General features: G+C 42.3%; 1 protein-coding gene and 1 long non-coding RNA gene across 2 annotated transcripts; one reads left to right on the top strand and one right to left on the bottom strand.

Annotated features, from left to right (window-relative positions):
* Nucleotides 1-109: 109 nt before the first annotated feature.
* On the bottom strand, nt 110-17,735 carry LOC129411583 (uncharacterized). Its single transcript, XR_008633385.1, has 3 exons — nt 17,647-17,735; nt 4,235-4,273; nt 110-200 (listed from the first exon to the last, which is right to left on the bottom strand). It is a non-coding gene; the product is annotated as an uncharacterized LOC129411583 (long non-coding RNA).
* A 5,950-nt stretch (nt 17,736-23,685) lies between these two features.
* esyt3 (extended synaptotagmin-like protein 3) lies at nt 23,686-66,879 on the top strand. The gene is made up of 23 exons (XM_055162635.1): nt 23,686-24,159; nt 24,746-24,787; nt 25,541-25,675; nt 26,566-26,642; nt 28,208-28,277; nt 30,295-30,384; nt 37,201-37,256; nt 40,828-40,948; nt 41,879-42,055; nt 42,868-42,950; nt 43,359-43,407; nt 43,515-43,604; nt 44,332-44,394; nt 47,063-47,122; nt 56,456-56,527; nt 56,608-56,694; nt 57,420-57,569; nt 59,265-59,623; nt 61,497-61,595; nt 63,278-63,409; nt 64,026-64,131; nt 64,210-64,259; nt 65,945-66,879. The coding sequence occupies exons 1-23, from the start codon at nt 23,833-23,835 to the stop codon at nt 65,976-65,978; spliced, it is 2,529 nt and encodes an 842-aa protein (XP_055018610.1). The 5' UTR covers nt 23,686-23,832; the 3' UTR covers nt 65,979-66,879.
* The last annotated feature ends 4,777 nt before the right edge of the window (nt 66,880-71,656 follow it).

The raw sequence follows: 71,656 nt of genomic DNA, 5'->3' as shown, positions 1-71,656 counted from the left end.
AGTCACAAAAGAGCCAGCATTAGGCCACAGTTTTTCAGTTAGTCTGTCTCGCTCGCTGTGAAGTGTATCTGATATTATCATTCAATTACAGAAGGCTACATTACCCAGGACTCATCAGAAGCTCTTCTACTTTGCAGCGGTTGTAAAGTTCTGGTGTTTTGGAGTCCACCGCAGAGCAGAGCACCTGCTCCCTCAGCAACCTTAGGAAACAAGGAAATGGTTATGCGTCCTCAAAAACACAGGAAAATATTACAACTTTAGGCGAGTAAAGAAATTCTTGCAGGAATAAAGACCTGTGCTGTCAGTCAGTTGGTCGACTAAAAGGGGTGTGGCAAAAGCTCTGGAAACTCTTCTGTATCTGTGTATCTGACCCAAACTGCACTCACCAGACTACATCTGCAGGGGGCGCTCATGCAAAAACTATTTATGCACAAAAGAAGAACTAGAAAACTATGTATTTATATAAAGACAGATGCAACTTGTGAGTTTAATCTGCCTTTTTACAGAGGAATACCAAAAAATACCAAATCTCCAGCTCACTCACTTCTCAAATATTAGTGCAGGAGATTAGTGAAAAAAACGTTCACTTGGTATAAAAGCATGAAATTTGGCACAGATACTCTCTAAGGGCCGCTATTTAGGAAAAAGGCATTGGCCACTCAAAAATTCAATATGGCGGCCATTTTTCAAGACTTTTCTATTTGTGGCCACACTGGCTTGTCCAAACCTGATGTCATCAGATCTCAGAAGCTCAGCAGCTCCGGGCCTGGTTAGGACTTGAATGGGAGACACTGGGAAAATCAGGTGCCACAGGGGGGCACCAGCTGTAAAAAACTGTTTATGTTGTGTCCTTAGGCAAGACACTTCACCCACATTGCCTAGTATGAAAGGTACGTGTGAGTGATGGTGGTGGTCAAGGGGCCGATGGCGCCGATTGGCATGGCAGCCACACTTCTGTCATTCTGCCCCAGAGCAGCTGTGGCTAGAATAGCAGGTTATTATCACCACCGCATCTGGAGTGAATAATGCTCTGTAAAGTGTCTGTGTGACAAATGTCTGTGAAAAGAATGAAATAAATAAAAAACTTATACTGAAAAAATGGTCTGAGAGGGGTTGCTCCAATTGCAAAAACAAATTTGACAACAATAACATGACTTTTTAACGTTTCTCTGTCCAGCATGTTTAAATCTTACAAAGGTCACTTGATTGTGGCCGATGTGAGACCTGCATGTTTTAATCAGACTGAGGAAACATGACTTTATTCTAATCTGTGGTGAGGCTCCTCCCTCTGGAATTCTCCTCCCCAAAACTTTTGGAGGGAAAATTCAAATGTAACAGGACACAGGACAGTTCCAGGAGCAGAGAGGAAACACAGTGTGGAGCAGGAGGATTATGAGAACTGATCTGGAGGTGAGACTTTTCAAAGATGTTATGTGCTTCTCTGCACTAGAATGTCCTCATTGTTAAAACATGTTTGTGGTGTTTTACTTGAAATTAGAGTTAATGTAAGGACTGTTTCCATGAGACAAATTGTATTTGACTGTCCATCTACAAGAGTGTGACAGTTGTACTCAGATTTGAATGTGTTTGTTCCAGAGTCGTCTACAAACAAAGAGTGATATCCAGAGCTCTGCTGCAGCTGTGGGGAAGTTCATGAATGTTACAGCTGATGTTTCAGAAAAAAGGAAGATGTTTGAGAACCAACAAACCACAGAGCACAGATGAACAAAGTAAGTAACTCAACTAAAATGATTTTAAACACATTTTTCAAAATGAACTTCCTATTGAAACAGTTATGGTATTTCTACAGAGTGATGTGGCACTAGAGGACTTTATACCAGATGCCCTACCTGTTACTGCGTTTAGAGGAAGAAAAGAAAAAATTGGAAAAATGCTGATGGCATCTCAACCATCGAATGTTTGTCATCTTGATTTTTTGAGGGACAAGCACCATTCTCCAAAAAAACATTCTCAACAGAGTATTTTCACAAAATGCTATGCCTACATCACAGTTTGAACGCTCGACATAATGAACATTTGACAGAAATAGTGACCATCTTGAAAAATGAAAATGACTGCCATTTTGAATTTTCGAATGGCCAACGCCTTTTTCCCAAAACATGACCCTTAGAGAATGTCTGTGCCAAATGTCATGCTTTTATACCAAAGTGAACGTCCATCCATCCATTTTCGTCCGCTTATCAGGGGCCGGGTCGCGGGGGCAGCAGCCTAAGCAGGGACTCCCAGACTTCCTTCACCCCAGACACGTCCTCCAGCTCCTCCGGGGGGACCCCGAGGCGTTCCCAGGCCAGTCCAGAGACATAGTCCCTCCAGCGTGTCCTGGGTCTTCCCCGGGGCCTCCTCCCAGTGGGACATGCCCGGAACACCTCCCGAGGGAGGCGCCCAGGAGGCATCCGAAACAGATGCCCGAGCCACCTCAACTGGCTCCTCTCGATGTGGAGGAGCAGCGGCTCTACTCCAAACTCCTCCCGTGTGACTGAGCTCCTCACCCTATCTCTAAGGGAGCGACCAGCCACCCTGTGGAGGAAACCGATTTCGAGCGCTTGTATCCGCGATCTCGTCCTTTCGGTCACTACCCAGAGCTCATGACCATAGGTGAGCGTAGGAACGAAGACTGACCGGTAAATCGAGAGCTTCGGCTCAGCTCCCTCTTCACAACAACGGTCCGATACAGCGACCGCATCACTGCCGAAGCTGCACCGATCCGCCTGTCAATCTCCCGTTCCGTCCTCCCCTCACTCGTGAACAAGACCCCGAGATACTTGAACTCCTCAACTTGAGGCAAAGACTCCCCACCCACCCGGAGAGGGCAAGCCACCTTTTTCCGGTCGAGAACCATGGCCTCAGACTTAGAAGAGCTGAGCTTCATCCCAGCCGCTTCACACTCGGCTGCAAACCGCCCCAGTGCACATTGCAGGTCCTGGTTCGATGAAGCCAACAGGACAACATCATCCGCAAACAGCAGAGATGAGATCCTGTGGTCCCCAAACCGGACCCACTCCGGCCCCTGACTGCGCCTAGAAATTCTGTCCATAAAAACAATGAACAGAACCGGTGACAAACGGCAGTCCTGGCGGAGTCCAACATGCACCGGGAACAGGTCTGACTTACTGCCGGCAATGCGAACACAGCTCCTGCTCCGGTCATACAGGGACCGGACAGCCTTTAGCAAAGGGCCCCGGACCCCATACTCCCAGAGCACCCCCCACAGGACACCACGAGGGACACGGTCGAATGCCTTCTCCAAGTCCACAAAGCACATGTGGACTGGTTGGACAAACTCCCATGAACCCTGGAGCACCCTATGGAGAGTGTAGAGCTGGTCCAGTGTTCCACGGCCAGGACGAAAACCACACTGCTCTTCCTGGATCCGAGGTTCGACTATCGGCCGGATTCTCCTCTCCAGTACCCTGGCATAGACCTTACCGGGAAGGCTGAGGAGTGTGATCCCCCTATAGTTGGAACACACCCTCCGGTCCCCCTTCTTATACAGAGGGACCACCACCCCCGGTTTGCCAGTCCAGAGGTACTGTCCCCGACCGCCACGCGATGTTGAAGAGGCGTGTCAGCCAAGACAGCCCCTGCAACATCCAGAGACTTAAGGTACTCAGGACGGATCTCATCCAACCCCGGAGCCTTGCCACCAAGGAGCTTTCCAACCACCTCAGTGACTTCAGCCAGGGTGATGGATGAGTCCGCCTCCGAGTCCCCACCTCGGCCTCCTCCTCGGAAGACGTGACGGTGGGATTGAGGAGATCCTCAAAGTATTTCTTCCACCGCCGGACAACGTCCCCAGTCGAGGTCAGCAGCTCTCCCCCCGCACTGTAAACAGTGTTGGCGAAGAACTGCTTCCCCCTCCTGAGGCGCCGGACGGTTTGCCAGAATCTCTTTGAGGCCGTCTGATAGTCCTTCTCCATGGCCTCCCCGAACTCTAGTCAACAACTAAGAGTACTGTTACACTGTACTACATATTACTCAAGTAAGAGTACTGTTACACTGTACAATAGTACTAGTACTTAAAAAATGTTCCTCAAGTAAGAGTAAGTGTGCTGCTAGAAAAGTTCTCTATAAAGTACAATTTCTTTAAAAGTCAAGTCAATCTAGCACACACCTCTGCTCTTCTGTAAAGCAGATTTTCTGTATTCTTCAAATGACTTAAATATGATGTGAGTTGTGACAGGTGCTAGTGTGGACTTTGTGATCTTGGACTCACCAGTTGGACCAGTCTCTTCCAGTGTAAATGTAAATGAACCTATAAAAAGCACATGGGAATCACAGTCAGCCAATGAAACAAACCCAGACGTCTCTGCTAGAGATGTAACAATAACAAAATATCATCATATCGTATCGTCAAAAGTCTCACAACAAAATATTGTGGGATGTCACAATATTTTGATTTACAAAATCCTTTGCTTAAATGCATGGTTTTATAGAATAGAATAGAATAGAAAATACTTTATTGTCATTATACACAGTACAATGAGATGCAGAAAATTATAGTGTCAATAGCTAATAAACTCGGGAAAAATCGAGAACTACATATCCCATGATTCATTTCAATGCAGACAATATGAAGAAATATGTTTTTACTTGAATTGTTGGGATTATGACAGTAATAATTCACATCAAAATCTTGTCAGGGCATTTTTAAAGCAAAAAAGTGTCCTATCTACATTATATCGGCTTCTCCAAAATATCACAATAAATATCATACTGTGAAATGCATATTGTGATAATATCGTACCAAGAGATTTGGATAGTGTTACATCTCTAGTCTCTACATGTTTAAACAGTTCAACACATCGAAAATCAGACACAAATCCATACTATAACTAGTACTGAAAAAAAAGTCCCACTGACAGGACAGAAATGAATCTTTCCTGAATGTCTTTAGAATGATGTTGAGTGGTATCAGAACAAGAAGAAGACACATAGACTAGTACACACACATGGACCAACATGAACCTACTGCACCCCTGAGGATCACACACATATAACACACGTGAGAATATAGTCAAATAATGTCATGAACATGTTTGATGTAAATAGATGTAAATAAGTGACTGTTTTCTTGGCTGTAGAGTGAGCTGTCCCTGGGACCTCACACTGGGACCTCTGGTCTTGGGGGGGATCTGAGCACCAGGGCTGGCAGACAATTTCTGTACTTCTGAACTTTTCTTCCAAAAGTTAAGCAGTTATGCTCCTCAGTGTGTGTTTTCTGTTTCATTTGAATACAGGAAGTTCCCCACTGTGTAAACTCCACATATCTTTACTAGAATCATTTGGATAATGATGGAAGTTGCCAATCTCTACTGAACTAAAGGTAAAAGAAGCTGTTCACTTGAAAACTACCACTACATGACATCACAAGGTGGAACAGAGCATTTGGAGCTTTGGAGATGTAGACAGACTAATAATAAAGTGTTGCTCAAACATGTGTGAATGAAACAAAACACAACTCCAGGTGTGTTTTTGAGGAGGTAAATGTGACATACATATAGGCTCTTTAACACTGACTCTAGTGTTTGAGTCCAGAGTGTTTTGCTTGTTAAAATGTGGACACTCATAAAAAGGCGGCGGATCTTTCCAGGTTAATCATACATCGTATCAGTGAGGTGTACGTCACAGGCTGTCTGTAATATATTCTCTATATGAACTTGTAACATTAAAGTGCAGATGACTGAATGATGAAATTCAACAGAAAAGGCGTCACTCTTACTCCACTCTAGTGTTTGTGTTGGTGATGAAATGGTTCATTCCCTCAGTATTTCCTCTAGAAGGTCTGCCACATTTTCTGCCATTTTTGGGGCAAAAAGCCTGTGGTATCTATGTCCAGAGCTAGCCCCATGCACGGTCTCCATGGATACGGTTGTAGGTTGTAGGCTGTAGGTTGTAGGCTGGAGGTTGTAGGTTGTAGATTGTTGGTTGTAGGTTGTAGGTTGTAGGTTGTAGGTAGTAGGTTGCAGGTTGTAGGTTGAAGGTTAGGTTGGAGGTTGGAGGTTGTAGGTTAGGTTGAGGTTAGGTTGGAGGTTGTTAGGTTGTTGGAGGTTGTTGAGGTTTGTTGTAGGTTGTAGGTTGTAGGTCAGTAGGTTAGGTTAGGTTGGAGGTTGGAGGTTGGAGGTTAGGTTTGAGGTTGAGGTTAGGTTGGAGGTTGCAGGTTGTAGGTTGTAGGTTAGGTTGCAGGTTGTAGGTTGTAGGTTAGGTTGTAGGTTGTAGGTTAGGAGGTTGGAGGTTGGAGGTTGGAGGTTGGAGTTGGAGGTTGTTTAGGTTGTAGGTTGAGGTTGGCAGGTTGGAGGTTGTGAGGTTGGAGGTGTAGGTTGCAGGTTGTAGGTTGGAGGTTGTAGGTTGGAGGTTGTAGGTTGGAGGTTAGGTTAGGTTAGGTTGGAGGTTGCAGGTTGAGGTTGGAGGTTGTAGGTTGGAGGTTGGAGGTTGTTGAGGTTAGGTAGGTTGGAGGTTGTAGGTTGCAGGTTGGAGGTTGGAGGTTGTTGTAGGTTGAGGTGGGAGTGTAGGTTGCAGGTTGTAGGTTGGAGGTTGCAGGTTGTAGGTTGGAGGTTGGAGGTTGGAGGTGGAGGTTGGGTGTGGAGGTTGTAGGTTAGGTGCAGGTTGGAGGTTGGAGTAGGTGTAGGTTGAGGTTGTAGGTTGAGGTTGAGGTTGGAGGTTGGAGGTTGGAGGTTGGAGGTTGAAGGTTGGAGGTTGGAGGTTGAGGTTGTTGAGGTTGGAGGTTAGGTTTAGGTTGGAGGTTGGAGGTTGCAGGTTGTAGGTTGTAGGTTGGAGGTTGGAGGTTGCAGGTTGGAGGTTGGAGGTGGAGGTTGGTAGGTTAGGTTGGAGGTTGAGGTTGAGGTTGGAGGTTGGAGTTTGAGGTTGGAGGTTGGTTGGGTTGAGGTTGCAGGTTGGAGGTTGGAGGTTGGAGGTTGGAGGTTGAGGTTAGGTTAGGTTGCAGGTTGAGGTTGAGGTTAGGTTGTAGGTTGGAGGTTGGAGGTTGTAGGTTGGAGGTTGGAGGTTGGAGGTTGTAGGTTGTAGGTTGCAGGTTGTAGGTTGGAGGTTGCAGGTTGTAGGTTGGAGGTTGGAGGTTGGAGGTTGTAGGTTGTAGGTTGGAGGTTGGAGGTTGTAGGTTGGAGGTTGGAGGTTGCAGGTTGGAGGTTGGAGGTTGGAGGTTGGAGGTTGGAGGTTGCAGGTTGGAGGTTGGAGGTTGGAGGTTGGTAGGTTGGAGGTTGAGGTTGTAGGTTGGAGGTTGAGGTTGTAGGTTAGGTTAGGTTGGAGGTTGGAGGTTGAGGTTGCAGGTTGGAGGTTAGGTTGGAGGTTGGAGGTTGGAGGTTGTAGGTTGTAGGTTGGAGGTTGCAGGTTGAGGTTGGAGGTTGCAGGTTGGAGGAGGTTGGAGGTTGAGGTTGGAGGTTGGAGGTTTAGGTTGAGGTTGGAGGTTAGGTTGAGGTTGAGGTTGGAGGTTGCAGGTTGGAGGTTGGAGGTTGGAGGTTGGAGGTTGAGGTTGGAGGCTGGTGCACAGTGAAACAGTTCCCTTGAGAATGCCCTGCTCCTTCTGCTTGGATGCTTGTGCATTATAGACCAGTCCAGTGTTTTTAGGTGAATATTCACTTTTGTAAACGCAGTTAAGTATGAATTAGATTAGATTAGATTCAAATGTATTGCTATTACAAATATATAAATACAAGGTAACGAAATGTTGTTTAGCACTGAATTCTACCATGACTTAAAGCTCATGAAACTTGGTTTAGGATAGGTAATATATAACATAATATACATAATATATAGGCTCTAGTGTTTAAGTTGAGAGTTATTTGCTTGTTAAGTGTCATAAAAAGGCAGTGGTCTGTTTTACAAGAAAGTCCGGGTTAATCATACATCATCCCAATGAGATGTCACACTGTTTTAAACGTTTTTCCCATCACTGATGCTTTGACGATAGTTTCTTTGGAAATATAAATGTTTATATTAAAGCTACAGTATGTACCTTTCTGGAGGTAGGATATTTCCTGCCTGATTTTATGGAACCAGAATGTTCAAACCATACTTCAGAGCCCTCTCCATGGAGAGGTCAGTTTTAGAGAGAAAGAGATACTTTATTAATCCTGAGGATAATTCAAGTTTTGCTGCATTAAACTGTTGCACTTCTGCTGCAGTAAACATTTCCAGTGAGTGTCTCAGTGTCCTTTGTGTCTCAAAGGTCAAATGTCTCAGTGCAGTTTAACAGGAGCAGTGGTCAGGGAGGGTCAGCAGATCCTGTGAAAAAGCCAAAAGTGTCCCTCCTCTATGTCCTGCAGCGTCACAGCAGAGTCCAGGGGGAGCCTGGTGTACAGATCAGGAAAGGCCTCGTTCTGACACCGCTCTGATTTATCGGTGGTAATCGTTTTAATATGAATATGATAAGAGTAATATGGAGAAGCCATAATAAAATACATAAAATTTATATTTATATAAAATGTATATTGTGGAAAGATTTCTTTCAATCTGTCTTTTTGTAAAACCCAAGACCAGAGCATCATCAGCAGGTGTAAAGGCTCAGCAGACACGAGCGTCAGGAAAAGCCTCTGTGGTCTGACCTGTCCTCAAGTCTGTGAAACTAAAGTCACTCTGCTTTGATATGTAAGTGGTATTTGTGTATAAATCCTCAGAGGTCAGACGCTCTGGGGGACATGGAGAGAGGAGACTCAGGAGAGGCTGTTGGTCTGTGGCAGGACTGGGCCCCGTGCACATCTGCTGCAACAAGCTGCATTTCTTGCATGAAATGCCACCAAACGTTCCTCAGGACGCTGAAATGTCCCAGTTTACACCAAACACGACCAAACTGTCCTGGTTACAGACATCACAGCTAATGAAATGTTACACATTACAGTTTAATGCAGCTTCCAGCAACAATTAATGTTCGTGTTTACAGGCAACACCTTGGTATGTTTACAGTATTTACCGGTAAGTATAACGTCACCGTGACGTGGATGGATTTGCTAAGTATAACCCATTATAACTCACGTATAACCCATTGTCTGAAATGCAGCTGAGATGAAGGTTAAGACTGACTGATGCTCGCTGTGGCTGTAGCCGTGAATGTTTTAATCTAAACATACAGAGAACCTGATATTTGCTAATGATCCCTGGGATAAAATTACGTTGGATGTTGCCAACTGGCTCCACTATGTTTTCTAACATATAGGTGAAATTTCCCGTTCAGAGGAGGTGTTTCTACACAATATTATACAGCAGCGTTCGGTTCCCGAATTCAAGACATTTTTACAATAGATTTTAATGAACCCACTTGTTGGTCGCTGTTGTAGCTTCTTGTGCTATTACTCTGTTTTTACTCTGATACAAACTTGAGCTGCACAGTCTTGATCTTGATCGATGTTTCTTCTGCTCGATGAATAATGTCTATGAAGTGATGACGGATTTTTGACAGTAAAGTTCCGTCTGTGAATTCGTATTCGTACTGATGAAAGCGTAATCGTAAATTTTCATTTTGTGATTGTAATTCATGACGTCTTAATTTTTCAATTTCGTATTCTGATGGATAAAATACACACAATATATTTGATGTACGACTGGACTCATTTGAGAGTTTACAAATATTTATTTTATGCGCAACTACAGCCAAATATGCACGGATTTCTATTTTACGCGCACGAATATTTTTGACAGCTTTCTTACTCCATACACTACAGCCCTGGTGCTATCTGATGTGTGGCTCGTTCTTGCTTCTTTCAGTGATGTTGTTCAGGGGTGTTTTTGACAAGAGGCTGTTGTTTAATGTTTACAAGCAGTGGCAGGCCTTATTGTTTAAAAAAAAATAATAATAATTTCAACCTTTTATTATTGTCTTGTGTGCGTATCGTCTACCACACAGCCTCAACAACTATTGCAGCTAATAATAATGTTAACAATAATGATAATAATAACAACAACAACACATAAGCCTAATACTCTTAAAGAAAAATGTGTTTGATAGCATTTCTAATTTGTATGACTCCACCCCATTAAAATATTTCCCTCCAGTTGATGTGCTCTGGTGCCAACTCTGATTGCAAACTTGATACGGTTGTGGAAAACCATCCTTGAAGCCAATTGCACAAGTGTCAATCAAATGTGGCACATACCAAGAGTGTGACAAGTCCTAAGAAGCCACCTCAATGGCAAGAACAAGGCGCAGGCAATCAACAGCTACACCCTGCCAGTGATCAGATACCCTGCAGGAATCATGCACTGGCCAAAGGAGGATATACAGACCACAGGTGTTAAGACACGAAAGCTCCTGACCGACGCATGGAGGATTCCATCCCAAATCCAGCACCCTGAGACTGTACACAAGCCGGAAGGAAGGAGGCCGAGGACTAGTGAGTGTGAGAACCACTGTCCAGGATGAAACATCCAAGCTCCTTGAGAACATCAAGGACAAGGCCCTGACAGATGAGGAGCTCAGAGAATGTCTCAGACAGTGGGGTCCAGAGGAAGAGGTGCAGGGGCTCAAGGAGGAGCTGGAGAGAACCTGGAAAGTGAAGGCATCAGTGGTGCCTGTGGTGATCGGACACTCGGGGCTGTCACCCCCAAACTGGAAGAGTGGCTACAACAGATACCAGGAAAAACAACGGACATCTCAGTCCAGAAAAGTGCAGTACTGGGAACAGCAAAGATACTGCGCAGAACTCTCAAGCTCCCAGACCTCTGGAAGAGGACCCGAGCTGAATGAGGGTGAGAGACCTACCACCGTGGAAGGTGAGAAATTTATAAATTATATATATATATTTATATATATAATTTATAATATATATTGTAGGAGAAAATGCGATTTAACGTGTTGTAAGATGTGCGTGTTTGAGCATGTGGTTTAGCTTTTGACGAATTATTGAAATTATACATTTGCGGGGCACCAGATTCTGACCGAATCAAACTTAACCATATGCGACAACAACAACTTATCAATTAAATCAATCTGAAGGGAACGTACCCGAAAAAGTGACCTGATGATAACTTTAAGAAAAATCACTGAAACCAGCAAATTCCTTTTGTGTGGTTTATTAACAAACAATAACTAGACACCAGCTTCCAAGTTCTGGTTACGTAACATTAAAGCACCGATTTTAACAACCTGAGGTAGTTATAAAACGGGGTTCAGTTTAGCTCAGTTATGGCGTTTCGCTAAGTCGCTACGGCGCTTGCCTTGGGAATAATTGGACGCAATCGTAAGAGGGATGCCAACCCTTATTCATTCACTGTTCAGAACCAGCCTGACTTGGCGATGTTGTTCTCGGTCCGTGTGGAATGCGGCGATGGCGGGGTTCGGCGGTGGTCGTGCGCACGGGCAGGCAGCGGCGTGACGACGGTACTCGGGCAGGGCGGTCCACGCCTCCTTCACCGGCTCTGGTCCTCAGCTCTCGGCAGGTGCGACTCCAGGTCTGTTACAGCTCCCCCTGGGTCTCTCCGACCGGCCGTCTTCCCTGGTCCTCTTCGCCTTGCCTCGCCGCCGCGAGGCAAGGCGGAAAGCGCGATGCGTAGTGGAAAAAGCCTGATGCGAAGCGAAGCGAAAGCGAAGTTTTCGCGCGTGAGGCTTCGTTTTGGTCAGTGCGCTTGGTGGGCGTTGTTATATGCAAATTTAAGGCACGCCCGCGTCTGAGCTGAACTGGTCCCCGTACAAATATCATTTGCAAATATTAAATTGATAACTTCCCACATTCAGGTACTAACTGTTTATGATAACATTAGCCAACGATTCATAGAAAGAAATCAAAGGTATATCTGTCTAAAAACACGCCGTGAAGTTACCGTAAATACTTCCGTGGGAACATGACATGAAATACACACAAGAGACTATGAACACATGAATTAAGCAATGTGGCATATTTGTCTTGTATCAACATGAGCCTTATATAGGACACAGTTAAACATCCTTAACTAGTTATTGAGATGCGTTTAATCCAGTCCTTCTCTAGTGTCCAAAAGTGGCAACCACAGTCCATCGCGGTTTTAACCGGTCCAAACCTTGGCGCCTGATGGTCTGGTATGTAAATGATGTGGGTCTGTTTATTCAAGCACAATAAAGAAAGTAATTATTTAACAGTCCTTATCACTTTAGCAGAGCCATGTCAATTCCCCACTCTGATTCATGTCCCACCTGGCGTGGGGGAAGGGAGGTGTGGAAGCACCGAAGGTCGGTTCTCTTGAGGTTGTAAATACCAAGAGGCAGTCAGGCAGAACCGACTTCTCTAGGTTCCTGGTTTGTGGATTCTATCAGAGTGGGGGGAAGCAGGCCCTGAACAGGCATCTTTCCCTACAATATATATATATATATATATATATATATATATATATATATATATATATATATATATATATATATATATATATATATATATATATATATATATATTAGTGCTGTCATGCGATTAAAAAAATTGAGAGATTAATTAATTATGATCTGTAATTAATTAATCTAATTAATCTCATTTTAATCTCATCTAAAAATTGCTGAGAAAAGCCTTCAATTTGAGGTATTTTCATTTAAATTCATTATTACATTATTGTGGCAGATCAAAAGACTGATATAGAACAAAAAAAAAGTGACTTTATAAAGTCATTTATTGTTTAACAAATCTCTCCAAATTGGCTGTTGAGCCCAAGTCTCCATGAATAAGAAACTGTTTGCTGTAAAGTAGCAAAGACGAGGAAATCTGAACATAATAACTTTTGTCTACTTAAAGACAATAAAAAGTCCAGTCTTTCCTTAACCATATTAAAAATATTATTGATAGAGAAATGCTTTATATATGAGATCACTGGTTTTAGTCCTAGTTTAGTCCTGGAATGGGTTAGTCCTGGTTTTAGTCCTGGTGTTAGTTCTGGTTTAGTCCTGGTTTAGTCCTGGTTTAGACCTGGTTTTAGTTCTGGTTTAGTTCTGGTTTAGTCCTGGTTTAGACCTGGTTTTAGTTCTGGTTTTAGTTCTGGTTTAGTCCTGGTTTAGTCCTGGTTTTAGTTCTGGTTTTAGTTCTGGTTTTAGTTCTGGTTTAGTTCTGGTTTTAGTTCTGGTTTAGTCCTGGACTGGGTTAGTCCTGGTTTTAGTCTTGGTGTTAGATCTGGTTTAGAGGCGCACAGGAGGAAGCGCGGTTTACGCTGCGTACGCGAGAAAACACGATCCACACGCGGCTCACGGGAGGACAGCGATGTCCACGCAGTAACTACAGAAGGAAACGTGGTCCGCGCGTTCTCAGGTTAATGACGATGATGAAGGTGTGTGTTTGTTTTGTGTGTGTGTTTGTGTGTGTTTGTGTTTGTGTGTGTTTGTGTGTGTGTTGTGTGTGTGTGTGTTTGTGTGTGTGTCCCCTCATGTGGCAGGTCACTATAGGACAGTAGTGCAGACATCATGAGTCTATGCAGGTTGTTTTCACCAGTGACATTTAAGTTGTAGGCGATATTATATTTGTTATTTTCTTTTATATTTCACGTCGGGAGAATAATTTCCAAGACACAAATGTGTTTTTACCTGTGCACTGCTGCCTCTGTTCTACTGGCTCTTCCACCTCGTCCATTGTGCGACTGACGCCGCCAACGTTACCATAACGTTTACATCGCTCTTACTGCACGCGTTTTGTGTGGGTTTCCGGCAATGAGTGGAATTACCGAAATAAAAAAATGTATAAATGTGTTTTTGTGTGTGTGTGTTGTTGTCCCAGCAACACATAAAAACAGATTTTATAACTCGCAACTCGCATACAGAAACAGTAAAGTTACAGATTAAAAATGAGATTAACGCGATTAAAAAACATAACGCGCTAAATATGACTGTAAATAATTAATCGCAATTAACGCGATAATTTGACACCCCTATATATATATATATATATATATATATATATATATATATATATATATATATATATATATATATATATATATATATATATATATATATATATATATATATATATATATATATATATATATATATATATATATATATATATATATACATAAAATAGTGTTTGTATAGTGAGTTAAATTAGTGATGTTACAAAGTGATAGTTTTAATGTGAACAGTTCCAGAAATGGAATCATGCTACTACACTGTACTGTACTAAGATGTGAATGTGCTGTGAGCAATACACACAAGTAAAAGAGATATTCAGAGCAGTGAATATTATAGTAGATGTTAGGCATTTAGTTACATTTTATTAAGTGAAAAATACTAAAATCAAATCAAATCTCTGTATCTTCAGAAAAAGGGAGGACATTTAAAAACCACCAAAACACAGGCCACAGATGAACCAACAAAGTAAACCAATAAAAATGATTATAACTTTTCTTTTTTTTCTTCATTGTTCCAGTGAACATTTATCACTTCCTCGGGCTGGTGAGGCAGTAGAGGACTTTGTACAGATGCCCTACCTCCTACTCAGTGCCTTCCTGCATCTACATTTCTGAATTGTTCACTGTGATTCTGTCCTGGTTCATCACTGTATTACACAGTAATAAGTACTTTAAGTATATTTAAACATGTACATTACAAAGTAGAACCATTTCTTATTTCTGACTCCAGAGGCAGAGACCAGAGCATCTTCACTCTGTACCTGTGTTCTCTGTGCTTTGGTGTTCTTTTACTTTGAAGGACTTTCATAATAATAATAATAATTTAATTATATATAAAAATAACAAGATAAAAAGGCACATTCAGCATCATGATCACGTTTCATCAACATGAAAAAGTTACGTTCAGGTTCTAGAGAAAAAACAAGCAGTAGGACATCGATTCCATTTCAAAGTCTAAACATCATTTTATTGCCCGCAAAAGCTCTGCACAGTCCTCTTCAAAATGCTGGGAAAAAGCTGCCCGGTAATCCACAGAAAAGGAGTCACACGGCGGTACAGTCACACTGGAGCCCGCGCAGGACGCGCCGCTTGGTGCTCAAAATGACTGTTTTGATGCCATAAACTCTAAGTAGATGAGGTGGAGAGCTCACGGGAAATAAAATGACACATTCAATATCAGACTTGACCCAGAACTTCAGTACGTCATTTCTCTGTCAGTTTTGGCTCTTGCGTTAAGCTCTTTTAAGAACATCTTAAACTAACACCACTTTTATTTTTTTGGTTATAAGTTAGTTTCTTTTCTTTCTTTTTTTTTTTTTTTTTTTTTGAATTATAGTAGCTAACATTTATTTTGTTTTTTCTTTTATTTGTTTATGTAACCCTTGTACTCCCCTTTAAAATAATCACCTCTGCTCCTTCGTGACAAAAATGTTCTCCAGAAAAGCATGCCATATTATTTTTTTGCTGTACTGATTTTTTATATCAATGTCTTCATTCTAATCATACATACCAAATAATAATAATAATAATAATAATAATAATAATAATAATAATATAATCATAATCATATTTTCACATTTTAACCCTTTAAATGACAGTTTTGTATGTGAAAGTATCAAATAATGTGCATGGGAAAAAAAGCAATCTCTCTCACACACACACACACACACACACACATAAACTCACACACACGCACACACAAACTCACACACCCTGGCACACACACACACACACACACACAGACCTTCAGTGCCCTCTGGAAGTCATCTTTAACACACCCAGACGTGCCTCTGCCTCAGGCTTTCAGACTGGACAGACTTGTTCAAACATTTAATTATGCTCATTTACAGTAGTTTCTATTCATTTAATCTTGTAATGGCAGAGACACAGTAACAAGAAAAATATTGAAAACACAGTATTTTTTCACATAACAATTTTGAAGGGTTTTCAACACCAAAAATTAAAAAAATAAATCAAAAAAAAATAAAAATCTACTGGCAAAGTTATGCCAGGGAAAAAAGCCATTTTGAATGGAAGTCAACGGGACAAACATGTCGGTAAGCACAGGTATGTGAGGATGTTGATTATTAACCACTGATAACCATTCAATTCATGTGATCTTGAAAAAACATATCAATTAAAAATACATTACAAAATACAGACTGGACAATGTTGGTGCTATTTGTCGCAATATAATCAAAGTTATGGAAATAAGAAAAGTGTGATGTATAAAATTGTACCTCGGGGTGTAGGAGGGTTAAAACATGGACTGTGCACAGAAAACATTCACCTCAGACAGAAAAGCTGCTCTGTGCCACATTTAGCTACAAACTCCTTTCCATCTGCAGTCCTCAGGCAAGTACGACATCCAATCAACTATTTACATTAGACCAACTCTAAGAACATTTTATCAGTAACAGTGTCTCTGAAAATAACCACAATCCAGTTCAACATGAAACATATTAAACAATCAACATTCATTCATTCTAATTTCTATAAATACAAGATTTCAGATTCATCATTATCTTCTAAAATAATGTCATCAGTATCCTCTAAAATGTACATTTACCAAATTCACCAGTATAATTATAAAGTAAAATACAAATCATCAACAACAAGTCAAGATAAATGTCATGAGCAAACACAACACATTTACATCTACACAACACATTTACATCTACACAACACATTTACATCTACACAACACATTTACATCTACACAACACATTTACATCTACACAACACATTTACATCTACACAACACATTTACATCTACACAACACATTTACATCTACACAACACATTACATCTACACAACACATTTACATCTACACAACACATTACATCTACACACACATTTACACAACACATTTACATCTACACAACACATTTACATCTACACACACATACATTACACAACACATTTACATCTACACAACACATTTACATCTACACAACACAGTTACATCTACACAACACATTTACATCTACACAATACATGTCCAGTGCAATCAGTCAGGATGTTGAAACAGTTGATGTTTAAGCCTGATGCTGACACGCCTGCTGCTCAGAAGCCGTTGTTCTAGCCCATGAGATAAAGTGTGGGATTTAAAACAAGTTTTCAGTTCAGCTGAAGCATGTTCCAGTTTTTTGCTGCTGTGTCTGAGAAATCGTATCACAGGACGTTTAAAGGAAAGTGGTCAGACCAGAATTTACAGATAAGAGGTTCGAGTCATGTGCTCTGATCTTAACTAACGTTAGGTCAAGCCACAAGAGACCACAAACTAAAAACGAGTTATTGACATGTTCATGTAAAACTTAGAATTGACAAAAAGTTTCAGTTGTGGAAAGTTATAAATTAACTTAAATCTTAGTCATAAAATAAAAAACATAAAACGTGTTTTTAAAGACATTTCTCTTAGAGCAGGTGGAGGATGGGGCAAAGAATCAAAATACAACATTACTACAATAACACAACATTTTTTTTAGGGTGTAGTTATTAACTAGAATACTACCAGTTTATGACATCACAACATGTCACAGAGCATTTACAGCTTTGGAGATGCAGTCAGACTAACAAAGAGTTATTCAGTCATGTGTGAATGAAACAAAACACAACTCCAGGTCTATAACAGGTAACAACAAGTACAACATGGTACAAAGTACATGGCTTAAAGCTCACAAAAATCAATTTTGTGTAATATAATGTATAGCTTTAAGTTATAATATATAGCTTTAAGTTTATATAATATATAGCTTTAAGTTGATATAATAAATACCTTTAAGTTTATATAATATATAGCTTTAAGTTTATTACAGACTCACCCCATCAGACAAAAAGCCGCAGCGAAACCGACAAAAATCTGACTTTTGCTGCACCACATGACTCCTCTCGGGATGTTGTTTCTGCTCTGCGTCTCACACCGTCTGCAGAAGGGGTGGGGCCTGGAGCTGGGATGAACTGTCAGGGGTGGAGCTTCGCAACAGACAGGTGGAGGACAGGTCCAAATTCTACAGTGGAGTTTGCTGTTTAAAGGGCCCATATGACACTATCTTGTGATCTATGTTCTAATGGAGTTTCCTCAGTTGTGTTTTGTTTCATTCACACATGTTTAACACACAAACCCTGCACATTTAGGCTGAGAAACACTTTGTCTGATGTTCATTGAAGAGGACGGGGCAGGTGATATTAAGGCTCTGGTTGTTTGGTCCAGTTTACATGTGGAATAACATCTGTGTGGTCATCTGAAAGAAAACGCACAAATACGTAGATTAAAATATTCTTACTGTTGTAGCACAGTGTTTGTCACAAGGAACAGTGTCTAAGTCACTGATGGCAAAGTAAAAGCTCTTTATATGTGCTTCATCATGAGCTCTTCATCAGGGCTCCAAGCTCAAGAACACAGACTAATAATAAAGTTACTCAAATACATTATGTGTGAATGACACAAAACACAACAGACAACAACAAAAACAACAGTGACAACGACAACAACGACGACAACAACGATAACAACAACAACAACGCCCTCGACGACAACAACAACGACGACAATGACGATCACAACAATGACAATGGCGACAATGACGACGACGACGATAACAACGATGACAACGACAACAACAATAACGACAACGCCGTCTACGACAACGACTACAATGACGACGACAACGACGACGATAACAACAACGACGACGACGATGATAACAACAACGACGACGACGATAACAACGACGACAATGACGACAACTAGGACGACGACAGCAACGACAACAACGACAACAACAAAACAGGTTGACAGGAGTCAGACTGTGTGATGTAGGAGCTTTAAGGACACATTGAAAGGTCATTCTAAAATGCTGTGTTAATCTGGGATTTTGAGGGAGGTCATAGGTCACTGATCTCTGCACATGTGTTCGGTCCACACTGTGACTGCTTTATTCACATTCTGCCATCTAGTGGTCTATTGAAGCATTGCTAATGCAGACTGCAATTGTCAACATGTGCGTCCTACACCACACACAATGGACTCGTGTGAACTTCCAGTCAGTGTAGAACGTTGTTGCCTCATCAAAAACATACCTGGAGTTGTGTTTACCTTGTTTACCTTTAGTTCAGTAGATTCTGAGCCAAACTCATCCAAACGATTCTAGTGAAGGTGTATGGAGTTTAAAAACATAGTGGAGCACTTCCTTTATTTGTGTCCATATCAGTTTGTCAAAGCCTGATCCCGTCAGATCTCAGAAGCTCAGAGTCTGGTCAGTACTTGATGGAGACTCTGGGAAACCCAGGAGCCACAGGAGGCGCCAGTCACAAAAACTGTTGTTGTGTCCTTAGGCAAGACACTTCACCTACATTGCCTAGTATGAAAGTGGTGTGTGTGAGTGATGGTGGTCAGAGGGGCTAAGGGCGCTTCCGTCAGTCTGTCCCAGGGCAGCTGTGGCTACACCACCGAGTGTGGAGTGAATGAAGAATGAACTGTAAAAACATCTTTGTGACATACGTCTGTGAAAAACACTATATAAAATAAAAACGTTCTTACTGTATCACACACACCACATGACATCACAAGGTGGACCAGAGTGTTTTCTGTTTGAGAGAAGATCTCAGCCTAAATGTGCAGGATTTATGTGTTAAACATGTGTGAATGAAACAACTGTTTGTGATGAGGAAATCACATTAGAACATAGATCAGATTTAGGTCCATTAAACCAAAGAAATTCTTGTTCTTTTCTGTAAAATAAAACAAACAAACAAACAAAAAACAACAACAGCAGCAGTGGAACAAGCACAGAACTTTAACTAGAGCAGAGTGCTATACAGAGCTGTCAGAAGTGTCCAAAATCAGATACCAATCGATACTTAAACTAGTATCAACACTAGATACTCATTTGAACAGGATTCAATACTAAAGAAGTTCCACTGACAGGACAGAGATGAACCTGTTTTGGTTGTTCACATTCAGGAACATCACTTTTTCTATTTGGGTGTGTTACAACCAACAAAAGGATGTAGCTGTGTCTAATAACCTGATATTTACAGATGACATGAGTGTGTGATGTAACTTAAGTCAACATGTTTGCTGAAGGTTCATTGTGTCTTCAGTCTTAAGAAAGTGCTATCTGACTTCAGTAACATATACAGTGATGGGAATAACAGTGTTAAAATAAAAATATTACTTTTTTCAGTAATGAGTAACTAATTACTTTTTCTATCATTACCACGTCGTTACCAACATGCCGTGAATGAAGCTGCTCACTGAAGCTGTCATCAGACTTGGCTCACACCACGACTCACACAAACGCAGCATATATATACATATACTATACAAGCTCTGTGTGTACGCCAATGTTATTCATACGAGGAAAACGGTGAATAAAATCAGCTGAAAAACATGCGACAAATCCACTCTTACCTTCAATAAGGACTGAGACAGAGACAGAAATGCTGCGGCTGTCCTCACTCCTCCGTGCTGTTACTATCTTCATAAAGTCACCATATAAACTCACGGCGGAGCTCGTATCACAACAGGACTCATATCGCTCTCTCTACTGCTGGACTTATTTCTCCACTAAAGCATTTGCTCTGCTGTGTGACATGTAAACAAACAGCGCCGTGTGATGATGTCATCGGCCGTGGCCCAGTTTGTTCGTTCGTGCAGCTGTGAGTGCCTTTAAAAAAAAAAGTAATGCAATAGTTACTTTCCCTAGTAACTAGTTACTTTTATAGTGGAGTAACTCTTTTACTAACTCACTTACTTTTTGGGAGAAATACTTACTTTTTCAAAATAATGTGCCCATCACTTCACATCAAACATACTATGATCACATTTTACCTTTGATTGTTTTGAAAATATTGTATTTGCCCCAAATAACACTAGAACATGTTTTATATTTAATTTATTTGTCACAATGAGGGACACGAGGACACTGAACAAACTGCTCTCCAACATGAACACTCCTGCTCCCCCACTGCACCAGAGGGACAGATAATACTCCCTACAACTGTACAACAACTCACCCTTATGGAACAGATAATACTCCCTACAACTGTACAACAAGGCAAGGCGAGTTTATTTGTATAGCACAATTCGTACATAAAGTAATTCAAAGTGCTTTACAGAATAAGAAATACATTAAAATCATAATAAAAACAAATCAAAACATAAATAATCATGAAGATTAAAATTAAAAAAGAGAGACATAAATTGGAGAGAAGAGTGCGGAATGAAAACCTTTCAGTTATATGCACAGTTAAACAGAAATGTTTTGAGCCTGGATTTAAACAGCGTCACAGAAGAGGCCTGTCTCATATGTTCAGGAAGACTGTTCCAGGTTTTAGCTGCATGAACCTGAAACAACTCACCCTTATGGAACAGATAATACTCCCTACAACTGAACAACAACATGCACGACCCGAGTGTTGACGGCTGGGACTCCGCTTTACGCAGTTCACTTTGTGGAGTTTAGATGACTTGGCACAATGCCAAGAGAACGGTAGAGAAAGCAAACTTGGAGTTAAACTTATATGTAGAATGCTTTTATCTTATCCTGCTGTTGAAGGTGCATCACTGTGTGTAAAGGTCCTGAACAGGTTTGAAGGCTGTACCAAGTGCTGAAGTTTCTTTAGTGCATCACATGTGCATATTAAACATTGAATTTATATATTTGTTTGACTATTGCACATTGAGTTGTTTAACCACTGAAATCTTATGTATGTTTAAAGCTACCACTGTGTGAAACATGTTTGCTTTTGAGGTAATTCTTTGCAGATATAGGTTGTGTCCTTTTAAGGAATTTCATTGTAAAGCAGCAGCAGTGGAGATGGTTCGGCCTGGTGTGAAACTAAACAAACTGGTGATTTACATTGGGCTGCTGTCAACTCCCTCAACCTAAAGGAATGCAGAGATATTCCAAGGAAGATTCAAGGCGTTACCTGTCCAACATATTATTTGCATATTCATATGAATGTCTATAAAACCTGGGTTAAGTTAGTTCAGAGGCAGTCAGATTGCCTGATCTTAAGACCTCTGTAGCCATAGGCAGTTAGGGACAACAATCTGACCCAGAGCTCTGTATTAGAATTGTATTGTATAGGGAATTAATTCTTTTTGTTTTTAATCGATCGATTCCAGTGGTTATTTTTAAGAGAACACGCTGAACGGTTTTTTTGAGGATACCTAACAGGTTAGACGGGAGTTACCTGTCACTGCAGATGGAGGCGCGCGGCACCATGCACTTGACTCAAGGTGCATTGATGCGGCCAAGCAGAGAAACTGTTAAAGTATGTTAATCATGTCCTCAGTTGTATGTCACAGGGAGGTGCTACAGGTTACAGGTTACAGAAGGCAGGTGTGTGTCAATTTATATATTTTTGTTCACTTGAGCTTGCCGTAGTTCTCGGAGCCAGTTCTCCAATAAATATGCCAAAAAGCGGCCGATTAAATGTCATTTTTCATCTGCTCTTTTTCACCCAAATGCAACGCTGGCTGTAACAAAAGTACACCGTAACTCAACTTTAAAAATAATGAAAAACTGGACTGTGTGGCAATTTGGACATTTGTGTGAATGGACAGGAGCAGGAGACCTTCATTACCTGTCTCCAAAGACCAGGGTGCAGGAGAACACGCTGTGAAGCCCAGTGTGTTGCGAGAGTCTCAGTCAGACAGAGGCACTGAAAGGATCAATAATTTAGAAATTTGGATATTTTCATGAATAAGGGCTCAAGAATTGGAATTTTACGGGGTCATGGAGGACAGAGCCTCTTACACAGGGACCCAAAATGTATGTGGACAAAAGGTTGAGCAGCGAGAAAGGAGCTCTGATAAAAGCTTCTAGAGAGCCGCTTCTCACAAGATACTTTTTACAGGATTGCATGAGTTTCTCTGGATTGCGGGATAATTTGTTGGGATTCTTTTTATCACCCCACAGCCCTGGCGGGGCTCCGTAGTAATGTAACTCTTGTATATTGTTCTCAAGTCTCATGAGGCTGTGGGTATGGCGGGTTACTGTTACACATCATCTTTGACGGACTATTTGTTCTCTGTTCTGTTCTATTTGTTCACCTTTCATAAACCCAGGTGCGCTGATCAAATGCGCTTCCCCAAAACAACAATAGAACCAACACCATTATGCAGAATCCAACATAACATAATATAAACTGTTAAAAAAATGAGTGCAAAATAATATAAATGAATTCTCCAAAATAATGTGCAAAATAACAATGACCCAAAACAATGTTGATACATCAAATAATATATGTCCAATATATATGTCAAAGGTTACAATATGTTTTAGTGAAAAGGGTCTTCAATTGAAAATGAGCTGTTTGGTGGAAGGGCGCCCCCTGCTGTGTGCGGTCAACACAGCAGGGGGCGCCGTTCGACCATTTTCTGATTCCAAACAAATAACGAGAAGGTTCAGCGTTTGTGGATCATAACTTTGGAGATTTCTGTCTAAAAACAGTGAATCTTCCACAGAGTGAAAGGCCCCTGCCCTCCACCTGAGACGATGCCATGAGACTGTAGAACGTGAGCGCGGCCTGCTGGTGTGTTAAAGTGAGAAACCTACAGTCTAGTGTTTGATTGCGTAAATGTTACAATTATATAAATGGAGAAGGAGGACAGATTTCCCTTCGTTTCCTTCGCACTGTGGTCTCGTCCTTCTCACTCCACAGGGGACTACACACTGTCTCTGGTGACTCTGTCTCGCCTCGGGGCCATGGCAGTGTTCTTATGACAGACCCACACTCAGGACGCGTCTCTCCGGTTTGGTCAAACGGATCGTCCCTCGTTTGGAATGCGCCAGCTCCGCCCGTCGCCCCGCCCACGCCGCAGGTGCGTCCCAAACAAACGCGGAAGTTTTGGAACCGACGCGCCGCTCCTCGGCTGCTCTTCTTTCCACGGAGTTCACCTCGTTTCCCCCCCGGCTCTGAGCTCCGTTCTCCGGTGTGCGCTCTGACAGAGAACCGGCTCTGGGCCCCGCTTTCCGCTCCGACAGAGTCCCAGCGCCATGTCCTCGCCCGAGGAGCTCCAGCTCAGTCCCTCGGCCGGGGCAGAGCCGCAGGACGGTGCCCTGAAGCCGTCCACAGTGAACCGTGTGCTCATGGAGTTCCTGATGTACCTGGGCCGGAGCGTGCTGCTCCTCTACCCCGTGTACCTGACGGGCTCCCTGGGGCTGAGCGTGAGCTGGGTGCTGCTGGTCATGCTGCTTCTCACCTGGTGGAGCAAGAACCGCGAGTGGAAAGAGGCGCGCATCGACTCCGCGCTCGAGCTACTGGACAACGAGACCCGAGTGATCCACGCGGAGCTCCAGAGCACCCTGCAGCACGCGTCCTGGGTGAGGGTCTGCTCATGTCACTACAGACCAGGGGCTTGAGGGGGAGGCGAGGTTTAGGCTACATGTTCATCTGAGAGTTTAAGAGACCTGACAGACCGTACAGCTGAAAGGTCCACAAGAATGAGACCAGGTCTAACCCAGGTCTTCTAGCCTGTTCTAGACCAGGACTACGAGACCTGGTACCGCACTAAGTCCAAACCAGCTCCACGTACTTGGAACTAAACCAGGTCTTAAACCAGGTCTGTGCTGTCGCCATGGTGACAGCGACTCATTTGCATAAACAGGTTAAACGGGTGTGAGCTAAATGTGCTGTTTGGGATCTGACCTCACTCCTCACCACTCCTACACCAGACTCAGTGACAGAGCTCTAATAAACACAAAGATGAACCAGTGTGTCAAACGAGCAGTTCACACTCAACTCTACGAGACTTATTTAAACCATTTCAAAGGCATTCAGGGTTACTGTGTCACAGAGGAGGGAGAGTGGTGCAGAGGAATGAGAGGAGGGTGCAGAGGAGGAGGGAGCGTGGGTGCAGAGGAGTAAAAGCAGTACTAAAATTCTAAAAAAAAGTGTCTTTTATTTCAGGTTCATTTTCCTGAGGTGGAGAAAGTGGACTGGGTCAATAAGGTACTGTGGTATTTTTGTAACCTGTATTTATATAATGTTTTTTATCATCATGATCAATTTTATCATTTGCATGATTAAAGAAATCCTCCATTCATTGTTGTGGATAACATGAGGGGTGTTTCCAAAAGCCTGAACTTTTTAAACACTGGCAGTGATCAAAAAAGGGACAGAATTGTGATTTTTCACCAGCCTCACTTCTGCAACAAAGATCAGGCCAGGATGTTTAACATAAACCACGTCTAAGCCATAAACCTGGTCTACATCATAAACCTGGTCTACATCATAAACCTGGTCTACATCAGGTCTAAACCAGATCTAAACCAGGCCTAAACTCCTGTAGAAGTTCTATAAGAAGGTACAGTTCTGTTTGTATTTGTGTTATTTATTAGCAGTGCATATTAAAAAACAACATCATGTAAGAGACAAACATGGACTTGTAAATATGTCCGATTATTGCCAAAGCTCATTTCCATCCTTAATCCCTGATGGACCAAAGCCACAACACGTACACATGTGATGTAGAGTTAGTGTAAGTATAAGAAGTAGCAGCAGCAGTAGTAGTACGTACAGTAGTACATACTGTAGTGTGTACTGTAGTACATACTGTAGTACATACTGTAGTACGTACTGTAGTACGTACTGTAGTACGTACTGTAGTGTGTACTGTAGTGTGTACTGTAGTACATACTGTAGTACATACTGTAGTACGTACTGTAGTACTAGTCTAGTGATGTGGTCTCTGTGGTTCGTCAGGTTCTGGAACAGGCTTGGCCCTTTTTTGGAATGTTTATGGAGAAATTATTAAGAACCAACATTCAGCCTGCTGTCCGACAGTCCAACCCCGCTCTGAAGACCTTCACCTTCACCAAGGTGCACTTTGGACACGTGGTAAGTAACACACACACACACACACACGCACACATCTACACACACAGATGCACACATACACACACATACACATACATGTATGCTCACCCACATGCACACACGCACAGTGTCCCTGTCACACACACGTACAGGTGAAGTGTCCCTGTCACACACACGTACAGGTGAAGTGTCCCTGTCACACACACGTACAGGTGAAGTGTCCCTGTCACACACACGTGCAGGTGAAGTGTCCCTGTCACACACACACGTGCAGGTGAAGTGTCCCTGTCACACACACACGTGCAGGTGAAGTGTCCCTGTCACACACACGTACAGGTGAAGTGTCCCTGTCACACACACGTGCAGGTGAAGTGTCCCTGTCACACACACGTGCAGGTGAAGTGTCCCTGTCACACACACGTGCAGGTGAAGTGTCCCTGTCACACACACGTGCAGGTGAAGTGTCCCTGTCACACACACGTGCAGGTGAAGTGTCCCTGTCACACACACGTGCAGGTGAAGTGTCCCTGTCACACACACGTGCAGGTGAAGTGTCCCTGTCACACACACGTGCAGGTGAAGTGTCCCTGTCACACACACGTACACGTACAGGTGAAGTGTCCCTGTCACACACACACGTGTACAGGTGAAGTGTCCCTGTCACACACACGTGCAGGTGAAGTGTCCCTGTCACACACACGTGTACAGGTGAAGTGTCCCTGTCACACACACGTGCAGGTGAAGTGTCCCTGTCACACACACGTGCAGGTGAAGTGTCCCTGTCACACACACGTACAGGTGAAGTGTCCCTGTCACACACACGTACAGGTGAAGTGTCCCTGTCACACACACGTACAGGTGAAGTGTCCCTGTCACACACATGTACAGGTGAAGTGTCTTGTATGTTTCAGCCCCTGAGGATCACTGGGATGAAGGCTTACACACATGAGGTGGATCAGAGAGAGGTGATTCTGGATCTTAATATCAGGTGAGAATCTAAAATAAATGTAACATTGTGTATAAAATACTCACAGATGAAATGGAAGGTCATTTGACTCTGTTTGGGATTTAAGTCATAATGTTGTTTCCTCATCACACACACAGTTTGTGTTCTGTTTCACACGTTTAACACACAAACCCTGCAGATTTAGGCTGAGTTCTTCTGTCAAACTGAAAACACCACCTTGTGATGTCATACAAAACGTGCACCAGTGTGTTTTTAAACTCCACACACCTTCACTAGGATCATTTACTCTTGAATTCCAGGGCTGAAACCTGGGATTGCCAGACTACGCAAAAAAGGTAAAAGGAGCTGTTAACTTGAAAACTACAACTACATGACATCACAAGGTGGAACAGAGCATTTGGAGCATTGGAGATGTAAACAGACTAAAAGGAGTTTCTCAAATATCTGTGAATAAAACAAAACACAACTCCAGGAATGTTTTTAAGGACATAACACCATTATGACATGGCTTAAGGCTCACAAGAGTCAGTTTTGCAGAATATAGGACCTTTAATGTGCGTTTTTAGAGTTATTGATTGAGAGTAACTCGATATGTCCTGGCTACTTGTCTACAGTATTGACTTTGTACTTTCCATCTTAGGTATTTCAGGTTTTACAGCAGCTGCAAGCTTCAAATAAAGACAGTGTCTTTAATTTGAAGCTGAAATGATCAGGGTTAAGGTTGGGGTTTAGTTTAAGCTTAGACAAGTCAAGTAGTGACTATGGTCATGGTGAAGATCAGTCTCCAGGAAATGAATAGAAGTCAATGGAATGTCCCCAAGAAACCATGGAAACCGTGTGTGTTAGTCTTGTCACAATACCGACATTTCAAACTCGTTTTCGATGCTAAAGAATAGATTCGATACTCAATACCATTTTCAGTATGGTTCAGATTTTCATTTATTTCATGTCCTTGTGGAGAAATTTGGCTCAATGTGGAGGTCAGCAGCATTAACATAATGTAAAGACATGATATAACAAAAGGCAAAAGAAGAACATATAAAACTGGACAATATACACAATCATTTTATGGAGTGGGGTATGATCAGGTTTTTGTACCAAAGGAACTCTGTATCTCCTCCAGACTGCAGGAGCTCATGTGTGTTAGCAACAAAAGAGAATGTGATTTTCCACATTAAATGGTAGAACTTTCTTTGCTGCTCTCATGTGTGTTATATGTGTGTAATGGTCAGTGGTGCAGTAGGTTCATAGTGTCCGTGTGTGTGTACTGGTCTATGTGCTCTTGTTCTGATACAGCTCAGGATCATTCTAAAGACGTTCACAAAAGGTTCATTTCTGTGAATGGGACTTTTAGAGTGTGGCTACCTGCTCAAATGAGTATCTAGTGTGTTTAGCATTAATGTGTGTATGTGTGTGCATGTGTGCGTGTGTGTGTGCATGTGTGTGCGTGTGTGCAATGTGTGTGTGTGTGTGTGCATGTGTGTGAATGTGTGTGTGCGTGTGTGTGTGTGTGTGTGCGTGTGTGTGTGTGTGTGTGTGTGTGTGTGTGCGTGTGTGTGTGTGTGTGTGTGTATGTGTATGTGCAGTTGGTCTGGAGACGTGGACATTGACGCAGATGTGAAGCCTCCCATCACCGCCGGAGTGAAAGGGCTCAAAGTAAGTCTCTGACAGTGATGGTGTGTTCCAGTCGTCCTCAGACCATGGACCAGTTGTGACCATGGAAGTATAACAAGATCTCGAAGATGAACCAAAGATGGCCCTGCATTATTTTCAATAGACTGTGCTCAATGGAGCAAAAATCCCCCAAAATATTCTTTCTTCCACATTATATCCTCAATACAGGCTAGCCCCGCCCACCATGTGATAACAAAAACCTGCACTGGGTGATCAGTTCTGTCCAAGCAGAGCGATGCTGCTACAGCGAGCTCAGATCGGGTGGATGACCTGTCAGACAAACATAGACAGTTTGAATTCCCAAAAATGCTTTGTACACGCCTCGTTCTTCAGCAATAACATGAACATGACACTCTGTGGGAGAATTGTTTCTGGGCTGGAGCTGCTGGAGCTGCAGTAATTGGAGCGGCCACTAGTCGATCTCACACCAGAACAGTCTCCATATCTTCTCCAGGTCTTATTATAGATCCATGGTTCTGACGTGTACATGATGACCGGAACACACAAAGATCTCAGAATTTCTACTCAGAAACTCAGAGAACATTTCAAAGTCTGAGTTTGAAAATGCAACATGGCGGCTCTAAACGCAGGAGGAGTTAAAATATGAATTAAATATTTGTTCAAATATTGCTAACATGTACTCAGCGCTAATGCCAACAAAAGCACAAAACCTCTCTCAAAAGTTGCTGTATAAACTGTTAATGTTAAAGATGAATTGGATCCTCGTTCTGGCTGATTTGAGCACTTTCCTCGTATTTGTTACTTTATGAATCCTTTACTGTAATACTTCAGTCCATTTTTTTCACTGGAGCGACAACTGATATTTAACCTGCAGATGACGTCATTCTGAGATCCAGGTTCCACTTGAACGCAGCGTAACATACTTCAGGACATACTGCACACTTTACTGCACACTTTACTGCACACTTTACTGCACACTTTACTGCACACTTTACTGCACACTTTACTGTACACTTTACTGTACACTTTACTGCACACTTTACTGTACACTTTACTGCACACTTTACTGCACACTTTACTGCACACTTTACTGCACACTTTACTGCACACTTTACTGTACATGTGTCATGTACTGTAACATGTACACACATGTTTTACACACAACTCCAGTCTCTCTCCTGCTCTCCTCAGCTCCTCTCCAACTAAATACCACACACCAGACCTCCTGCTCCTGGCACACTTAACCCAGAGATGCTGAAGGGTCAAATGCAAGTTTAAGGCAGAGATGCTGACGGTTAGGTCAAATGCAGGTTTAACGTTGAGACACTGAAGGATGGGTCAAATGCAGAATGAAGATATCCCTCTTAACATCAATATTATGAACTCTGATCTATTCTGCAAACTGGACTTTTCAGATCTTCTCACCATGCTGGATTAGTTTCTTCTCACTGACACACTGAACTTGAATCCAGGAGAAGAAAGATGGCTCAAATATTCATGAATCGCTCCAAATACAAGAGGTTATTTTTTCGATCCACAGTCATTTTCATCTCTCCTGGTACACGCCCAGTATGACGTACGCACTTCCTTCTCCAGTTTGATTTAATATCGGTGATACACGTAGGATTCAGCAGCATTACGTCGTCATTTTGGTCCAAATGTAAAAAGTGAAACAAGTGTAAAAAGCGTACTGTACCGGAGGAGTCACATCCTGCGCCGCTTTGTTGTCATGACGTTTACAGTGACGTCAGCTCCACTGGATAACGCAGTTTTTTAACACAGAACTTAACACACTTGTTTCTGTTAAGTTGTTTTTAGATCACCATGTTTTTAGATAGTCAATATTGTTATTTCAAATGTCCATTATTGATATATTTTAAACAACATAAACATAATGACGGGGATCAGAGGTTAGAACTATAGAGCCCACACTCACTACAGATCTGATATAACATGTAAAACGGACATTAACTGTTGAATTGTAGAGATCATTTATTTGAGACCAAACTGCACTGAGTGATTCTGTGTCTGTCTCCAGCTGCAGGGGATGATTCGCGTGATTCTGGAGCCCCTGATTGGCCAGGTTCCTTTAGTGGGTGGAGTCACCTTCTTCTTCATCAGACGCCCTGTGAGTTTTTTTTACATTTCATTTGCTACGTACAACACACACACAGACATTGGATAAGACAGGACAATACAGTAAGTACAATAGGGAACAATACAACACAAACACCGCCACAGCAGACGAGGTGTAAAGTGTGTGTGTGTGTGTAAGAGTGTGTATGTATGAGTAAGAGTGTGCGGTATCAGTGTCAGTGAACATAAATGATTAACTATGTATAGTAATGTGGAGATTCTTAACAGTGTATTGGAGGGATAAGCTCAATGTTGAGAAGAATGAAAACTATGGCAATAATAAGAGTACAAATGGCAGTCTGTAGAGCTACAAGTGAAAGAGGAAGAGGTGGTGGAGCTTCGTTATGTTTGTTAATGAGTACTTTGGATTGGTCTTTAAAGGGACAGTCCAGAATTTTGGACATAGGACTTCATTTCCTAGTGAGCCAGAGTGTTGGAGACGTGTGGAGACACTTTTTGAAATATTCCATCCAGTCCTTGTATTTGCAGAGGTCACTGGTGTTAGACTAGTGCATGTCAATGGTCATAGTTCTCCTGCCACTAAAAACAGTCTTACCCACTCCACAAAACACCCCAAACAAATCTATTATTACACCAGACTGTCCATGTGAATGTCTGTGTTGATAGAATCATTTTAGAAGTAAAACCAGCCTTGCATTTGAAGGATTTCTGTGTGAGCAGCAGCAGTGAGTTGTACTTCCTGATAGAAAGTTTGGCAGTGGTGGACTGATATATGAGAAAATAGTCCCTCAACATGTGACGATTCATGCGATGTAAGGTTAGTTTTATTTCAAACATTATTCTATCAACTAGAGCCCGACCGATATGGATTTTGTTGTGGCCGATATGAAACTGATATAATGGGAGTTGGTGCTGCCGATAGCCGATATAATCACCGATGTATTTAGTGATGTAAAAATTCACTGTAAATCTTGAATTGTTTAAAAAACTTAGGTTTGGCTCTAGTGGATTCTAAATTGAGTTTATTTAGGCAACATTTATTGTTGTTCTGACTCTTTACATCATATTTACACACAGTAGATTGGCCTAATGGTATTTTTTGCATCACATTCTAGCTACTAGTGATGGGTATTCCAGTTTTTTTTTGGAGAACCGTCTCTTTTGGCTCAGCTCACTAAAGCAGCTGGCTCTTTCAGCTCCCAAGCGACTCTTGAGATTGTTTTGTTGCAAGCAGGACTAAACCAAAACTGAACCAGGACTGAAAAAGGACTAAACCAGGACTAAAACAGATTTAAACCATGTGTGAAACAGGACTAAACCAGAACTGAACCAGGTCTGAGTGTCGGGACTCGGTCTCTCCCTCACTCGAGCCCAAGATTATTTGGTTTATTGATTTTATGCTGAACTGCAGCCAAATATGCACTTTTTAAAAAAATCCTATGCAAACACAGATTTCTGAAAGTTTTGTTTTCAGCCGCTGCTGCTGTCAAACTACGGGTTGAAGAGAAAAAGTGAGAAAAAGAGAAAACCCTGCTCCCAATAAGAAACATGCTCCCGTTGTTCGCTTCAAAGAGCCGGCTCTAAGAGCCGCTTCGATCGCGACCGACCCATAACTCCTAAATAGTAAAGAAACTACTGCTATTAGCTTTAGCCATAAAAACGTGCACCATCCATCCATCCATTTTCGTCCGCTTATCCGGGGCCGGGTCGCGGGGGGAGCAGTCTAAGCAGGGACTCCCAGACTTCCTTCACCCCAGACACGTCCTCCAGCTCCTCCGGGGGGACCCCGAGGCGTTCCCAGGCCAGCCGAGAGACATAGTCCCTCCAGCGTGTCCTGGGTCTTCCCCGGGGCCTCCTCCCGGCGGGACATGCCCGGAACACCTCCCGAGGGAGGCGCCCAGGAGGCATCCGGAACAGATGCCCGAGCCACCTCAACTGGCTCCTCTCGACGTGGAGGAGCAGCGGCTCTACTCCGAGCTCCTCCCGTGTGACTGAGCTCCTCACCCTATCTCTAAGGGAGCGCCCAGCCACCCTGCGGAGGAAACTCATTTCGAGCGCTTGTATCCGCGATCTCGTCCTTTCGGTCACTACCCAGAGCTCATGACCATAGGTGAGAGTAGGAACGAAGACTGACCGGTAAATCGAGAGCTTCGCCTTTCGACTCAGCTCCCTCTTCACCACAACGGTCCGATACAGCGACCGCATCACTGCCGAAGCTGCACCGATCCGCCTGTCAATCTCACGTTCCGTCCTTCCCTCACTCGTGAAACAAGACCCCGAGATACTTGAACTCCTCCACTTGAGGCAAAGACTCCCCACCCACCCGGAGAGGGCAAGCCACCTTTTTCCGGTCGAGAGAACCATGGCCTCGGACTTGGAAGAGCTGATCTTCATCCCAGCCGCTTCACACTCGGCTGCAAACCGCCCCAGTGCACATTGCAGGTCCTGGTTCGATGAAGCCAACAGGACAACATCGTCCGCAAACAGCAGAGATGAAATCCTGTGGTCCCCAAACCGGACCCCCTCCGGCCCCTGACTGCGCCTAGAAATTCTGTCCATAAATACAATGAACAGAACCGGTGACAAAGGGCAGCCCTGGCGGAGTCCAACATGCACCGGGAACAGGTCTGACTTACTGCCGGCAATGCGAACACAGCTCCTGCTCCGGTCATACAGGGACCGGACAGCCCTTAGCAAAGGGCCCCGGACCCCATACTCCCAGAGCACCCCCCACAGGACACCACGAGGGACACGGTCGAATGCCTTCTCCAGATCCACAAAACACATGTGGACTGGTTGGGCAAACTCCCATGAACCCTCGAGCACCCTATGGAGAGTGTAGAGCTGGTCCAGTGTTCCACGGCCAGGACGAAAACCACACTGCTCCTCCTGAATCCGAGGTTCGACTATCGGCCGGATTCTCCTCTCCAGTACCCTGGCATAGACCTTACCGGGAAGGCTGAGAAGTGTGATCCCCCTATAGTTGGAACACACCCTCCGGTCCCCCTTCTTATACAGAGGGACCACCACCCCGGTTTGCCAGTCCAGAGGTACTGTCCCCGACCGCCACGCGATGTTGAAGAGGCGTGTCAGCCAAGACAGCCCCCACAACATCCAGAGACTTCAGGTACTCAGGACGGATCTCATCCAACCCCGGAGCCTTGCCACCAAGGAGCTTGCCAACCACCTCAGTGACTTCGGCCAGGGTGATGGATGAGTCCGCCTCCGAGTCCCCAGCCTCGGCCTCCTCCTCGGAAGACGTGACGGTGGGATTGAGGAGATCCTCAAAGTATTCCTTCCACCGCCGGACAACGTCCCCAGTCGAGGTCAGCAGCTCTCCCCCGCACTGTAAACAGTGTTGGTGAAGAACTGCTTTCCCCTCCTGAGGCGCCGGACGGTTTGCCAGAATCTCTTTGAGGCCGTCCGATAGTCCTTCTCCATGGCCTCCCCGAAACTCCTCCCAGCTCCGAGTGTTTGCCTCCGCGACCACACGGGCTGCAGCACGCTTGGCCCGCCGGTACCTGTCAGCTGCCTCAGGAGTCCCCCGAGCCAGCAAGGCCCGATAGGACTCCTTCTTCAGCTTGACAGCATCCCTTACTTCCGGTGTCCACCACCGGGTTCTGGGGTTGCCGCCGCGACAGGCACCACAGACCTTACGCCCACAGCTCCGAGCAGCTGCATTGACAATAGAGGCCGAGAATGAAGCCCACTCGGACTCCATATCTCCAGCCTCCCCCGGAATCCGGGAGAAGTCCTCCCGGAGGTGCGAGTTGAAGGTCCCTCTGACAGAGGCTCCGCCAGACGTTCCCAACAGACCCTCACTACACGCTTGGGCCTGCCAGGTCTTTCCGGCTTCCTCCTCCGCCAGCGAACCCAACTCACGACCAGGTGGTGATCAGTTGACAGCTCAGCCCCTCTCTTCACCCGAGTGTCCAAGACACGCGGCCGGAGATCAGATGACACGACGACAAAGTCGATCATCGACCTCCGGCCTAGGGTGTCCTGGTGCCACGTGCACTTATGGACACCCTTGTGTCCATATGGTGTTTGTTATGGACAAACTGTGACTAGCACAGAAGTCCAATAACAAAACACCACTCGGGTTCAGATCGGGGAGGCCGTTCCTCCCAATCACCCCTCTCCAAGTGTCACTGTCGTTGCCCACGTGGGCGTTGAAGTCCCCCAGGAGAACAACGGAGTCCCCGGTCGGTGCACTGTCTAGTACCCCTCCCAAGGACTCCAAGAAGGCCGGGTACTCAGCACTGCTGTTCGGCCCGTAGGCCGACACCACAGTGAGAGACCTGTCCCCGACCCTGAAGGCGCAGGGACGCGCGACCCTCTCGTTCACCGGGGTGAACTCCAACACACAGCGACTGAGCTGTGGGGCAATGAGCAGGCCCACACCAGCCCGCCGCCGCTCCCCGCGGCCAACGCCAGAGAAATGGAGAGTCCAGCCCCTCTCAAGGAGTTGGGTTCCAGAGCCCAAACTGTGCGTGGAGGTGAGGCCGACTATATCTAGTCGGTAACGCTCAACCTCCCGCACAAGCTCAGGCTCCTTCCCCCCCAGCGAGGTGACATTTCCATGTCCCCAGAGCTAGTCTCCATGTCCGGAGATCCGGTCGCCGAGGCCCCCGCCGTCGACTGCTGCCCAGATCTCTCTGCACCGGCCCCATATGGATCCTCCTGCGGGTGGTGGGCCCACGTGAGGACGGCCCACGTCGCTCCTTCGGGCTGAGCCCGGCCGAGCCCCGTGGGGGAGGCTCGGCCACCAGGCGCTCGCTGGCGAGCACCCACCCCAGGCCTGGCTCCAGGGTGAGGCCCCGGTGACGCCAATCCGGGCGACGTAACTGGCCTTGCTCGTACACTCATCATAGGGCTTCTGAACCGTTCTTCGTCTGACCCGTCCCCCCGGACCTGTTTGCCTTGGGTGACCTACCAGGGGCATGAAGCCCCCGACAACATAGCTCCCGGGATCATCGGGCACTCAAAACCCCTCCACCACGATTGACGGTTAAAAACGTGCACGCCAAGGTAATTAATTATATGCATAAATGTGGATCATTCACACGTCTATTCACAGCTCATTTACATATCAATGCAGGTCCAGTAACAAATATACGGCCAATATAGTCACTTTACAATAGACCAATAGAAAACATCCTGTTTATGTGTGAGAGCTACAGCAGCTAATCGCTAATAACAAATAGCCAAAACTAGCTTCAAAGTTGATGTATTTCCAACACTTAGCGTCACACAGTCTCCTCCTCACATCACAAGTCTGAACTAATAAATGTCCTTTTAATCCAGACTCAAACCGATTGTCCGTAAAAAGAAAATAATCTCAGTGTTGCGCACCGCTGCGGGTGTAAACAAACACACGTGAGTGACGTGACTCTGTGGTGTGTTCAGGGACAGTACGGACACACACACAGACAAATGACTCCGCAGATAAATACTGATGCAGATGCAGACATTTATCTGTCTGTAAATTGGATTAAAAGAACAGAATGTAGAGAATCTAAGCTTGATGACGAGGTATAACGTGCCCACGTGAAATATCGGCCCATATCAGCAAGCATATCGGCCGATAGCCGATATGACTCCAGGTGCCCATATCAGCCAGTAATATCGGCCAGCCAATATATCGGTCGGGCTCTACTATCAACACAGATATTCACATGGACAGTCTGGTGTAATAACAGATTTGTTTGGGGTGTTTTGTGGAGTGGGTAAGACTGTTTTTATTGGCAGGAGAACTGTGACCATTGACATGCACTAGTCTAACACCAGTGACCTCTGCAAATACAAGGACTGGATAGAATCTTTTTTTTTAAAAGTGTCTCAACACGTCTCCAACACTCTGGCTCACTAGGAAATGAAGTCCTATGTCCAAAATTCCAGACTGTCCTTTTAAGCCTTCCATTTATTCATGTGCCCAAAAGCCTTACCTTAAATGACAGTGTAAGAAAATGTTTGTTTTTTTTCCCCCCAGTGTGCAGTTGTGTATGTGTGCCTGGCTTTGTGAGGTGCATTAAAAAAAGGAGAGACTTGGGCGCATGAGAACTCGGATAGGTCCTTTGTTTTGTCAAATTAGATTAAAAAACAAAAAAAAAAAAGAAAGATTTATTATTGTTTTTATTTGTAGATTGACTGACTTTAATTAGTCGTTATCTCACATAAGTTTTTGTAATTCATGTATTTATTTATGCAGTTTACTAGGTTTATTAATATTTCTCATCCCATCCCCATCAGCTCCCCAAGAGCAACAAACCCCCATTATGTTTTATTTTTTATGTGAGATAATGTCATTTCTAGGGAGAAAGAAAAAAAAAAAGAAAAGTCTATGTTGTGGTAGTTTGTAGAAATGACGTGAGTGGAGTCCAGACTGAGAGAGGTTCGATCAGTGATTGATTATTGGTATTTTGGAGAGATTCTGTTGAGATATGATCCATGAGCCCAGTAAGTTTCACTGCAGTTCAACTTTGTTTTACTTTTAAAGTGCACATGACAGGTTTATCATAGTTTTATATCCGTTGCGTGAGAGTTTGTTTGGGAAAAAACTAAAGAAAAGCACAAAAAACAGGAAGTTGCTCTGAGTTGTAAAACAGAATCCCTCAGAATCCCTCTGCCTATGTCATTAACAGGAAAACTCCATCCAAAATGCAGCAAAAATCAATGTTTGTGATTCTTAAGTGAACAGCTTCTTTTTCCTTTAGTTCAGCAGTGATGAGTAGAGTAGGGCAATTCCAGGGTTGAAATGATCCAAATGATATGGAGTTTATGGAGTTTAAAAACACAGTGGAACACTTCCTGTATAGACCAGTGCATCACTTTGTTTTGCTTTCAGACTCTGCAGATCAACTGGACTGGAACCACCAACCTCCTGGACAGCCCGGCCTTCAGGTACAGCTCATGTACACTGTGTTATTTGTGATGATCGCTCTCTCATCTGCACACAAAACCTTCATTTTTAATCCGTGTGTCATTTGTTCATTTGTTTTTCAATTTAAAACCAAAAATAACAAAACAAAAAAACAACTGTTTTCTTCACTATTTGTCTCCAAAACCAAAATGAAAAAACGGATAACGATTCATTTTTTCAGTTTTCGATTTTATGTTTAAATGAAGAATGGAAAAAATGGATAACGGCCGTTCCCGTCTACGTGACTTCCGTGACTGTGATGCCGGACTTTTGCACCGCATACGGACTGGACTGAGACTGAGACCAGACCGGGACTGAGACTGAGACCAGACCGGGACTGAGACTGAGACCAGACCGGGACTGAGACTGAGACCAGACCGGGACTGGGACTGAGAGACTGAGACCAGACCGGGACTGAGACCGAGACCAGGACCAGGTTGGGACCAGACCAGGACCAGGTTGGGACCAGACCGGGAACAGAGTGAAACTGAGACCGGGACCAGACCGGAGGCTCAGAGCTCACGGCAGGGCCAGAGCTCGAAGCTGAGACTCGGACCCCACGGAGGCTCGGAGTCAAAGCTCGGAGTCCGCTCTTGTCCCGCTCTGGTCCCAGTCTGGTCCTGGTCTGGTCACGGACCTGGATCAGTCCTGGTTCAGTCCGTATGTGGTGCAAAAGTCCGGCATCGCAGTCACGGAAGTCACGTAAATGGGAACGGCCGTTATGCATTTTTTCCATTGTTCATTTAAACATAAAATCGAAAACTGAAAAAAACGAATTGTTATCCATTTATTCATTTTGGTTTTGGAGATAAACAATGAAGAAAACAGTTGTTTTTTCATTTTCTTATTTTTGGTTTTATATTGAAAAACGAATGAACGAATGATACACGGATTATTTTTCACTCTCTGTTCTTTGCCTGAATTCGTTTCATGTGGATAGGCCCAGTAATTAGGCTCTGCAGTATCATAACATTATTTCCTTAGAGTGTATTTTAAAAAAGCTACCACAATCACAACTGACCCTGTGTCTCCAGAGCCTTCACCTAAAGACACATCCAAGATTTGTCTCATTCTCAGGAGGGCTGTGTATCGTTAAGAAGCTTCCGATACGATACATACCTCGATACATAGGCCACAATACGATACGCGTCTCGATACAGTGAGCTTTTGATTTGATACGATGTTTTAAATTGATTTTATATGGTTCAATAAAAAAAATCATGGCAAGTCTTTGTTAAACCACTTCTTGTGTAAAGTTCATATGAAACACAAACATTCTAATCATCAGAACAGTGAAAATGTCAAATGTGTTGCATAAATGAGTTTCCTTCCTCTAAAAAAGCAACAAAACTGTAGTGCTGTAACAAAATAATAAGTAAGAAATACCAAAATATACTCTTGGCGATATATTGATACTGCATTGTCACATTAAACAATACAATTTATCGATATTTCAATATTTTTGCACAGCCCTAATTCTCAGTTTATGGACAGGCCTCATGTGAAAGTTCAGAACCTCCAGAACAGGCTCGATCCACTAGGGGTGTAACGATATCCAAGTCTCACGATACGATATCGCCACAGTATGAACCTCATGGTACAATATGATATTTATTGTGATATTATGGGAACGCTCAAGATATGATGGAGAGGCTCACGTTCAGGGATGTAACAATATCCAAATCTCTCTGTACGATATTTTCACGATATATACATCTCACGGTACGATATTTATTACAATATTTTATGGAGACTAACTTGCTCCTTTTTCCTGTGACATAACTTATTCCAAAGAGCTAAGACTTAAAAGTGTTAGAACTGTTATTTCTTGTAGTCTACACTGAAATGGAGCAAGGAATCATGGTCTATGTAGTTCCCGCTGTCTTTTTTTAACTGTTGCTGCATCATAACTCTTCATGTAATTCGATATATTGTGATGATCCACGATATTGTAAGAACTCTGACGATACAATATCACAATATTTCAGTTATTGTTACATCCCTACTGTTCACGTTTACATCAAACTAGGAAGTCGTGTGGAAAGATGCGATGAAACTTGGTGTAGTGAACTGGTGTAGTTCTGACACTGGACTCACCGACCGACTGTGATCAAACCCACTGAAGTAAATGTAATAAAATAAAGACTGCAGACGTATGTGCTGTTTGGAATCATCTGGAGTTTGGCGTCTCTTCTAATCACATGTACCAGTGCACTCAGAGTTGTGTGTCAGTGGGGAAATGGTGAAAACTGAGGTGTGGTTGGAATTGTTGATTAACTGAACATAACAGAACTCTACAATCAAAACTGGGCGTGTGAAGTTGTAAACTCATCTTTCCAAATGTCTTCCTGGTTTGTGACATAAGTGTGAATAGAGTCTATTCCCTCCCTAAGCTGCAGAGGCTGCACTAGCACTGACTCGTGATGGTGCAGGTGCTGGGTTTAGGGAGAGACTGTTCAGATCAGAGAGAGACATTTTAGGTTTAAACACACTGGATTTCAGCATTGAAACTGTCAACTCAAATGGGAGAGTTGTATTTGGTTTGAACATGTTTGTATTTGGTTTACCTGCTGTGTGTGGCAAAGGTGGGGAGTTACAAGTCATGACTTGGACTTGAGTCAAACTCGAATCACTATTTTTAGGACTTGAGACTTGACTTGATAAAATGGATTAAGATAGGGCGACCAAACGTCTTTTCCCTGGACATGTCTGTTTTTTGCATTATGTCCTGGGCATCTGGGCTTTTTTTTTTTTTTTTTTTTTTTTTAAGTGATGGAAATGGCTGGGTTTTCATTTCCTTTCATTGTTTCATTGGGGACATTAAATTGAGCGGCTCTCGTAGCTCTCTGTGCACTCAGAAGGAGTGAGCAAAATGTGCATTTAACAATGACTTGTACAAGAAATTCTCCATTTTCTGTCCTGGTCGGGCCAAGTGGGGCCATGTGCACAGGTTGTGAGGTGAGAGTAGCTCAGTGTCGAGGCCCCATCCCCGGTAAGGTGTCTGGGTTTTCACAAACAGAAATATGGTCACCCTGGACTAAGATTTGAGACTCAACTTGGACTTGAGGCCTGTGACTTGAGAAGACTTGAAGCACTTTTAAATCTGAATTCTTTAATTCTGACCATAATGATTCACACCAAGAAGGAAAAAATAGCTAAATTAATTTCTATAACTCTTATATACTCACATAAATAAACTGTACTTAGAAAACTCATAGTAGTAGTAGTAGTAGTAGTAGTAGTAGTAGTAGTAGTAGTAGTAGTAGTAGTCATATAAATTGCAAAAATCTAAACTATATTTGGTACTGACTTGAAGCTCAAAGCAGACGACTTGGACTTGGCTTGGACTCATGGACCAGTAACTCGAGACTCAACTTGGACTTGCCTGTGTTTGACTTGGTACTTGACTCGGACTTGAGGTCAAAGACTTGAGACTTGCAAAACAAAGACTTGGTTCCACCTCTGTTGTGTGGACACAGTCAGGTGACATTTGTGAATGTGTTTGTGTGTGTGTGTGTGTGTGTGTTTGTGTTTGTGAATGTGTGCGTGCAGCTCTCTGTCTGAGGAGACCATCATGGACATCATCGCCTCCATCATGGTGCTGCCCAACAGAATGTGCTTCCCACTCATCGACCAGGTTAAAGTGGACCAGATGAGGTTCCCCATGCCCCGGGTAAGTACAGGAGATCCTCTGCATCATCTGACCTCCTGTGCTCCTCTGACCCTCACCTCCTCTGCTACTGTCTCTTCCTCCTCTCCTCTGTCCTCCTCTCTCTCTGTCCTCCTCTCCTCCGTCCTCCTCTCCTCCGTCCTCCTCTCTCTCCTCCTCCTCTTCTCCTCTTCTCTCCTCTCTCCTCCGTCCTCCTCTCCTCCGTCCTCCTCTCTCCGTCCTCTCTCTTCTCCTCTTCTCTGTCCTCCTCTCCTCCGTCCTCCTCTCTCCGTCCTCCTCTTCTCCGTCCTCCTCTTCTCTCCTCTTCTCTCCTCTCTCCGTCCTCCTCTCCTCCTCCTCCTCTCTCCTCCTCCTCCTCCGTCCTCCTCCTCCGTCCTCCTCTTCTCTCTCCTCTCTCGTCCTCCTCTCCTCCGTCCTCCTCTCTTTTCCTCCTCTTCTCCGTCCTCCTCTCCTCCGTCCTCCTCTCCTCCGTCCTCCTCTCTCTCTCCTTCCTCCTCTCCTCCGTCCTCCTCTTCTCCTCTTCTCTCTCCTCTCTCTCCTCCGTCCTCCTCTCTTCTCCGTCCTCCTCCTCTCTCCTCTCCTCCGTCCTCCTCTCTTCTCCTCCTCCTCTTCTCCTCTCCTTCTCCGTCCTCCTCTCCTCCGTCCTCCTCTCCTCCGTCCTCCTCTCTCCTCTGTCCTCTCTCCTCCGTCCTCCTCTTCTCCTCTCTCTCCGTCCTCCTCTCCTCCGTCCTCCTCTTCTCCGTCCTCCTCTCCTCCTCTCCTCCGTCCTCCTCTTCTCCGTCCTCCTCTCCTCCGTCCTCCTCTCCTCCGTCCTCTCTCCTCCTCCTCCTCCGTCCTCCTCTCCTCCGTCCTCCTCTTCTCCTCCTCTCCTCCGTCCTCCTCTCCTCCGTCCTCCTCTCCTCCGTCCTCCTCTTCTCCGTCCTCCTCCACCAGGGGGTGGTCCGTGTTCACCTGCTGGAGGCCAGGGACCTCATGGCTAAAGACACGTACATGATGGGGCTGGTGAAGGGGAAGTCGGACCCTTATGCCACGCTCCGAGTCGGCAACAGAAACTTCAAGAGCAAAACCATCAAAGAAAATCTGCACCCCAAATGGAACGAGGTCTACGAGGTCAGGCTTCCACTCTGCCTTTAGTCCTTGGTTTAGATCTCAGGGTTTAGATCTCTGGTTTAGATCTCTTGGTTTTAGATCTCTTGGTTTTGGTTTAGATCTCTTGGTTTAGATCTCTGGTTTAGGGTTTAGATCTCTGGGTTTAGATCCTCTGGGTTTAGATCTCTGGTTTAGATCTTTGGTTTAGTCCCTGGTTTAGATCTTTGGTTTAGTCCTAGTTTAGTCTCTGGTTTAGTCTCTGGTTTAGTCCTGGTTTAGTCCTAGTTTAGTCTCTGGTTTAGTCTCTGGTTTAGTCCTGGTTTAGTCCTGGTTTAGTCCTAGTTTAGTCCTGGTTTAGTCCTGGTTTAGTCCTAGTTTAGTCCTGGTTTAGTCTCTGGTTTAGTCTCTGGTTTAGTCCTGGTTTAGTCCTGGTTTAGTCCTAGTTTAGTCCTGGTTTAGTCCTGGTTTAGTCCTGGTTTAGTTTAGTCCTGGTTTAGTCCTGGTTTAGTCCTGGTTTAGTCCTGGTTTAGTCCTGGTTTAGTCCTAGTTTAGTCCTAGTTTAGTCTCTGGTTTAGTCCTAGTTTAGTCCTGGTTTAGTCCTGGTTTAGTCCTGGTTTAGTCCTGGTTTAGTCTCTGGTTTAGTCCTAGTTTAGTCCTGGTTTAGTCCTGGTTTAGTCCTGGTTTAGTTCTAGTTTAGTCTCTGGTTTAGTCCTGGTTTAGTCCTGGTTTAGTCCTGGTTTAGTCCTAGTTTAGTCCTGGTTTAGTTCTGGATCAGGAGCAGTCACTGGGGCAAAGTGGGCGGGGCACTCACTGCTGCCCCCTGCTGTGCTCAGTTTGTGGTGCACGAGGCCCCGGGGCAGGAGCTGGAGGTGGAGCTGTTCGATGAAGACACGGACAAAGACGACTTCCTCGGACGGTGAGAAGACCTCCCTCTCCCTAGACGACTCCTCTCTCTCCGCAGACTTCTCAGATCAGTTTGATAGATACTGTCCCATACGGTGCTCTACCTGATTTTCTTTTTCTTTTTTTGTCTGGAATGTTCCAGTATTGTATTAAACATATCCATCTTTACTAATAACATGAGCTTTTATTGGCTTAAAAAGTTGCATTCTTACTGTGAGTGGGCTGGCCCCTCCACAGATCTGACATGTAACTTGGCCCTATGGCATCACCTGCTAGGGATAGGTAAGTGTAATGCCATACTGTGGAACATTCCAGGCAACATCTCCAAGGAGAGAAGCTAATGACAGACCCTACACCAGAAAAGTGACACAATTTGAAGTGTGAGTAGAAACGTTGACATGTGTTTGCTGTGTGAGTGCAGGTACAATCTGGACCTGGGGGAGGTGAAGAAGAACAAAGTCATGGACCAGGTAAAGTGCTGGGTCAGAGCTCCTCAGCGCGCCGGGTTACCCTTTATTTATCTGCGTACATTTCTTTGTTTTGACTTCTTGTTCATCTGTATGTGTTGTTGTTGCAGTTGTTCACACTAGAGGGCGCTCAGACTGGAGAGATCCACCTCAGACTGCAGTGGCTTTCTCTGCACACTGACCCGCACCTGCTCAAAGAGGTACACAACACTCCTGTACCCCAACTCCAACTCACTACTGCTTTAACCCAGAGACACTGAAGGACGGGTCAAACGCAGGTTTAACCCGGAGACACTGAAGGACGGGTCAAACGCAGGTTTAACCCGGAGACACTGAAGGACGGGTCAAACGCAGGTTTAACCCAGGAGACACTGAAGGACGGGTCAAACGCAGGTTTAACCCGGAGACACTGAAGGACGGGTCAAACGCAGGTTTAACCCGGAGAGACACTGAAGGACGGGTCAAACGCAGGTTTAACCCGGAGACACACTGAAGGACGGGTCAAACGCAGGTTTAACCCGGAGACCACGGAGACACTGAAGGACGGGTCAAACGCAGGTTTAACCCGGAGACACTGAAGGACGGGTCAAACGCAGGTTTAACCCGGAGACACTGAAGGACGGGTCAAACGCAGGTTTAACCCGGAGACACTGAAGGACGGGTCAAACGCAGGTTTAACCCGGAGACACTGAAGGACGGGTCAAATGCAGGTTTAACCCGAGACACTGAAGGACGGGTCAAATCGCAGGTTTAACCCAGAGACACTGAAGGACGGGTCAAATGCAGGTTTAACCCAGAGACACTAAAGGACGGGTCAAATGCAGGTTAAACCCAGAGATGCTGTAGGATGGGTCAAATGCAGGTTTAACGCAGAGACGCTGAAGGACGGGTCAAATGCAGAGGACTCATTGTTGTTGTGTGTTTCAGACGAATGACGGTTTGGCCTGTGCCATGTTGGCCGTTTACCTGGACAATGCCTCTGGTCTCCCGGTGAGTTTAAACACACAAAAACATATTTGACATTTGACAGAAGCTCAGGTAAAGTGCAGATGACAAGAAAAGTACAAAAATACAAGAAGTGGCTCTGAGATGTAAAACAGAATCTGTGTTTTATCATCTACACGAACAAGTCCATCCAAAATGTAAGCTCAGGAAAGGAATTTTAAAGACAGTTTATTTCCTTCATTTGACTAAATAAACTTGTTGTCTTTTATTTCCATTAGTCTCATCATAACTTTCCACTTTCCATAGTTTAATTTAGACACGGTTTGGCCTTTGTTTACATTCTGGTTGCTAGGTAACAGTTGTGATATTTATAGTGGTAATAGACCTTTTTCACAACAGCCAAAAGTGCCGTGATGTAGAGTAAACCTCACTTCTGGTTAGTGCTTTTCTCTGGCAAAATATGTGTGTAAATGTGTGTCGTATTCTCCAGCAGCTTCATAAATCTGCCCCATCACCAAATCTTCAACCAACAAACTCCACAAAGAATAAACATTCTTCATGAACAATTTATCCACAACTATCAAGAGAAGAAAGACCAAAACTTAAAGGAAACAATGACGATGCATTAGTGACACACTCAACTAAACTTGTTGGTTGAAGATTTGGTGATGGGGCAGATTTATGAAGCTGGTGAAAAATACACACATTTCCACAGATATGTTGCCACAGAAAAGCATTATTGTAAGTGACGTTTACCTACATCACGGCACTTCAGCTGTTGTGAAAAAGGTCTATTCCACATCTGCTGCCATGTCCAACCAAGAAGTCAAATTGTTAAGTTAAAACTCTGCAGGATTTTTATTCATTTCTTAAATATAATGATGTTAACTATGTTGTTGTGAAATGGGAGTTCTAACTGACCCTCACATGAGTCCTGTGAGGAGAAACTTCACCTAAACACACAGGGAATGGAATTTAAACCTTCAACCCTTCTTTTTGTCCTGCTCAAGTTCAACTGAAACATGGTGGAATCAGTGGCTTCATGCTCTTTCTGCTGTTGTGTCCTTTGACTAAACACTTGACAGCCTTGTTTACTCTCTTGTATTGTGGTGTGTAGTTGGTCTTAGGCAATGTTGGGGAGTAACAGATTACATGTACCAGAGTTACGTAATCAGAGTACAAATTATGAGTAACTGTATTCGGTTACAGTTACTGTTTAAGTGAGTAGTAATTGGATTACAGTTACTTGGTTGAAATAAATGGATTATACTGAGATATTTTCCTGTTTTCACAAATTGGGCTATATCCCTTTTTTTTGTGGTAATTCCACTCATTGCCGGACACAAAATCAGGGCTAAAACCAGGTCCAAACCAGGTCTAAACCAGGTCTAAACCAGGTCTAAACCAGGTCTAAACCAGGTCTAAACCAGGTCTAAACCAGGTCTAAAACCAGGTCTAAACCAGGTCTAAAACCAGGTCTAAACTAGGACTAAACCAGGACTAAACCAGGACTAAACCAGGACTAAAACCAGGATCTAAAACCAGGTCTAAAACCAGGTCTAAAACCAGGTCTAAAACCAGGTCTAAAACCAGGTCTAAAACCAGGTCTAAAACCAGGTCTAAACCATGTCTAAACCAAGACTAAACCAAGACAAACCAGGATTAAACCAGGTCCAAAACTAGGTAAACTAGGTCCAAACCAGATCTAAACCAGGACTAAACCAGGACTAAACCAGGACTAAACCAGGACTAAACCAGGACTAAACCAGGTCTAAACCAGGTCTAAACAAGGACTAAAACCAGGACTAAACTATGTCTCAAACAGGATTTAACAGGACTAAATCATGGCGTGTGGACCATGTCTCCTCGTCTTCTATCAATAATATTTTTAATTTGGTTCAGTAAAGTTTGGGCTTTTTATTTTCTTTTATCAGACAAAATTTCTTATGTTACGATATCCTCGTTTTTGCTTCTCTACAGCAAATCAAGTAATCCAAAGTATTCAGATTATGTTACTCACGTTAAGTAATTTAATGGATTAAGTTACAAACTACATTTTGGGGTATGTAATCTGTAATCTGTAGGGGATTACATTTTAAAAGGAACGTTCACAACACTGGTTTTAGGACACCGTCACAGTGTGTGGAGTGAGTGATGATCTGTGAGGCAGATGAGCCGTGGTGTTCTCAGAGTGCAGAAGTGGACGTAGCCAACCCGCCACATTCCAAACAGGAAGTGAGCCTGGGTGTGATTCAGCTCCATCGATTCTGGCTCCAGTTCACGTTCTATTGAAAAAACCATTGCCCCTTTTCTCTGTAACTGCTGCTGTCAGGCTCTACATGATCCCAGGGTTTCTATTTCCAAGCTGTGTGTGACGTTCCTCTCTTAGTGCTCTTGTTTCACAGGCTGGGCTTGTTGGACAGTTGGATTTGAGCATTTCCCTGGACGAGCAGAAGCCTGTAGAACTCACTGAACACCACCTGTGACTTTATGCTGTTGCAGAAAAACATTGTGCTTTTTAAATTGAGTAATGGTCCCACTTTATGATGTTACTTCTTCCATTTATTGATACTTTGCAGCTGATGTCCTCAGCCTTCCATGGGGATGTGATGCTTACTGTAGGCACTGCACTGTGTGTGTGACAAATGCTTTTTAAGCTTTTTATTCCGTTTGACATGTTTGATTTTTAATATGAACCTGTATGTGTGTGCAGAAAGACCACAGTGAGTTCAGCCAGCATCAGAAACACGGCAAGCACGTCAAAGAGGCTCGGGTAAGACCTGTCACCCCTCATGTTCACTCCTCTTCACTCTGAGCACACGGCTTGGTCTCATCTTTACACACAACAAGGATGAGAAGCCCTAGCCTTAGCTTAGTCATGTACATGGTTATAAACACAGGTGGAATGTACATTTACTTGAGTAGCTTTTTGAAGTACTTTTCTAGCAGCATACACAGTACTCTTCTTGCAGTGCTCTTTCAGATCTGATTTAGTTTGTCTCATTTTTGTGTCTGTGCTTTGAAAACACCAGATTTTGTGCAATATTTAATGTTTTATTCTTCAAATGACATTAACTTTAAATTATAAATCATGTTACATCCTGGCAATTACTCTTGAGTAGTAATATTTCTAAATACTTTTACCACTTCTGTGTACTTCTACTTGAGTACTAATACTTTAAATCAACTTAGAGTTAACTTGAGTACTGCTCCGCTCACCTCTGGTTATAAATATTTGAGAGAGAGAATATTTGTTATCGCTTCAGTGGTGCGAAGTTACAATACAAAGAAAAACAGTGTCACATGGTTTAAAGTGTTAAACACACCCAGAGCCGCTCCAGTGAAACGCATCAGGACAAACCGGTGTGACAAAAAATAATGCGCACACACCCAAATCTGATTATGATTTGATTTCTGGACATTTGAGATTATTTCAAGGCTCCATATGACTCTCTTTTCTGATCTCTGTTCTAATGTCGTTTCCTCATCACACACAGACCTGGAGTTGTGTTTTCTTTCATTCACACGTTTGACATGTTTAACACAAACCCTGCACATTTAGGCTGAGTTCTTCTCTCAAACTGAAACTGAAAATACTTTGTTCCACCTTGTGATGTCATGTGGTAATTACAGAAAGTGCTCCAGTGTGTTTTCAAATCCATACGCCTTCACTAGAATCTTTTGGATGATTTCAGTCCTGAAAGTGCCAGTCTCTACTACAGGTAAAAGGGGCTGTGAGCTTCATGACACTACAGCCTCATGACATCACAAGGTGGTTTGTAGACAGACTAATAATGTTAGTGAAGCATGTGTGAATGAAACAAAAAACTATGTGTTTTGAAGCGATAACAACATGGCTTTAAGATCCAAGAGTCCAGTTGGTGTAATGTTGGACCTTTTAAACTAAGTGCAAACTAGAGGCGAGGCGAGACACTATTTGAACAACACGAGACACGACACTGGTCCACAAGGATGAGATTATGAAATTATGTATAATAATTTAAACAAAATCTGTGTAAATCAGATGCAAGACCCTGTAACATGACATGGCCCCTTTAGTCCAGTTCACTATATACTTTTGTGGGAATTTTGGGGGGATTTGCTAAACTATATATTTTTGGAAAGGTTATTGTGTATGAAGTCAGAAAATCAGTGTTTGCATTTGCTTAATGTCTATATGAATTTTTTTTTTTTAAATGGCCATCAAAAAACTCTTTTTGACATATCTCAGCCTCTGAATATTCTGAATTTTCAGCCCATATTAGAAAGCCTGCAACAAGTGTCTTTGTAATCATTCACATACTGAGATAGTAAATGTTTTAGTGAGTGGTATAAAAAAAAAATCTGTATTTTTTTGAAGAACAGCTGGAGCATGAAACGTGAACTTTTCATTACAAACATATTGCAAGAAAACCACCACACTGGGTTATTATTATCTACTCATGTACTGAAGTATTATATAGGTAATGTTGTGTAACTAGCACCCTTATATTGTGGGTTTAGCAGTAAAAACCAACATTTCAGTTTATTCAGAAGTCGAGATACTATAATTTTAAAATTTATGGCGGCCATTTTTTTTACTTTAATATGGCCACCATATAGACATCTGGGCAAATGCAAACATTGATTTTCTGACTCCATATACTATAACCTTTACAAAAATATATAGTTTAGCAAATCCCCCAAAAATTCCCACTAAGGTTAAAATGTGAATATAAGAACTGGACTATTATGCAGATTGTGAGTGTGGAAATCTACTGAAGAGCAAAATAAACGTCTGAAACAACAAGAGAAATCTTATCACAGGAAGAAAAAAACAACACTTTGTAACATGTCTTATCTTTGTTAAAACCTGCACATGTGTGAACACTCCAAGAAATCAGATTACGCACATGAGATGAGATGTTTAGTAATCGGACAACTCTGGAAATGGGATATTGATCAGACTTCCTGAGCCTGTTCACATAGACAGTTTGTGTGCAGACACTGGGGAGGGGTTTGACTCTGAAAGAATCTGTGGAGGAATGTGCCAGATCAAAGTGAGTTTCCTCACAGCACAGACACAAACCTGCTCAGCTCTGTGACCTGGAATTATCTTTGCTCTACTTTTACACACGTAGCAGTAGCAGTAGTAGTAGTAACAACAGTAGTAACAGTAGTAGTGGTAGTAGAATTAGTAACAACAGTAGTGGTGGGAGTAGTAGTAGTAACAACAGTAGTGGTGGTAGTAGTAGTAGTAACAACAGTAGTAGTAGTAGTAGTAACAACAGTAGTGGTGGTAGTAGTAGTAGTAACAACAGTAGTGGTGGTAGTAGTAGTAGTAACAACAGTAGTGATGGTAGTAGTAGTAGTAACAACAGTAGTGGTGGTAGTAGTGGTAGTAATAGTAACAACAGTAGTGGTGGTAGTAGTAGTAGTAGTATAAAAAGAAAACAGAAAACGCACACCAAGATTTCTGCAGAGGTGCAAATGCAAGGAGTAGCCAGATCAGAGTGAAAAAATGCATAGCACACTCGGTTGGCCGATGTCCAAATACTATTTTATTAACAAAATAACGTTTCGGCAAAAAAAAGCCTTCATCAGATATTTTTCTTGTCTTGGACCACAGCACACAAAATGGTTGCCAGCCCAGGTGCCCATATACCCACTCAATGAATGGGAGGTCCCAAAGTGAGGTCACCCAGTGAGTTCAGCCCATTCTACAACAAGAAACAACTGTTTACATAAAAAAACATTTTATAAAATACAGAAATAGTTTGTCTATTACAAAAAACATCTTAGATCAAACTCGATATTAAGTCCATGAGGAGTAAAAGTTTTAAGATGGTGAATCCAGAAGTGCTCTCTTTTTGACAGGAGCATTTCTAGATTACCACCTCTAGGGGGCAGTTCCACATGTTCGATGCCAATATATCTTAAGGAAGAGATAGGATGGTTAAAATCAACAAAATGAGCCGCCCACAGGATAGTTCATGTTTTTGCATCTGATTGTACTCCTATGCTCTGCAATCCGTGTTTTTAAAGCCCTGCTGGTTTTACCCACATAAGCCTTACCACAGGGGCAGGTGATCATATAAATCACGGACTTGGTGTTACAGGATATAATTCCTTTGATCTTTATTTCTTTACCAGTGTGAGGGTGCTTAAAACTATTGCAGCGATATGTATAGTTGCACTGACTGCACCCACCACAACGACGATTTCCATCAGGAATAGGAGTCAGTATAGTTTGGTGTGTGGTTTGATTAGGAGGAAGGTAGGAGTGCACAAGTCTATCTCCAAGGTTTCTTCCTCTTTTATACACCACAAGGGGGCGCTCTTTAAAAAGCCACACCCAATGAAGAGTCAGTTTTTAATATATGCCAATGTTTAGTTATGATGTTTTTAAGTTGTTCCGCGGGTTTTGAGTATCCAGTAGAAAATACAATCCGCTTATTGGCATTTTTTGGAGGGCTGACCCTCAGAAAATCAGATCTAGGTTTTCCTTTTACTTTAGTGGCAGCATCATTTAAAATAGATTTCTTATAACCCCTTTGTTCAAAGTTTGTCATCATATTACTTAAATTTCTTTCAAAGTCATCAGTTTTGTGGCATATTCTTTTAAGCCTACAAAATTGACTGTATGGGAGACTCTTTTTCAATGGAAGTGGATGCTGAGAGTCAGCTCTAAGTAAAGAATTTCGAGCTGTAGGCTTTTTATATAAGTCCGTATACAGCTGATTACCCTCTCTGATGATCCACAGGTCCAAAAAACTCAAGCGCTGTTGATCATAATCCATAGTAAAAGATATATATGAGGAGCGCGAGTTCAGATAAGCAAAAAAATGACTCAAGTCTCAATTTAGTACCTTTGAACAAGCAAAAAATGTCATCCAAATATCTCTTCCATAGACATATGTTTTCTTTGAATTCATTATCGTGATAGATAAAATTTTCCTCAAACAGACCCATGTATAAGTTACAGAAGGATGGTGAAAAAGGGCTACCCATAGGTACTCCGTGTTTTTGAATGTAAAAAGTGTCCTGAAAAACCCAATAGTTGTTTTTCAATATAAGCCACGACATATCCAGAATAGAATTCAAAGAGGGGACCTCAATGTTCAATTTGGTCACATAATGTTTCATTGCCTCCATACCCCCATCATGTGGAATGGAGGTGTACATAGAGTTTATATCAAAAGATACCAAATACCATTCCTCTTCACTGGAGACACAGTCTATAGATTCAACAAAGTTTATCATATGACCTGTGTCCTTTATGAAGGAAGGCAAAGCTTCAGCTGCAGGTCTGATAATACTATCAATAAAAATAGACAGATTAGATGTAATCGAGCCAATACTGGCTACAATTGGTCTCCCTGGTGGATTTTCAAGGCTTTTGTGTATTTTTGGCAATATATAGAAAGTAGGAATAATAGGGTAGTCCACTTTAAGAAAGCTATATTCATTTTCAGAAATCTCACCATTCTGTAACAGTACACTTAAAGCTTCATGAATAGAGTTCTTAAAATCATCTGTAGGATTACTTGGAAGTTTCTCATAGAATGTATTGTCTGATAATTGTCTCATGCATTCTTTTATATAGTCAGATTTGTTCATCACTACAATAGCCCCACCTTTATCAGCTTGTTTTATTATTATAGCTTCATCCTTTTCCAAATCATCTAAAGCAGTTTGTTCTTCCTTAGTTAGGTTTTTGTAAGTTTGAAAACTGTTTTTCTTTTTTAAAAGGGCATCAACATCCTGTTCAACTAATCTGCAATAGGTTTCAATTGAATTATTTCGATTAGGAGGAGGAATGAAAGTACTTTTACCTCTGAAATATTTTTTGGGGGTTGTATTTTCCGTTACAGACAAATCAGATGACAAAGACTGATGTTCTACAGACGTATTTTGCTTAAAAAATTCTTTGAGTCGTATATTTCTGAAAAACCTAAAGAGGTCTACTTTAACATCAAAGTCTTTAATATTGTTAGTGGGCACAAACGAAAGTCCTTTGTTTAAAACTGATATGTGAAAGCTAATGAAGAAATGCAAATGAAATTGTCAAAGGAAATCAAAGAAATCAAGATTCGGAAGTTCAACAGAGATAAAAATGATGCCCTGGAAGGAAAAACCTACCCCTGGAGATCAACAGAGAAAAAAGTGGTGTGGCGACAACAAAGGGAAGATTTCTCCTCTGACCAACTATCAACAGCATCGAGCTCTAGTTTTTTATCCAACAAGAGCATGCGCGAGCGAAACAGAGGAAGAAGACAACCACACAGACCAAAAGGCGCCCTACACGACGGGGGAAGAGGAAAAAGACCATGGACCCGGTCCAGGGTTCATCACCAGAAGAACTGACTGTTTTCAATCTTTCTAGTAAGTCACTGACTAAGTCCCACATATCAGTTTTAAACAAAGGACTTTCGTTTGTGCCCACTAACAATATTAAAGACTTTGATGTTAAAGTAGACCTCTTTAGGTTTTTCAGAAATATACGACTCAAAGAATTTTTTAAGCAAAATACGTCTGTAGAACATCAGTCTTTGTCATCCGATTTGTCTGTAACGGAAAATACAACCCCCAAAAAATATTTCAGAGGTAAAAGTACTTTCATTCCTCCTCCTAATCGAAATAATTCAATTGAAACCTATTGCAGATTAGTTGAACAGGATGTTGATGCCCTTTTAAAAAAGAAAAACAGTTTTCAAACTTACAAAAACCTAACTAAGGAAGAACAAACTGCTTTAGATGATTTGGAAAAGGATGAAGCTATAATAATAAAACAAGCTGATAAAGGTGGGGCTATTGTAGTGATGAACAAATCTGACTATATAAAAGAATGCATGAGACAATTATCAGACAATACATTCTATGAGAAACTTCCAAGTAATCCTACAGATGATTTTAAGAACTCTATTCATGAAGCTTTAAGTGTACTGTTACAGAATGGTGAGATTTCTGAAAATGAATATAGCTTTCTTAAAGTGGACTACCCTATTATTCCTACTTTCTATATATTGCCAAAAATACACAAAAGCCTTGAAAATCCACCAGGGAGACCAATTGTAGCCAGTATTGGCTCGATTACATCTAATCTGTCTATTTTTATTGATAGTATTATCAGACCTGCAGCTGAAGCTTTGCCTTCCTTCATAAAGGATACAGGTCATATGATAAACTTTGTTGAATCTATAGACTGTGTCTCCAATGAAGAGGAATGGTATTTGGTATCTTTTGATATAAACTCTATGTACACCTCCATTCCACATGATGGGGGTATTGAGGCAATGAAACATTATGTGACCAAATTGAACATTGAGGTCCCCTCTTTGAATTCTATTCTGGACATGGTGTGGCTTATATTGAAAAACAACTATTGGGTTTTTCAGGACACTTTTTACATTCAAAAACACGGAGTACCTATGGGTAGCCCTTTTTCACCATCCTTCTGTAACTTATACATGGGTCTGTTTGAGGAAAAATTTTATCTATCACGATAATGAATTCAAAGAAAACATATGTCTATGGAAGAGATATTTGGATGACATTTTTTGCTTGTTCAAAGGTACTAAATTGAGACTTGAGTCATTTTTTGCTTATCTGAACTCGCGCTCCTCATATATATCTTTTACTATGGATTATGATCAACAGCGCTTGAGTTTTTTGGACCTGTGGATCATCAGAGAGGGTAATCAGCTGTATACGGACTTATATAAAAAGCCTACAGCTCGAAATTCTTTACTTAGAGCTGACTCTCAGCATCCACTTCCATTGAAAAAGAGTCTCCCATACAGTCAATTTTGTAGGCTTAAAAGAATATGCCACAAAACTGATGACTTTGAAAGAAATTTAAGTAATATGATGACAAACTTTGAACAAAGGGGTTATAAGAAATCTATTTTAAATGATGCTGCCACTAAAGTAAAAGGAAAACCTAGATCTGATTTTCTGAGGGTCAGCCCTCCAAAAAATGCCAATAAGCGGATTGTATTTTCTACTGGATACTCAAAACCCGCGGAACAACTTAAAAACATCATAACTAAACATTGGCATATATTAAAAACTGACTCTTCATTGGGTGTGGCTTTTAAAGAGCACCCCCTTGTGGTGTATAAAAGAGGAAGAAACCTTGGAGATAGACTTGTGCACTCCTACCTTCCTCCTAATCAAACCACACACCAAACTATACTGACTCCTATTCCTGATGGAAATCGTCGTTGTGGTGGTGCAGTCAGTGCAACTATACATATCGCTGCAATAGTTTTAAGCACCCTCACACTGGTAAAGAAATAAAGATCAAAGGAATTATATCCTGTAACACCAAGTCCGTGATTTATATGATCACCTGCCCCTGTGGTAAGGCTTATGTGGGTAAAACCAGCAGGGCTTTAAAAACACGGATTGCAGAGCATAGGAGTACAATCAGATGCAAAAACATGAACTATCCTGTGGCGGCTCATTTTGTTGATTTTAACCATCCTATCTCTTCCTTAAGATATATTGGCATCGAACATGTGGAACTGCCCCCTAGAGGTGGTAATCTAGAAATGCTCCTGTCAAAAAGAGAGCACTTCTGGATTCACCATCTTAAAACTTTTACTCCTCATGGACTTAATATCGAGTTTGATCTAAGATGTTTTTTGTAATAGACAAACTATTTCTGTATTTTATAAAATGTTTTTTATGTAAATTGTTGTTTCTTGTTGTAGAATGGGCTGAACTCACTGGGTGACCTCACTTTGGGACCTCCCATTCATTGAGTGGGTATATGGGCACCTGGGCTGGCAACCATTTTGTGTGCTGTGGTCCAAGACAAGAAAAATATCTGATGAAGGCTTTTTTTGCCGAAACGTTATTTTGTTAATAAAATAGTATTTGGACATCGGCCAACCGAGTGTGCTATGCATTTTTTCACTCTGAGTAGTAGTAGTAGTAACAACAGTAGTGGTGGTAGTAGTAGCAGTAGTAACAACAGTAGTAGTAGTATTAGCAGTAGTGGAATTCGAACAGTTCACCCTCTGAACAGTAGGGGCACTGTGTGATGTAGTAGAAGTAATATAAGCCCTTTTTCAAATCGCTCTAATTTGGTATTTTTATTTTATATTTCTGAAAAATCATGACTATAAGCAGGTTTACGGGACTGAGGGTGAAACTGCCTGCAGTATGTGCGGTCCATTACTGCCCCCTGCTGTTCCTGTTGTCCCTCACACACTCCCTCTTCTCATCACCTGCTCTGTTTTGTTTTGCTTTGGAACCTGCACCTCAGATTTGCACACCGCCTCTGCTTCTTTCTCTGCACCAATCAGATCACGACAAAATCCAGAATCACTTTGCATCTCATTTGCATAAAATATTTGCATCCCAAAATCTATATTAGACGACTAATTATGTTGTTGAGATGATCAGGATGTCTACGGGACAACAGCAGAAAGGAAACGTGAGGGAGCTGAAGATTTGGTATTTTTTGTTATTTCATTGCAAAGAGTCAGATTAAACTCATGATTACTTTACAAATACAATATTCCCTAGTATTTTATTTCCTTGCATAAATAGCAGTCTTTGCATGAGCTCCCCCTGCAGGTGTAGTCTTGTGAGCACAGTTTTGGGTCAGATACTCAAAGATGCAGAATAGTTTTAAGAGTTTTTGCCACGCCCCCCTTTTTAGTTGACCAATCGACTGACAGCACATGTCTTCAGTCGATTACAGACGTGTCACAATCCCCTCCCTCTGCTGCTGTGCTGCTTTGAGCTTGTGCTGCTCCTGTTGCTCCTCCTTCTTTCGCTGCACTGACCAATCACACCTGACATACTGGATCTTTGCGTGGGAATCCTGCTCTGTGATTGGATGTTGCTGTTGTGATGTCACTACTCTTTTGCATACTCACTTTCTGCTCCTGGATCAGATTTGCATGGCCTTTTTGCCTTTTTGTAACTTTTTTATATTGCCAAGATTAATTAATAAATAATGATAAAAAAGTTAAAAAAAAAAAAAAAAGATGTTTTTCATTAGCAGTAGTGGAAGTAATAGTAACAGAAGTAGAAGCAGCAGCAGTAGTAGTAGTAGTAGTAGAGGTTCAGTTCAGTTCATATTGAAACCACTGTGTTGGTGCTTGTGCAGTTGACAAAGAGAACGGTGAACCCCAACTCGTTTGTGGAGCTGTCTGTGGATAAAGACGTGCAGAAGAGCAAGGTAAACATGGTCTTTAGAACATTTCAGTCCTGTTTCTTGTGTTGTTTCAAAGCTCTTGTGGTTTGTGTGTCTGCCTGCAGGTGGTGTACGCGTCCAAAGACCCCGTGTGGGAGGAGGGCTTCACGTTCTTTGTGCACAACATCAAAACACAACAGCTCCAAGTGCAGGTGAGAACCTCACTACTCACACTGAGCTTTGGAATTTAGCCAGAAAACATCATCAACCACAGCTGCCCTGGGGCAGAGTGACAGTAGTGAGGCTGCCAATCTGGACCATTGGCCCCTCCCACCACCAACACTCACACTCTACACTTTTACCAGGCACTTTTACTAAGAGAGGTGTCTTGCCACTGAGCCATGTAGTACTACTACAACTAGTAGTAGTACTGCACAGGGCAACTATTTGTAGTGGTATTACTTGTTGTAGTTGTAGTAGTGTGGTCAAACCTCCTCACCAAAGCTCTGGTCTGATCTGTTATATGAAGTAGAGCTGGGGCTGGTCTGGACTTTGATGGGAGATCTCTGGGGGTTCCAGGTGTCACAGTGGGGCAGCAGTGGCTAAAACTGTCATTGTGTCTTTAGGCAAGGCACTTACTTGCCACTTTCATAGCAGTCAAATTGGGTGGAGTGCCGATGGTGGTGGGAGGGGTTAATGGTCCAGACTTGCAGCCTCCGTTGTGTCAGTCTGCCCCAGGACAGCTGTTTCTACAATAGTACTAGTGGAGAGTGAATGAAGAATACACAGAAACAAACACATTATTATTATTACTAGTAGTAATTAATGTGTGTATTTGCAGGTTAAGGAGTAGTAATTGTGGTAGTAGTAATAGTACTACTAGTCGTAGTTGTGTATAGTTGTGTATATTTTTGTATATACTTGTGTATATTTGCAGGTGAAGGAGCCAGAGAAGAAGACTCCTCTGGGCGTCCTGACTCTTCCTCTGAGCCGCCTCCTGCACATCTCCAACATGACCCTGGACCAGCGCTTCCTGCTGGAGAGATCAGGCGCTACAAGTCAGATCAAACTCAAGGCCACGCTCAGGGTCAGAGGGCACAACACACACACTCACACTCACGCATGCACACACACACACATACATACATACACACACACACTCACGCACACACACACACATACATACATACACACACATACACACACACACATACATACACACACACACACACATACACACACACACACACACACACACACACACACGCACACACACACACATACATACATACACACACACACACACACACATACACACACACACACACACACACACATACATACATACACACACACACTCACGCACACACACACACATACATACATACACACACATACACACACACACATACATACACACACACACACACTCACGCATGCACACACACACACACACACACACATACACACACACACACACGCACGCACACACACACACACATACATACATACATACATACACACACACACACACACACACACACACACACACACACACACATACATACACACACACACTCACGCACGCACACACACACACATACATACATACACACACACACATACACACACACACACAGACACACACATACATACACACACACACTCACTCACGCATGCACACACACGCACACACACACACATACATACATACACACACATATATACATACACACACACATACATACACACACACACACACGCATACACACACACACTCACATACATGCATACACACACACACACATACACACATACATACATACACACGCACGCGCACACACACACGCGCACACACATACATACATACACACGCACGCGCACACACACACATACACGCACACACACACATACACGCACACACACATACATACACACTCACACACACACACACTCACACACACACGCAGGCACACACACTCACACACACATACACTCACACATGCACGCACACACACGCACGCACACACACACACCTACCCACATATGCACACCCACTCACACACTTACATACACACGCGCACACACACACACACACGCACACACACATACACACGCACACACACTTACACACGCACACACACCTACACATGCACTCGCACACACCTACACTCGCACACACCTACACACACACACACACACACACACACACACCTACACACACTCACACATACACACACCTACACACACTCACACATATACACATGAACACACACACACACTTACACACACGCACTCACACACACACACACTCACGCACTCGCACACACACACACACACACATGCGCGCACACACTCTCACATACTCACACATACACACATAGAGCAGCAGCACCTGATTTGTTATAAATGTCCATATCTTGATTTATGGATAAAATAGTGAAATAAAAACCCCAGGATCACGTAGAGAAGGTTTATACGAAATTTGTATTTCAAGTCAGAATGAGGAGCCTGACAGCAGCATTTACAGAGAGAATAAAAACTGAACTGAATTTCAGTCGATGGAGTTGAATTGGGGTCACTCTCTCTATTTGAAAAACAGCGTCTGGCAGTCTATGTCCATTAATGTTGGCAGTCTATACTGGGCTTGTAGAGTTTGCACGATGGTCCTCCAGCTCAGTCCACTTTACATGGAAGGATGAAACTTTACAGAGTGAATGTGACGTTGTCCAGTTGTGTAAAATGTAATAACAGCACACTTACACTGTTGATGTTTTTATAGATTCTGACAGAAGAGAAACCTCATCCTAAGATCGATCCAGCTCCGCTCAAACCCTCGACTGTGCAGACCAATCACAGCTCTCCTCCAGGCTCCGCCCCTCAGACAGCTAGCCACGCCCCTCCAAACCAGAGCTCTACCCCTCATGCCCGAAACTCCGCCCCCTGGACCCAGTCCCCGGTCCAAGTCCCGGAGTCCGGAGCTAAACCCCCGTCCCAGAATCCCAGCTCTGCGCCGGGCTCTCACACGCTGCGCTCCCCCTCCTCCTCCAGCATGAGGCGCTACGACTCCCAGAGCCTGCTGTCCGACAACTCCATCGCCTCGTCACGCTTTGACCTGGCGGAGGGCGCCAACTACCCCGAGTGAGTGTGACCTCTGAGAGCAGCTTATGTCTGTACGGGGACGGCAGTACTACGACTCCCCAATTTCACAGCCAAATTCCCCGTCCACACTGGATCTGCACATGCTCAGACGCCTCTGCACAAACACTGGTCACTATAGCAACACATACACCAACAAACTTTAGTATCATCAGCACGCGTAACTGTACTAAACCTGACCCGACACCTGACTGTACAGAAACTTTATATTATTTAAATCAAATCGGACAATGACAAATACTCCAACCTCTGAGGGGGGCTTATATGATGTAATGTTCCTCCTGTTGTAAATGATTGTGTGTGTGTTGTGTATTGTTCGTGATGTAAGTAGTGCTGTCATGCGATTAAAAAATTTGAGAGATTAATTAATTATGATCTGTAATTAATTAATCTAATTAATCTCATTTTAATCTCACCTAAAAATTGCTGAGAAAAGCCTTCAATTTGAGGTATTTTCATTTAAATTCATTATTACATTATTGTGGCAGATCAAAAGACTGATATAGAACAAAAAAAAAGTGACTTTATAAAGTCATTTATTGTTTAACAAATCTCTCCAAATTGGCTGTTGAGCCCAAGTCTCCATGAATAAGAAACTGTTTGCTGTAAAGTAGAAAAGACGAGGAAATCTGAACATAAAAACTTTTGTCTACTTAAAGACAATAAAAAGTCCAGTCTTTCCTTAACCATATTAAAAATATTATTGATAGAGAAATGCTTTATATATGAGATCACTGGTTTTAGTCCTGCTTTTAGTACTGGTTTAGACCTGCTTTAGTCCTACTTTAGTCCTAGTTTAGTCCTGGAATGGGTTAGTTCTGGTTTAGTCCTGGTTTAGTCCTGGTTTAGACCTGGTTTAGTCCTGGTTTTAGTCTTGGTGTTAGTTTTGGTTTAGAGGCGCACAGGAGGAAGCGCGGTTTACACAGTGTACGCGAGAAAATGTACGCGGCACACGGGAGGACAGCGGTGTCCACGCAGTAACTACGGAAGAAAATGTGGTCCGCGCGTTCTCAGGTTAATGACGATGATGAAGGTGTGTGTGTGTGTGTGTGTGTTGTGTGTGTGTTGTGTGTGTTTGTGTGTGTGTGTTTGTGTGTGTTTGTGTGTTTGTGTGTGTGTGTGTTTGTGTGTGTGTCCCCTCATGTGGCAGGTCATTATAGGACAGTAGTGCAGACATCATGAGTCTATGCAGGTTGTTTTCACCAGTGACATTTAAGTTGTAGGCGATTTTATATTTGTTATTTTCTTTTATATTTCACGTCGGGAGAAGAATTTCCAAGACACAAATGTGTTTTTACCTGTGCACTGCTGCTCTGTTCTACTGGCTCTTCCACCTCGTCCATTGTGCGACTGACGCCGCCAACGTTAACATGACGTTTACATCGCTCTTACTGCGCGCGTTTTGTGTGGGTTTCCGGCAATGAGTGGAATTACCGAAATAAAAAAAATTATAAATGTGTGTTTTTTGTGTGTGTGTGTGTGTGTTGTTGTCCCAACAACACATAAAAACAGATTTTATAATAAAGCAACTCGCATACAGAAACAGTAAAGTTAGAGATTAAAAATGAGATTAACGCGATTAAAAAACATAACGAGCTAAATATGACTGTAAATAATTAATCGCAATTAACGCGATAATTTGACACTGCTAATTGTAAGTAGATTGTGTGTGTGTTGTGTATTGTTCGTGTTGTAAATGGATTGTGTGTTGTGTATTGTTCGTGTTGTAAATGTTTTTTGCGTTGTGTATTGTTCGTGTTGTAAATGGATTGTGTGTTGTGTATTGTTTGTGTTGTAAATGGATTGTGTGTTGTTTATTGTTCATGTTGTAATTCGATTGTGTGTGTGTTGTCAGAGCTGTGAGGAACCACGGTGGCTCGTTCGGGGAGATCCATCTCACTGTGAAATACGCCACTCTCAGGAACAAGCTCATCGTGCTGGTGGACGCCTGCAGGTCAGTTTTCTAACACACAAGGCAGTGGAGTTTGGGCTGTGCAAAAATATCGAAATATCAATATATTGTACTGTTTAATGTGATGATACAGTATCGATATTATAGGCTGCTGTATCAATATGTCACCAAGAGTATTTTCTTGGTATTTTTTACTCAGTTATTTTGTTACAGCGCTACAGTTTGTTGCTTGTTCAGAACAGAGGTGGCGCTACCATTAGACTACAGTCGGCAGCTGTCTAGGTCACGGGTGTCAAACATACGGCCCGGGGGGGATCCGGCCCTCCAAGACCTTTAATCTGGCCTTGGCTGATTTTCTACTAAAATATTTTTATTATATTTTAAAACTTGAAGACAGAATTTGCAATTTTTTGCACACCATCCACAGTCAAAACCTCTGATGTGCTGCAGACATGCAACTCGAAATAATAGATTTACACTCACTCCCTTTGTGAGCAGGTTTTCACAGTAATGAACATGAATAAAACAAAGCTGCACTCAAAGCTGAACACACAACACACAAACACCTGAATGACATTCTGAAGACAGCAGCTCCTCAGGACCTGGTGCATGATATTGATGCACTTGTACAGGCTAAAAGATGCCAAGTTTCAGGAGCAAAAAGAAAGCATGACTAAATTCTATGAAATGCATACAAGTTAATGTTATAATATTGTTGAAATTGCATTTTTCTTAAAGTTTCATGTTGTTCTTAATATTATAATATTTTGTAAAAGAAAGAGTTCGTCAATTAAAAAAGATTTCTCTAATAGATTTGCGTTTCTCTTTACAAATATTATGGTTTAGGGTTAGGGGCTCCCCAACCAATTGTCCTCAGTGCCACTAATGACCGAGGCTTCAGAGCAATTTGATTTTGTCTCAATATGACATTAAATGAAAGTAGTTTTACTTTTGAACAAGAAAACACCATCAAAATAGTTTCTGATTTACAAATCTATTTTAACTGTCAATGCATCTCCACTTTCACGTTAGGAAGGACTCGTCAGCTTGACCCTGATTTGAACAGAATCATAACAGAATCATAATCGTACAGAATGGATGTAAACAAAAATGTAATTGTACTAGCAAAAAAAGACAAGTTTCCAATCCACCTTAATTCAAATAAAGATCTATGTGTCTCATGAACAATGGGAAAAAAACTGACAATTAATATAAAAAAATACAAAAAACCCCAACAGAACAGTGCATTGTAGTTAGGGCCCCAAACTCAAGTTCGCCTAGGGCCCCCAAATTGCTAACTCTGCCACAGGTTCAGAGGACGGAAACTGGTTTATGCGATACATTTGACATTTTCACTGTTTTGATGAAGTGATTTAACAAAGACTTTTAATATCACAGCCATGATTCTGTCTTTTATTTCTTATGGAACCGTATGGAATCAATTTAAAATATATCGTATTGAACCGAAAGTGGGTAGGTATCGTATTGGCAACTTCTCAGTGATACCCAGCCCTAGTGGACTTGTTTGTGTTATTAAGTTGTTTTACATGAGTATTGTGATTTAAAATGCCCAAATTCTAACATAATGATCCACAGGTGTCTGAGATAGAGCTATATACTGTAACTATACGTACTTGTTGTATACTATATGTAGCGAGCACACACGAGCACAGTATATCTGAGTTAAGGTCATGTTTGTCCTGTGTGTGTGTGTATTCCCTCAGAGACCTGTTTCCGTGCAGTGAAAATGGCACAGATTCATACGTTCGTCTGTATCTGCTCCCGGATCAAACCTGGACTCACAGAAAGAGAACTCACGTGAAAAAGAGGACCCTAAACCCGGTCTTCAACGACAAGTAACTCATCTGCTGATCACTCCCAGTTTAGTTAGTTTTGATTTAGTCCTGGTTTAGTCCTGGTTTAGTCCTGGTTTAGTCCTGGTTTAGTCCTGGTTTAGACCTGGGTTAGACCTGGGTTAGACTTGGGTTAGATCTAGTTTAGAATTGGTTTAGTCTTGATTTAGTTCTATTTAGTCCTAGTTTAGTCCTGGGTTAGTCCTGGGTTAGATTTGGTTTAGAATTGGTTTAGTCTTGATTTAGTCCTGGTTTAGTCTTGGTTTAGTCTTGGTTTAGTCTTAGTTTAGACCTGGGTTAGTCCTGGTTTAGATCTGGGTTAGATCTGGTTTAGAATTGGTTTAGACCTGGTTTAGTCTTGGTTTAGTCCTGGTTTACTCTTATTTAGTCTTGGTTTAGTCTTAGTTTAGAGCTGGGTTAATCCTGGTTTAGTCTTGGTCCAGCCCTGGTTTAGACCTGGTTTAGACCTGGTTTAGTCTCTGCTTAGTCTTTGTTTCTTGGTTTAGTCCTAGTCCTGGTTTAGTCCTGGTTTAGTCCTATTTAGTCCTTGTTTAGTCCTTGTTTAGTCCTTGTTTAGTCCTGGTTTAGTCTGGGCTTAGTTCTCACCTCTGGGTTGCAGGTTTGAGTTTGACATCTCTTATGAAGAAGCTAAAACTCGGAAACTGGACGTAGCTGTAAAGAATCACAAGATGTTCCACACGCGAGAGAGGAAAGACATCGGCATGGTCAGAATCTGCACATTTAAGCCACAGTGTCATTTCTCAACTCTGCACTGTTTTTCACCCGGTATCGTTTGTCCTCAGGTGATGCTGGATCTGGCTCAGCTGGATATTATGAGAGGAGTCACAGACTGGTAAGTCCACTCTGCACACTCTATATATGAATGGACATCGCTGACCCGCTCTAATTTATAAAAAAAAAAGAAAAAAAAAAGAAAAAGAAAAGCGTATTACTTTTTTGAGCACATAAATCAGATGTCACAGAAAGAAAAAAAAAAAAAAGCAGTAATGTAATGTGACCATCTTCCCCTCCCCCAGGCCCCCCTCCCATTACCCTCCCCCATTGTCTCCAGAGACAAGAAAGATAAATAATATTACAATAATAATAATAATAAAAAAAAAGAGAATATAATAATAATGAATTAAGGCAGATAAAGTAATAAAATATATAAATAAATAAGTATAGGGAACAGAGTGAAATAAAAATAAATACTAGGAAAAAACTATCTTATAATATTTATACATACGTGCAAACATACATACATAACACACACATACATATACATGTATCCCCTACATATATCAACATATATACCCCATCATCTATACATTTATATATCTATACTGAAAAAACAAAATCCAGTGAAGTTAAGATGACTTGAATTAAGAAGTAAGAGGAATATTTATCATCATTTGAGTAAAATGATCTGCCAGTGGAACAAGTCTTTTTGTACTTAAAATATTAAAATACATCTGCTACACGTAAAATAGGAAAAATAACCACCTTTTGCACTTAAAATAATTCAAGCAACATTTGATTTTGTTTAAGAAAAACAAACTTACTCCATTGATAGACAATCTGACTTGTCAAATTGAATCTTCTCAAATACAGTAAAATGTTTAGATATATATATTTTCCAGTATTTCACATCATACATGTACATATGTATAAACACACATATAATAAATAATAAATGTTTTTAAATAAATAATATAAATAATAAATGAGTTTGTCTTAGTTTAGTAATAGTCCTTATAATCAAGGAATTGTTTCCATATCTTGAAGAAAATGTCTTGCCGCTGCTGTAATCTATAAGTCACCCTTTCATAGTTTGCATTTTTAAGCATAAATTCTAGCCAGTTATTGAAAGATGAATGATTAGTGGTTGATTGATTGAGTTATCATCCATCCTCCTGTTATAAGAGTTATTCTACACCACAGAGTTTGTTTGTACAGTAGTTGTTTTGTGGGTATAATTCCAAGTAAACAATGCAAAACAAAAACACTCAAATTCATTTTCTATTGAAAAATTGTGGCCCCTCTCTCTGTAACTGCTGCTGTCAGATTTGTGATTTTGGTCTTAAATTGTTCATATAAACCTGCTCTACAAGATCCTGATCCTACAGGAGTTTTTATTTTGCTATTTTGTCCCTAAATGAAGATATGAACATTAATAACAGACCAATCAGGCGCCTTTTTCTCCCGAGGTCGCTCCCACTTAGCGTTCGCAACCGGTTTGATTGACAGTTTTGCTAAGCACCCGCTCCCTGCCAAACCAGTGGTGTGGGCAGGAAGAGGTTTTACCTTCAACAGCCTTGCTCCTGATTGGTTGCTATGATACACGTGATCAGATTTCCAAATATGCAACTCTGCTTCAAATTCGCTGCTTTATCTGCTAGCCTCGATGGGTTTGATTTGGAGCTGAGCGCTGTGGTGACGCCGCACTCCTTTAGTCCACTGCCTTATACAATCCATGTCCACTGTCGGGTTTATTCGTTTGTTTCTTACCTCTCTTATACGTTCTTGTTTTTCCTGCAGGTTTGAGCTCTCACTTCCAGGGCTGAAGAGATAGAACAGAAACTGGATTACCAATAGACATATAATGAACAGTGTGTACAGCCTTCACCAACAGATTTATATCATAACAAATATACAACACAATTCAGTCTAAAGCAAGTCTAGACTTGGATTTAGTCCTGATTCTTCTTTAGACCTGGTTAATAGAGCTGGTTTAGTCCTGGTTTTAGACCTGGATTTGTCCTGATTTTACACCTGGTTTAGTTCTGGGGTAGACCTGGTTTAGTTATGGTTTAATTAGTTCTGGTTTAGTCCTGATTTGGGCCTAGTTTTAGACCTGGTTTAGCCCAGGATTTAGACTAGGATTCATCCTGGCTTTACACCTGGTGTAGACGTGGTTTAGTCCTGGTTTACTCCATGTTTAATCCTGGTTTACTCCATGTTTACTCCATGTTTAATCCTGGTTTAGTCCTGGTTGCTTCCAATTCAATTGACCAAAGTGCCACTGAATGTCTTTGATTCAAAATAGACACCTTTGAATGGTGCTGTTACTTCTGGTTTATGTCTAATTTACTGAACGAATCCTGTTTCATTCTATTTCACAACAGAGAAATGCAGATGATGATAATAGTTTGATAAATACTTGTGTTGTGTTTGTATCATAGTGGGGGAATGTGTGTAGTAGAAAATCCTCTATGTAAAAATAGCTTCACTCCAAGTTCTGGTAAATTGTCTTCCATATTTTTTTTTACACTTTAAAATTGCACTAACTCTAAAAGTAACTTAACTCTGCTGTAAATGTATGTTACAAAGCCCACGTATGCTGCTGTTTGCTCCAAGTGGATGTTTTTGGTAAATTTTTTTTTAATGAACACTGTTTTATTTAACTTTCCTTTATGTTCTTGTGTCTTTCTACGGATTATTTGAACTGTAAACACTGTTGAAATAAAATTTTAAAAAAAGATAAGAAGTGTGGATGTTCTTTATTCGTGATACAACTAAAACTGAGACTTTGCATCTGATGTCGTCAACTGGCGTGATGTTAACTGGCGGCACTGCTCTGTCTGAGGATTTGTTAGCTTTGAATCGAAGCTTTATTTGAACTTTCCATAAAGAACTGATTTCTCTCAGATAACATTACAGTCACAAGACTACCTCGTATTAGCCCACATTTTTTCAGTGAGTCACTGTCATCGTTTTGTTGAAAATCAAACTCCTAAACAAGATCATGAACGCTCGCCCTGAAAATGTGCTGTTTAAATCAGTTTTGTATTTTTATCTAAAGACTTCTTAACCCATTTTTTGCTAATGTGTGCATTGTGTCACCATGGTAACTGATGAACCTTCTGCCATACACATACATGTAGATCACCCCCAGCGTGATGTCACTGCAAAGTATCAGTAATACTGACAGTGGGCGACAGTAGCTCAGTTGGAGCATTTGTCCACTGAGCTGAAGGTTGGAGGTGCAGTTCCAGCTCCCACAGATGAATGCTGTCGTCGTGCCCTTGGGCAAGATACTTAACCCACGTCGTGACGTGTTTATGCACTGGTGTGTGAGTGTGTGTGTGAATGTGTGAGTGGTTCCTTGTTGTAAAGAACTTTGAGCCTTGAAGGTGGAAAAGCGCTGTATAAAAATGTGACCATTTACCATTCAGTGTGTAATCTACCACTCTGTACAAAAACATGTGTGGATCTTAACTGGAAATTTTATGTAATATTTCATTTAGAAAGAAAGAAAGAAATCAGTCCAGTCCCAGGTCAGGTTTAGTCCTAGCTTCAGTCTGGTTGATTTAGTCCCACTATAGTTCTCTCCTAGTTTAGTCTTAAGTAGGTTACTCAGGTAAACGTACTTTCAGCCCTGATTTTAGTCCTGGTTTGAACCTGGTTTAGACTGATTTAGATTTAGTGCATCATTCCTGGTTTTAGTCCTGGTTTAGTCATGATTTGGCCCTGGTTTAGAACTGGATTAGTCCTGGTTTTAGACCCGGTTTAGTCCAGTTTTAGTCCTGCTTTTAGCCCTGCTTTTAGCCCTGCTTTTAGCCCTAGTTTAGCCCTAGTTTAGCCCTGGTTTAGCCCTGGTTTAGTCCTGGTTTAGCACTGATTCAGTCCTGGTGTAGACCTGATATTGTCCATTCTTTAGAGGTGAGCGAACTTCCTTAGCAACGTCCCTAGCAACGGCCGGACGTCCCGCGCCAACGTCTGACTGTAAGGTTACACCGACAGAAACTCAAGAAAAACTCCACAAAACCGCGACTAAAACCGCAGTAACCTCATAAAACATGGCCAGCGCACAGGTAAGACCGGGGCATGTGTGAGCTAATACTGTGCGGTCGCTTTAATGCTCATTTTAAGGACGTTTTCCATCAAATGAGGACGTAAAGACGAGCTAACGTTCGAATTCGGATGTGACCGGATGTAATGTGACCTCCGAAACTCCTAATTATGAAGTTTTTCACGATCGAATCTATAACAGTCACATCAACAAAATACATTTATTACATTTTATTTGGCCCACTCTATTTTGATTGTTTCCATCGTTTAGTCCGGGTTTAAAGATCCAGTATTTCGCATATTAAACTCCTGTGACCTGGAGTTGTGTTTTGTTTCATTCACACGACATGAGTAACTCTTTATTATTACTCTGTTTACATCTCCAAAGCTCAAAATGCTCTGTTCCACCTTGTGATGTCATACAGTGGTAGTTTTCAAGTGAGCAGCTCCTTTTACCTTTAGTTCAGTAGACTGACAATGACATGATCCAAATGATTCTAGTGAAGGTGTATGGAGTTTAAAAACACAGTGGAGCACTTCCTGTATTACCACATGACATCACAAGGTGGAACAGAGCGTTTTGAGCTTTGGAGATGTAAACAGATGAATAATAAACGTTTACTCATGCCATGTATGACTGAAACAAAACACAACTCCAGGTCTGTCTTTAATTCGTCCTGGTGTAATCTTTTAGTCCTTATTCGGTCCTGGTTTAGTCCTGGTTTAGACCTGGTTTAGTCCTGGTTTAGTGCTGATTTAGGCCTGGTTTAGTCCTGGTTTAGACCTGGTTTAGTCCTGATTTAGACCTGGTTTAGTCCTGGTTTAGTCCTGGTTTAGTCCTGGTTTAGTCCTGGTTTAGTGCTGATTAATCCTGGTTTAGACCTGGTTTAGTCCTGGTTTAGTGCTGATTTAGACCTGGTTTAGTCCTGGTTTAGTCTTGGTTGAGTCCTGGTTTCATCCTGGTTTGTGTGTGTCATTATAATGGAGTCTTATGGGGTTATGTGTTGTGTGAATGTTCCAGGATCGTGGTCGTCCCAAAGCCGTGGCACAAGTCTTTCCTCCTCAACAGAACCAGGATCAGGGACTCTCTGCACCGCTTCAACCCTCCCATGATGCCAGGGCTCGGACTGTGGCACCACCGCCCCGCGTGAGTCTCAACTGGATTAGTACTTTGCAGCTGATGCCATCAGCATTCCCTTAGACCTGGTTTATTCGTGGTTTAGACCTAGTTTTGTCCTGGTTTAGTCCTGGTTTAGACCTGGTTTAGTCCTGGTTTAGACCTGGTTTACACCTGGTTTAGTCCTGGTTTAGACCTGGTTTACACCTGGTTTAGTCCTATTTTAGTCCTGGTTTAGTCGTGGTTTAGACCTGGTTTAGTCCTGGTTTAGACCTGGTTTAGTCCTGGTTTAGACCTGGTTTAGTCCTGGTTTAGTCCTGGTTTAGACCTGGTTTAGTCCTGGTTTAGTTCTGGTTTAGTCCTGGTTTAGTCCTGGTTTAGTCCTGGTTTAGTCCTGGTTTAGTCCTGGTTTAGACCTGGTTTAGACCTGGTTTAGACCTGGTTTAGACTTGGTTTACTCCTGGTTTAGCGTGTGTGTTTGTGTGTGTGTCTGTGTGTATGTGTGATGTGTGTGATGTGTGATGTGTGTGTGTGTTTGATATGTGTGTCTCTGTGTGTGTGTGATGTGTGTAATGTGTGTGTCTGTGTGAGTGTCATGTATGTGTATGTGTTGTGTGTGAGCGTGTGTTTGTGTGTGACGTGTGTTTGTGTGTGTGATGTATGCGTGTGTTTGATATGTGTGTGTGATGTGTGTGTGTGTGTGTGATGTGTGTGATGAGTGTGTTCTCTTTGTCATGTAGTGTGTGTGTGTGTGTGTGTGTGTTTGCAGAGTTCAAACCGGCCCCTGAGGAGGTCAGAGATCAGTGACACTCCGTCCTACCGCTTTTCCGTGAACTTACTGGTACATTTCAAGCTCATTTTGCTTTTAATTTTCTTAAGGTGACCCGGTGTCAATCATAATTTACAACATAACTTTATCCATGTCCACTATATATAGTTTCCTCAGAATATTTTATTTTACCTATAATTTCTTGGCCCCTTTTTATTAATTTGATCACCCATAATTCTCATATCTGCCCTTCTTTTTTATCACCATATTCATTTATCACTTTTAATATTACTGGTTTAAATGTAATTATTTAAAATGTTTTTTGTTATCATACTCATTTAGCAGTTTTATATTATTAATTTGAATGAAATAAATGACTTTATATTACAGGTTTTAATTTCAATTCATTACAATGATTTAGAAAACAAAGCAACATACTGAGAAAACATAGTTCCGGCGAATCCTAGAAAATGTGACAAAAGCCAAATGAAAAGAGAACAAACAACACAAAAACAATAAAAAAAGAAAGAATAAACTATGATATAATATATATATAATGTAAAAATATGTAAAAAATAGTAATAAAAAGCACAAAAACAGAAGCAATGTCAAAATAACAACAATATTAAGAGGCATTTTGTCTTAATATAGGAACTCACTCTTTGATTGTTTTTGTTCAGAGTAAAACACGATGGCACAAGACGCCCCAGGAGCTCTTTTCTCCTCCGTTTGACCACACATCTCAGAGTGAGTGTTTTAGGATCTCATCTGTGCACAGCTCTAACACTTGAACTGATGAATGTTGTTTTATTTTACAGAAGTAGTTCCAGGAAAGCGTTCCACTAAAAGCAGCTTCAAAAAAAGGCGACAGAAGCTGCTGGAGAGAAGTCTGATCCATCGCGGGGGACTCAGGTTCTATTCACTTTGTCACTTCTACAGTGGGTGATTAGTGTGACTATAGCCCCATTCACACATGCAGCCTGACCTGGGAATTTACCAGCAATGGACACAGAACTCATGTCCTTACATTTTGGCACGTTCTCAGGTTGGTACCTGGTAAAATGACCAAGAATATGCAGGGAAGGTTTGATGTGTGAATAAAGCCAGATGCCCTGCAGATAGGTGTGTTCACGCCTAACCCTCTGAGCAGACCTGAGAATGTTGGATGACACTCCCCTTTGTCCTGGTGCCAGATCGACTAGTGGCCACTCCAGGTTCTGCAGTTCCTGGGAGTTCTGGCCAAGAAACAATTCAAACTGGCCATGTTCTAACAGGGCATCCAGACCTTTCACAGAGACTTGAGTCTGCGCTCCAGTAAGCACAGGCCCATGAAAACAACACAGCACTGTGTGAATGGGGGTCACTGAGGGCCACTGGCATCTTGTACCCAGTACTGGGATTTATGTGCATATGGAGCTTGAGAGGAGGAAGGAAGCTCTGTAAACACAGAACGATTATTTATGTAACTAAATTGTAAATAGGCCTTTATTATTGTGTTTGATTTCAGCCATAGTCCAGCTGAGGGGCAGAGTTATTCGTTGGAGACAGATGAGCTGGTAAAAGGCACAGTGAT

The sequence above is a fragment of the Boleophthalmus pectinirostris genome, unplaced genomic scaffold (genome assembly GCF_026225935.1).
Source record: "Boleophthalmus pectinirostris isolate CB_2022bp ecotype Guang Dong unplaced genomic scaffold, ASM2622593v1 HiC_scaffold_1, whole genome shotgun sequence".
Taxonomy (NCBI): Eukaryota; Metazoa; Chordata; class Actinopteri; order Gobiiformes; family Gobiidae; genus Boleophthalmus; species Boleophthalmus pectinirostris.
The sequence above is the reverse complement of the archived record's forward strand: the minus strand, read 5'-3'. Positions and strand labels throughout refer to the sequence as shown.

What these genes read in the sequence shown, in the direction of transcription:
- esyt3 (XM_055162635.1), top strand. Translation starts at nt 23,833, where the DNA reads ATGTCCTCGCCCGAGGAGCTCCAGCTCAGTCCCTCGGCCGGGGCAGAG. An exon ending in ATTCTGGATCTTAATATCAG is followed by an intron (nt 26,643 to 28,207) that starts GTGAGAATCTAA and finishes GTGTATGTGCAG; the next exon opens with TTGGTCTGGAGACGTGGACA. An exon ending in AGCACGTCAAAGAGGCTCGG is followed by an intron (nt 47,123 to 56,455) that starts GTAAGACCTGTC and finishes GTGCTTGTGCAG; the next exon opens with TTGACAAAGAGAACGGTGAA.